The sequence below is a fragment of the Ricinus communis genome, chromosome 8 (genome assembly GCF_019578655.1).
Source record: "Ricinus communis isolate WT05 ecotype wild-type chromosome 8, ASM1957865v1, whole genome shotgun sequence".
Classification (NCBI taxonomy): Eukaryota; Viridiplantae; Streptophyta; class Magnoliopsida; order Malpighiales; family Euphorbiaceae; genus Ricinus; species Ricinus communis.
Genome location: NC_063263.1, coordinates 7,918,477 through 7,986,239, shown reverse-complemented (window position 1 = coordinate 7,986,239; position 67,763 = coordinate 7,918,477). Strand labels below are relative to the sequence as shown.

The 67,763-nt window shown below is 31.0% G+C and overlaps 7 protein-coding genes and 1 pseudogene across 16 annotated transcripts in view; 3 read left to right on the top strand and 5 right to left on the bottom strand.

Moving 5' to 3' along the window:
* Positions 1-3,148: 3,148 nt before the first annotated feature.
* On the bottom strand, positions 3,149-5,151 carry LOC8266399 (dof zinc finger protein DOF3.1). The gene has a single exon (XM_002534077.4). The coding sequence runs from the start codon at positions 4,185-4,187 to the stop codon at positions 3,438-3,440; it is 750 nt and encodes a 249-aa protein (XP_002534123.2). The 5' UTR covers positions 4,188-5,151; the 3' UTR covers positions 3,149-3,437.
* A 3,508-nt stretch (positions 5,152-8,659) lies between these two features.
* Positions 8,660-10,574, bottom strand: LOC125370860. The gene is made up of 2 exons (XM_048377939.1): positions 10,074-10,574; positions 8,660-9,285 (listed from the first exon to the last, which is right to left on the bottom strand). The coding sequence occupies exons 1-2, from the start codon at positions 10,241-10,243 to the stop codon at positions 9,099-9,101; spliced, it is 357 nt and encodes a 118-aa protein (XP_048233896.1). The 5' UTR covers positions 10,244-10,574; the 3' UTR covers positions 8,660-9,098.
* A 949-nt stretch (positions 10,575-11,523) lies between these two features.
* LOC8266400 (serine/threonine protein phosphatase 2A 55 kDa regulatory subunit B beta isoform) lies at positions 11,524-20,771 on the bottom strand. Of its 2 annotated transcripts, none has more exons than XM_048377937.1 (14): positions 20,362-20,771; positions 17,926-18,029; positions 17,704-17,802; positions 17,482-17,601; positions 16,545-16,754; positions 16,039-16,130; positions 14,807-14,925; positions 14,181-14,304; positions 13,821-13,944; positions 12,987-13,055; positions 12,797-12,888; positions 12,613-12,690; positions 12,466-12,533; positions 11,524-12,363 (listed from the first exon to the last, which is right to left on the bottom strand). In XM_048377937.1, the coding sequence occupies exons 1-14, from the start codon at positions 20,471-20,473 to the stop codon at positions 12,227-12,229; spliced, it is 1,548 nt and encodes a 515-aa protein (XP_048233894.1). In that variant the 5' UTR covers positions 20,474-20,771; the 3' UTR covers positions 11,524-12,226. The 2 variants fall into 2 exon arrangements, with proteins under 2 accessions (XP_048233894.1, XP_048233895.1); XM_048377938.1 differs by having other exon boundaries at positions 16,548-16,754; positions 20,362-20,740.
* Positions 20,772-37,657: 16,886 nt separating this feature from the next.
* LOC8266982 (inorganic pyrophosphatase 2) lies at positions 37,658-39,433 on the top strand. The gene is made up of 4 exons (XM_002527379.4): positions 37,658-37,917; positions 38,048-38,169; positions 38,278-38,479; positions 38,875-39,433. The coding sequence occupies exons 1-4, from the start codon at positions 37,780-37,782 to the stop codon at positions 39,235-39,237; spliced, it is 825 nt and encodes a 274-aa protein (XP_002527425.2). The 5' UTR covers positions 37,658-37,779; the 3' UTR covers positions 39,238-39,433.
* Positions 39,434-45,923: 6,490 nt separating this feature from the next.
* Positions 45,924-48,749, top strand: LOC8266981 (inorganic pyrophosphatase 2). The gene is made up of 5 exons (XM_002527378.4): positions 45,924-46,318; positions 46,449-46,570; positions 46,666-46,867; positions 47,209-47,567; positions 48,593-48,749. The coding sequence occupies exons 1-5, from the start codon at positions 46,181-46,183 to the stop codon at positions 48,597-48,599; spliced, it is 828 nt and encodes a 275-aa protein (XP_002527424.3). The 5' UTR covers positions 45,924-46,180; the 3' UTR covers positions 48,600-48,749.
* LOC8266980 (ABC transporter C family member 8) lies at positions 48,381-56,337 on the bottom strand. Of its 6 annotated transcripts, none has more exons than XM_002527377.4 (13): positions 56,233-56,337; positions 56,071-56,156; positions 52,687-54,632; positions 52,274-52,594; positions 52,101-52,187; positions 51,402-52,019; positions 51,148-51,312; positions 50,754-51,048; positions 50,453-50,667; positions 50,034-50,339; positions 49,876-49,939; positions 49,562-49,801; positions 48,381-48,856 (listed from the first exon to the last, which is right to left on the bottom strand). In XM_002527377.4, the coding sequence occupies exons 2-13, from the start codon at positions 56,135-56,137 to the stop codon at positions 48,732-48,734; spliced, it is 4,449 nt and encodes a 1,482-aa protein (XP_002527423.3). In that variant the 5' UTR covers positions 56,138-56,156; positions 56,233-56,337; the 3' UTR covers positions 48,381-48,731. The 6 variants fall into 6 exon arrangements, with proteins under 6 accessions (XP_002527423.3, XP_048233809.1, XP_048233810.1 ...); XM_048377852.1 differs by having other exon boundaries at positions 52,687-52,763; positions 52,848-54,632; positions 56,071-56,250; XM_048377853.1 differs by having other exon boundaries at positions 52,687-53,384; positions 53,523-54,632; positions 56,071-56,249.
* An 8,686-nt stretch (positions 56,338-65,023) lies between these two features.
* The window catches only part of LOC8266978, a 4,428-nt gene continuing 1,688 nt past the window's right edge, over positions 65,024-67,763 (bottom strand). The window contains exon 2 of one of the 4 annotated variants that reach the window (XM_025158826.2): positions 65,024-65,857. The gene's annotated coding sequence lies outside the window, so the exon portion shown is untranslated. Of the gene's footprint in view, positions 65,858-66,508; positions 67,202-67,763 lie in introns of those variants that run through there. The other 3 variants (XM_048378124.1, XM_025158827.2, XM_048378125.1) reach the window with 3 other exon arrangements.
* Positions 66,782-67,380, top strand: LOC125370867 (annotated as a pseudogene).

The window sequence follows — 67,763 nt, the reverse complement described above, 5'->3', positions numbered from 1 at the left end:
ATTTATAGATCTTCCATTACTTGCATTGTTAATAGGACTACATTGATAGTGACAATATTCTGCATAAACTTGTTTGCATTAGCATTGCTCTAAAAGCTTTTCATGTGCTCGTGATACTTTTTTTTTTTTTTTTTTTTTTTGCAGATTTTATTTATTTAACTTATCATTATTATGTTGTTCTTGTGCCTACCATCCTAATGCATTAATGGTTAGTAATCAGAGCATGCGAGATCCTACTTCAACCTTTCTAAAACTGCTAACTGTATAGAGGAGAAATAATGAGAGACTTGGAGAAGTTGTGTATGCCCAGTGTTCAAATCTCCATTAAATTTCTCTATCCTATTTCATAAATGGGAACATTTTGGTCATTCCTCCCAATTAATTTGCCATTTGCCACTGGTTGACATTATCAAATGCTCTTGCTTGTTGAAGAGACCCAGTTGCTTGTGTTGCCAAAGTAGATTCACTTTTCTAAGGGCTATCCCCACATATCCAAATTGTGTTGCTAAACAGTTTCCCACTATAGCAAGAAATGATACATCAAAGGATACCACCCAATTTTTATTTTTATTTTTAAAACAACTAAATAAATAAAAGTAGGCCAAGAAGATGGAGCTTTAAAGGGAAGAAATATTTCTAATTGTTGCATCCATGCTCACATCAATGGACTTTTCACAAGTACATCCATTACCCAATTATTGTCCTTTGCTCAATTGCTTGTGAAGCGATTCTCTCAACAACATTTCTCCGTTTCTGCAATGTAACTGATAAAAGGAGCAATTAGTTTGATGGGAAATGCTACAAATCCCAGTTCTCGAGTCTTGGCCCATTATATATGCAGCAACCTGGAAAATAATAGTAGCATATGATATGATATGATATGATTGTCAATGGCTCAATACACTGCTAAATTTGTAATACATATTTGGTCTTCATCATATTTGTCTTCTTTGAAAATTTGATGTAGACTTGCATTAATTGTTATGGCAAGGCAGGCAAGTCATAGCTTTCTTCCTTTCAAAATTGGTGGGCTCAGAGCCAAAGACAAAAATAAAATGCCAAAGTCTTACTCAATCAGCAGTCATCTATAGGATGTACACCAAAAATCTTCATCAAGAAGAATTTGTCATTTGCCACCCTAGAATTAGGGCCAGCACACAATTTGCCATTTTCTTTTCATACAATGTCAGTGTAAGCTCTTCCCATTTTATTCCATTCATCAATTTCATATTAGTTTCTAGTAGGAGCCACTGATCTTTCCAAATAAGGGCCTACATTAGATTGCTCTTGGAAAGATCACAATTCACACTCTTTTAATTTAGAGGCGCCCTCTTCATATTCACCATTGTATTCGTAAATGATTTCAAGAGTACTAAGGAATGATCTCACAACTAGTAGACATATAATGAATTTTCATTTTCTCCAGCCCTGTAAGATATTATCGGAAAGCTAATTCAGTGGCCTACAATATCTCATTTAGGTGAAATCCGGTTGATATGGTATGAGAATAAACACAGTAGAAAAGCAAGAAGCAACCACTAGTGCTAATTCTGACCCTCTTAGGTTGGCCTAGGCCTTACTCATTTTGGTAGTTTGGAGAATTTGAACATCTGCTAGTCCTGAATGAACACCAGCACAATAGGGCAATTGTTGCCCAACAAGGCTAGCATTAAGCTTTATATTCCCAGTCATCAGTCATCATTGATTATTATTCATGAGAATTTGTGCTGAACCATTGATCTTTACAAAATGGACCCCCCACACTAGACTACTCTCCCACAGCCTAAACACATTCTTCTTCTGGGTACATGTTTGCCCTTTCTGTCCAAGGGGATTGAGCAGCCCCCACACACATGTGGCCTTCAGCATGATGAAATTGTTAAGCCAAGCAGTGGTCCAATTAAGCATCATTATGGGGTGAGGCCCATGATGCCAGAGGGGAAGAAGCAACGTTTCATGATTCAATTTCATTCATGTGAAAAAGATTGGGATAGAACTTAGGCAAATATAGATTACATCCCAGACTCTGCAACTCTACTAATTTTAGGAGACCCTGCCAAATTAAGATCTCAAACGTTTACTTGGAAAGATCACCAGTGTTAGTGAGTGTAAAACAAGTTGCAATCAAATAGTCACTATTGCATGACCTGGGGCACACTTGCTCTTGTAAAATCAACATCTACCAGCACAGAATTGGAACCAGTATAAATGGAATCATTTTCAAGGGCAAAAATGTTTGGCATGCATGGACTTTCTTGGATATTCATACCCAACGTGAATCAAAACCCTAATCCATCTCAACTCCATCCCTGCATGCCTAGGAATTCATTTTCAAAGCCAACTAGAAATCATACTTAAAAAGTACTGCAACTAACAAATGTAGAGCTTAAATTATTACAAGAATTTGCCTGCTCAAAGGCCCGAGCTAAATATGTCAAACCCGAATTACAAATTAATAGAACTGATGATGAGAGGAAGGAGGAGGTGGGGGGCCAGGTCAAGAAGAGAAATAGAAAACAAAGAACATGATGAAATCTGACAATGTAGAAAAAGAAGAAGAAGAAAAAACATTATAAAAAGAAATGATATCCAAGAAGAAGGAAAGTTGAAGTTTGTCTAGTCCTTGCAAGACAAACTTGAAACTGATATAACTGGGGGAGTATGGGGCTTTTGGATTTTCCGTATCCTTTTTATTATTATTATTATTATTATTATTATTATTTATCACATCCTATCAGTATCAAATCACCTTTGCTTATAAGCAATGAGAGTGTCAAGTGTCAACTCCACTACACTACACTCACTCAATCTCATTAGCCCCATTACTTTAAAACCACTTAATCAATTACAACTAGGGTTAATTTAGTTAACAGTAATTTAATTAATTTTAAATTTTATTCTATTAAGTGATAAGTAGCTCAATCCCATTTAATATTAAGGTAATTCTATTTCTGCCTATCGATTTATAAGTGACCAAGAATTACATACAAAAAAAGGGTCAATCCATGTGTTTTTCTATCATCAAATTTGCATGTAAATCTATTTGTGCTGCTAGTGCTCCTGTAATTGATATATAAATATAACTAAGATAGCACAAATTGTAATTAACTATATAATAAGAACTATCAAGAAAATGGAAAGCCAGAAGAAGAACAAATCCCCTTGCATTATCACTAATCAAGACAATGATTAATAGTTATAATATAAACTAAGGTCTTTCTTTATCCACACCAAGGAGCATTTCTAATCTGTAGAAGTCTTTTTCTCTTTCTGTTCCTTCATATGTGAATAATTTTTCAAAAGAAAACCCACACAAAAAACACCCAAGAAAAAGGGAAAAAAGCCATATCATATCCCATGGGATGATCAACAACACCATCATTTTTTAATAGAATAAAGATTAAAGATTAACCCAAATAATTCTTTATGCGCCCTCCCTATTGGAAACTAGAACCTGGAGTGTAAATGGCAAGATCAGGCCACCCATTACTATTTCCCCACTCACCACTCTGCAAGTAATTTTCAACACCGCCACCGCCACCTCCTCCTCCACCACCAGCCTCACCTCCCCCGCCACTGCCATTATTATTACTGCCTTGTACATCTAAATTCGGATTCTGACCTGAATTCAAATCCTCAGCAAACCCACCAATTTGAACCATTTTTAGACTCGACCCAGTTGGATTCAGACCATCAAAAAAACCTCCATACTGACCGTTTGACGACAAGAGCGAGCTAAAGCTCCCACCTAAATCCAATATCTTCCTTTCTTGATCAGCTTCCAACCCATACATACGGGTCGGATCAACCATATCCGAATTCCCATTACCCAATAAATGAGAATTCGATGTTGCTGTTGTAGTTGATGTGGATGAAGATGATGCTGCATCAGGCACCCGTCTGTTAATCCGGTTCGGATCATCGCTCGGATCCGGGTTTGAACGTTTAGTGTTTGATGAACGTTTAGTGTTTTTCCTGCTGCCACCACCGACTGGGATGTTCCTTAAAGCACCACCTTTAGTCCAGTACCTTCTACAATTCTTGCAAAAATGGCGAGGTTGAGACAAATTATAGTTGTTGTAGTAGCAGAATTTGGTGTTGTTGGAGTCGCAACGTGGACACTTTAGCTGTTCTTGCTCTGGAAATTGTGGTTTCATTTGTTGGAATGCTGTTGATGGATCTTGCATGTTTCTTGCTTGTCTTAAAGACCAAGAAATTGATTTTTTTTTTTTTAAAGAAAAAAGAGAAATACGGGTTTTTGCAACCAAAAGGAATGCTTAAGAGATTAGTATTTTTGTAATAAAGTTACGATTTTTAAAAGGATTTGGTGTGTTGGAAGAGAAAAGATTTAAACTTTTAGTTCTTTAAGCAAGTTTTGCCATTTGAACTGGGTACTTCATGTTCTTGATTGGGTTTTTAAGAATAAATTAATGGTTTTTAAAGAATTTGAAGAGCTTGGTTTGATTTCAACAATTAATTGGGCAAGAACAAAATTCAAAAGACTTGAACTTTTTTTGAATTCTTTAACTAAGTTTATGATGATTTGAACTGGGAATTTGAGGTTCGTGATCAGGCAAAAACTTAACAAAGAGTTAAAGAAAGGTTATGAAGTGGAAAATAGGCAAAACAGGAAACAGATTAAGAGTCATAGACGACAAAAAAGTTCCGATATTTTTATAGACGCAGACATGATTTTTCTTGTTCCCTTTCTTTCAAGAAACTGAAGAAAAGATCATCATGTCCACGAAGTCATCTGCCAAACAAAAACCCAAAACAACAGAAAATTTCTTTAAACAAAAACAGTTGTCAGTTCTTCTCCTTCTAAGTTCTTGGAACGAAGCACAGATAACAGAACACAGAAACCAGAAAGAGAAAGATGGGATTTTCAAGGAGACTGAAACTGACCCAAAAGACAAGTTTTTCTTTTCTTGTTTTTGTGCTAAAACTTTTGATTACGCATTTAAAAAAAAAAAATCAGAGCTGTGTAGAAAATTTGAGAAAGATATTCGAAAGTTGAAAAGCTTAAGACGAAAGAAGAAGAAGAAGAAGAAGAAAAAAAGAAGGGAGGATCTATGCGTTTGTGTTTACGCGTGAGAGCGACCACTCAAGTGAAGACTTCAAATAGAGAAAGCACAAAATAATAATAATAATAATCAAACACTTTGGGTTTCAAGCAGACAGTGACTAAACTTGTATTAATGATAAAAGAAACTTACTTTCGGATTAAAATAATACTAATTAGTAACAAAAACAATAATTCTCTATGCTTAACGATCCTTTTTAGAAGGCATAATAACTGAACTAAACTTGTTTTTGTTTGCAGAACTTTGAAGAAGAATATAATATTCTTTATACTTGGCAATTGGAATGGAGCAAATGTCAAAACCCAATTTACTTCATTTACAATTGTCAGATGCAATTTGTAAGCTATAAATGTTAGTAAGAAAAGAATAATAATCAATTTCAGTAAAATCTAGTCAGTGCGGTCCATTTATTATATATATCCAATATCTAAATAAATTTTAATGAAGACTTGCATCTTTATCACATTACTTTAGGTTATATTTATTTATTATAATTTTTTTTTTCTAAAAGAAGGAATAAAACATTCTTAAAGAAACCCACATATAATAATAATAATGTTGTCGAACTAAACTTAATCAAATCCCTCTCTATAATAATATTTTATTTTAATAGGAATCAATTGGCAAAACTGCTTCCACGTTTATATTATTCTCTGTTTGTCTTATTTTATTTTGGCATGAAGCATCCTTTTCTTGTTTGTTTATTTCTCTCTTTTTTCATTTTTATTTTACAACAGATGGGATTTCATTGGATTAAATAAGTGCAAATATCATAATCAAAGAAAAATTAAAATCAAAAACTAAATTTTAATGCTATATTTTATTTTAAAAAAAAATACATAAAAAACCAAAGAAAAAGAAAATGAAAGAGCATTAACATTGATTATTAATAGAGAAGAGTCGAGGGAGTTTTTTTAATAGTAATAAGACAATAATCTGTTATTTTTATTTTAAATTCACAAAGAAACTAATGTAATTAATTACTACTCAATATAAATATTAGCAATTCTTTTTCATTTAATGACAGTCACTCCCGTAATTTCATTTAGCCGGCCATTTCTCAAACGGTAAATGTCACCGGCAATACGTGGCGGCACCCCCATGAGTGATAAAAGAATGCTAGGGTAACAGTGGTATCAAATGACTAGTTGTGTTTTATAGCTGGAGGTGGACCCCCCTCGACTCTAATTTTGTGTTTCATTGGACTGTCTTCTTTTTCTTTGTATTTAAGAGTTGCATTTGTTGAATTTAGTAACATTCGTTTTCGGAAAATATGTTTTTTCATGAGAAAAGGAAATAAAAAGATGTTAAATGGTTTTTCTTTAGTTGGTTAGAGTGATCCTCATGACTCCGTCAAAAAGAAAAAGTCATCCTTATGACAACAATTAGGAGTCGCCGTTAAGAATTTTACTTGTGAGAATCAAATTTAAATAATTTCTATTATTTATTTTTATAAAAAAAATAATATTATTATTTAATATATTATAACAATTTATCAATGCATTATTTTAACTTAAACTCAATCAAATCTTAAATGATAAAAATAATATTTGATAATTTCATATCATTATCGTTATTTATATATAGATATATTTTAAAATCTAAATTTTGCAACTATAAACTAAAAGAAAAAAAGTTAAGCCGAGTGTAAAAGTTTAAATATAATTTTTTTTTAAATAAGTATTATTGTCCCAATACTTTTGTCATGTATTACTTATTACTTTTAATATTTAAAAATTATATTTTATTCATTTAGTTTATAAGTTTATATTAAGATATTCTTTGATCAAATTTTTATTAAAAATTTTGTTTAAATTTATACTAATTTCTTATAAATTATGTGTGTGTCTTTTATTGCACTAAAATTTTATTATATTTTAAAACTAATGTAATAAAAAGATATAATTTAATAAAAAAAAGTATAATTTGATTTAGAGTATTTTGATTTCTAAACTCTTCATTAAAGTCATAATTCTTGTATAATAAAAATAGTTTTTATATTATTTTAATAATTTAATTTTTATTATTTTAAAATATTTAAAATTTGATTACAATTAAATTAAATACTAAAGATTAAAATCAATAAAAATCTAAGAATTCGAAATTTTTATTTTGATTAATTTAGTATTTTAATTATTTAACTTTAAACAAAAATGTAGTAGTTAATTTTATTAGAAATAAAAAAATTAAATTAAAATATAAATTATAAAGGACGATTTATAAATTACAAAAGAACAAATTGTAGACAATTAAATATAATCAATGATTATCCGGATAGAAGTTTTAATAGAAAGTTTTTTAATGTAAAATTAAAAAATTGTTATACAGGCAGGATATTAAAAAATAAAGAAAAAGTCGCCATAAAACTTGAATAAGAATTCAGAATAGAGGGATTTCACATATTTGTTATATTATTTAGTGAGAAATCTACAAATGGATGAAATTGGTGTGGCATGATAAGTGAATAATCATGAAGTATTATGATGTCGTAAACATCCTATTATTTTCACAGGAAAAATGAAAAAACAGTCACTATAATTAAGCATGGACGGTGATGATTAAAACACGATCACGAGTGCAATGTGGCGTGATTGTGGGGTCAATGTGCAATGCATTATGGTGGGCCTCTAAGATTTATTCATACATTTGTAGCGGTGGTGGTGGCGGCGGAGGCGGAGGCGGAGGCGGTGATGGGAGAAAAGTTGAAGCCCAAAGAAAGAAAGGAAATGTCGTGGGTATGTCATTCAACCGTGCAACACGGTTCGAATTGCATAATTTGTTGCCTCTCATGGGTTTTCTTTTTCACTTCTTCCAATCTATTTTCCGGATTAATCGGCAGAAATTATATTTCCCTCTGTGTTCTTGGTGTTGATGCTGGAATGTTGGCTGATTCTTCCAGATTCCCTTTGATGCTTTTGGTTCCTCACATAATCTTGAGCTCGCAGTTTCCTCACTTCACAGACAATTCCAATACTAGTCTTATACTTCTCATCATCGGTAAATTTAATATTACTTAGATAAAGTTTTATGTCTAATTCAAAAGTACATAATTAAGAAATACATATCGACACTTTTCATTAAATTTTTATAAGATATATATTCTCATATTAATATTATTTTTTAACGGTAAAAAAAATAAATATTAAAATAATAAAACTACATAGTACATTTTTAAATTTATTATTTTAGGGGTAAATGAAAAGAGCCTAGTGATTAAATGAAAAGACTTAAATAAGCTAGGTGAATTCGAACCCCGATTCCTAAAGAACTGTTTCGAACCACTAAGCTACCATCATCAGTGATGAGTGGCATGAGATCATTCATATATTTCCTGGCAGATGAATTAAACAAACTGTTAGTTAAGAGATTGCTTGAAGAAGGACAATGCCTCAGCCCCCACTTCACATCTGTAGATAGTAATGAAATCATAAATGCTGGTTGCCCAACTACTTTGCTTTTCACTTAAATTGCCCCTCCCAAGTGCACACTTCCCAGCATCAGTACCCTGAACTCGTAGCATCTAATCTAATCAAAATCAATGTTCATGTGCTAAATTCTGCGAAGCTACAAAAGGGTCTCTGGAAAAGGATTAAATATTAAGGAGAATCAAAAAAAAAAGATGCCACTCCTTACTTGCTTCATGTTGGGATATTGAAAATGACACTAGAAGTCACATTAACCACTTCATTTTGTACTCTTTTCTTCTTTTTTGTTATATTCTCAAGCTATTATTTTCAACAGTGAATTTATTCTCCTTCATGTTACAAACCCTTAAGAAAAGCTTAATTAAGTTATCAATTTCCTAGCACATGAAAACCCATTTGATCAAGAAAGGACACAGGATTAATATGCTGCTAGTGTTTGCTCATTGCTGCCATGGCACCTCAGCTTTCACTTCATGAAAAAAACAGAATTCTGCAATGTGAACTTCAAATAGGAAATCAAAGTCATCATAAGCTGGTGATATTTTTATACGGGTTTGCCTAAAATGTGACCATTGTGGACAACTTGAAATCAGACATGGTAACCAGTAAGCGTAAAGCCTCTTCCAATGATTTCACCGCCATAAAACCAAGCGAAGCACTCTAGTCCAAATAAAGCAATCAGCCCAGCATTCTCTTTATTGAACTCTTGCTTGTCCTTCATTAGATTCTTTAGAGAGCCAACTTCCTTCCAGAATGCTTCGCAGCGACTTGGAATACTGGAAGCACAAGCAGAAAGCAAACTATAACAATGGATTCTATCATATCATATCTAAGCCAACAAATGAATGTGTAGACACACATAGATACAGAGGTGAAGCTAGAAGTCAAAATTAGAAGGGATAAAATTAAAAATTTTACATTATATTTGTACTATTGGCTAATTTTTCCATAAAACAAGGGGCTCAATTGCTATTTTCAGAGGGGCAAATAAGATATTTAACATTAAATTAGTACTAAAGCTAACCATATTATCTGATATGGTATAAATTTTTATACAGAACTGCCCCTTAAAAATATCATTTAGAATTCTACATTACATCAGTATTATTATTACTAACTCTAGATAGTCCGTCTTTATTTGTATAATAATATTTCATAGCCCAATTTTATTGTTACATCTTTTACCTACTGAACGGAATATCTAATATTTTTATAAAATAATTTTTTAATATTTTAAAATTAAAATATAATTTTATAAAAGTATTAGATATCACACAGTATATTTAATATTTTATTTATTTATATTGCATACTGCTTTATGTTGAAATTCTTTTACATTCCGTACGATATTATACTATATTACTTTTTTAATTAAAAGAGTAGTTTTATAAACGCTTTAAATGCGGATTGGACATTTGAAGTTAAAAGAAGTTCAGCTATGCGCCATTCCTAACTATGTTTTTGTGATTGTAATTACGTGCAAAAGATCCTTGGAAAAAGACATGGCAGGCAGAATGATATTATAATGGAAACAACATTAAGCAAGCATGCAAACATAATAAACCTGGCAAGGCGAGTGTAAAGCAGTTGATTTGACAGCAATTGGCATCTCTTAACTGTTGGTGGATCCTGAACAAAATGCTTGTTTTGTTCCAACAGCTGCTTGTAGAAAGCAAGTCCATTCTTGGCTACAGAACTTGCCTTGCCTTGCAATTGAGGCAGCTTTGATGCCATGGAGAAGGCAAATGGCTATGAAACAGTTCAATCACAAAAGGGATTTTGAAAGACCAAAATTAGATTACCTTTGGTTTGTTTTTCTTTTCTCCGGAGCTCTTTTATGTGTGGGTTTTAAACAGACTAACGATTCGGTTAAGTGCCAAGAAAGGAGGAGGGGCTACTATGACTAGTTCTCCCAAGTCCCAACTGCTCTGCCAAAACTTTGGGCTTCAGTTATTAGAATAACTTTCATGATTTCTGAGCTTTTGGTTCCCGTTGTGCCCATGTCATAATGGTTCTGTAGAGTGCAGAGTTCAGTAGTATTTTACTTTTTTTTTTTTTCTTCTAAAAAAGAAAAAATTTCAAAATTAATTAATTGTCACGTCGCTTTTCAGCGATTTTTTTTTATTGATGAAAAAAGAAAGTAACAATTGAAATCATAATAGAGGATGCTATTCATTGAAAACATTTTAAAATTGGAATGTGATTTCAAGTCAAATACATAGTACAATTTATGACCTGAATTAAGCTTAGTAATAGTTAAAATGCTATACAATAGCTCAATCACACCGACAACCACTATACTATCATATTTGCTGCCAAGTTTGGACTCAGCTGTTGGAGGGGCCAAAGCAACTGGAGGGTTCCCTAGTTGAAAACAGAGCATGGTTACGAAACAAGAGAAAAGTCGGAACATAAATTAAGACTCAACCAATTTTCTTGAGTTATAAATGAAATCCGAATTATTGATATTTCATTTTTTTCCTCCTTGCACAGGTTTTATGCATATAATGTCAAACACTCTTTTTTGTAGTGGCAGTGAGTGGTAAAAAAGAAATGGATAATATAAACAAGAACATGGAAAGAGAGAGAAACAGAGTCTTTAGTTATTCCTATATATCCCGAAAGTTCAAAAGCAACTTGGGTCATCATTGTTAGTTGTCTCGACCAAGTATGGGACGAGGCTGCATCTCTTTCACACTCTCCAACAGTGATGAAGTTGAAAATTGCTACTAATAAAAGCCTTAATTTCACATCAATTGCATTCATTTTTACACTACACTTTTGATCAGAGTCGAACAATAAGATAAAAAATTTCCAACCCCACATAAACTTATAGTGGTATTTTGAAAGTCAACACCCAGTAACTACAGTACTGTAATGTAATGGCAGTGTATACACACGAGGCAGAAAGCAATCTTTGAGCATTGAGATGATTGAAAAATGATACAGATGAAACAGCTAGAATGGCTTAGTGCAAAGATTAAGATTTATTTTTCTCCATCAAATCACAGAAAGGAACAAAGAAAAGAAAACTAGGATAGATCATGAAACTAGGCGGCAAATACCGAACATCCTCATCACTAAATAACATCAACTATTGGCAAATCAAGTCAGTAGTTTTAGCTGGTAATCCTAGGGAGAAAGAATCAATAACAGGAAAAGAGAAATCTACATTTATCTTAGAACTAAAAAGGATGAAGTTTCAAACATGACAAAGAATCAATAAAAAAATTTCACTGCAAGTTTCAACAGCTCCTTCCCACCAAGATTTGCGTAAAAGCTACATTTTACCTTAAGACCTAGTGGCAAATATTGAACATCCTTTAGTTTTTGTTGTAGAAGAGCTACAATCACAATTTCTTCTGACTTCAACCCAACACATTTTTAGAAACATTATCTTCTATTTTTAGAAGATACGAGAAAAAGGGAAAAAAGAGATTATGAAATTTTAGGGTTGGGAGGAGAGGGGGGAAGAAAAAGGAGAACCTAGCTGCCCACCCTCGGAATAAAAACAAGTTGCTTGCTTGCGGATTCTGCGACAGCCACATCTGGGACCTTGATATGATATTAGCATGTGTTACAGATTGAAGGGGCATTTGAAATGTGAGAAACGGATGTAGCCTCCACCTAACTGGTTGGTGGGAATGGAAAAGAAATCTTCTCCAACAGCAACCCAAAAAAGTTAACCAAGCAAATACATTTCTCCTTGGACCATCTTTATGCATAGTACATGTACAAGCTGTTTGCAGCAGCACAGGCAATCGAGTTTTCTGTTGGGTGCCACGCTAGATGGAGCAACTTTGTGGTGAAATCAAAAGAATTCCCATTTGCATCGACTCCTGGGCTCTCCGCTCCTGTTAGTGATTTCACCAATAGAAATTTAACAGAAACACATGGTCATGAGGTTACTGGAACAGACAAAAAGGAAGGGAAAAAAAGCAAGTGATGGTACTGACCCCGTCTTACAACACGTGTTATACTGCTTAGGGATCTCGAAGGCCTTGAAGGGGTCTGAACTTGTCTTCTGAAAGTGTAAACAAAATTTGTAAAGGGATATTATTATATAAAGCATCTCAGTGACCATTACATCAATCCAACAATACCTCATAGGATTTTTGCTGGCTTCCAAAGTAGTTGCCTCATTACTGCCAGAGGCACAACCAAACACACGGAACAGATTGCTGGGTTCACATGAATAGACAAAAAAATGAAGAAGAATATTAACTTGCAAGTGGAAGGTTTTCAACATTAGGGTTTTACAGCAGGATATAGGCAATAGACACAGACCTGTAAGATCCTGTTGCCACTCGTAGTCCATCACCACTCAGGCAACACTCGAATTTATCAAAGATTGAATCATTTTCATATAGATCACACAACTGGGTATATTGAAAAATAAAAGGAAAATACAATCAGAATGGAGACAATTTAGCAAAATTACTTCAGGTTTAACTTTGTATGAATAAAAAATGCTCACCTTGGGTCTTAAATACTCATGAACCTGGAAGGTTGCAACTGGACCCGAATCCATATTGATGTCCCACAACTAACAATGTGAAAACACATAATTGAGAAACCAAGAAGAATCTATCTCAACTGAACTTCACAAAAATACATATGCAAACATCAACCGTTTGCGGCCTCTTGAATACAAAGCATGTTTCATACACAAATATTACAGTGTGGTAGTTCCACATTCCAAATAAAGAAAATATAAAACCAGAAGCCCGAGTTTAACAAGAAGAAATTCCCTTAAACAAGACTATTTCACATGAAACTAGTTTTAAATCCACAAACAATTGATCTTCACAGTAGTCTCAGAACTCAGATTTTCCCTTTTAGGATAAGACCTTATAGAAATGTGCGATGCACTCAGATATCAACAGAAACATGATTATATCATGCCTGGATAGGGACGCCAGTGGCATTCTCACTAGTTGATAGGCTAGAATGGGTAGCTATTTTGTCTGTAATGCCTAGCTCTCTCTCTCTCTCTCAACTCAAACAGCAAATCTCAACATTAAAGCACGAAAAAAGCATGCACCATAAATCTAAATTCCTTTCCAAATCCGCAGGTTTTTATTCAAAATAACCAATTAGCTTGCGGTCAGGTTATGTTATTTCAGCTAGACAAGCAAAGGCAGTAATTTTGGTCAACACTTTGCTATTTATCATAAAATAATTTTGAAAAAAAAAAAAAAAAAACTGTAATTTATATATATTTTCTACTACATTATAGTCTGATATATAAATGCAATTCCACATAATCAACTATATGGTCCAAATCAATAACAAATACAGATGCCCGAACCTTAAGAGTCATGTAGTCACGGCTAAGTATATGTCTTCCATCCTTAGCAAATTTAATATCTGAGATTGAAGCAATTATCTCCGTGAAAAATGATCTAGAGCCCGGTGCCTCCTGTTCCTCAAACCTGCAAGCAAGGGACATTACTATTGAGTCTATTCACAGTATTAAAGTAAATAACCTGACAAAAAAAAGGTTGACCAATTCCAACTCTAGGGTGTCTGAAAAGATATCCAAACATATATTAGAAGCAAAGCATATACATATGCCCCTTAAAATTTTTTTCCAGTCTCAACCATCTCTTTTCTTTCTTCCAGAATGCATATGCAACAAGAGTTGGACAGAGCTGGTTTGATTACTTACAATTTGGCATGAGAATCACATAAAGCCGATTGGCGTAAATCAATGAGTCGAATTGAACCTCTTGAACTGCTATATGCTAACATATTGCAATGGTTGGGGTGGAATTCCGCAGATGTTATAACCTCTGTGAGGATGAAAAAAATTAGTTCAAGCAAACAAGCAAAGTGTAATTGAGTAGAAGGACAAGTACTAAAAAGAAAGACAGATTAGTTTGTCCAGTAATTATGCAAGAATTCACATGGAGAGCAAACCTAATAGTGCAAACAGACTGGCAAACACAATAGAAACCAAATGATTCAGTGAGTGTCACGACAAAATCAATTCAAAAGGTCTCCTGGATAACACCAGGTACGTTCCCATGCCCACAAAAACCAAAAGGTTTATAAAAGGGAAGGACAAAATAACAGGTGATGAGGTAAATTATTCAAAGATAAGCAGATATGAACAGAAAATCCCACATAAAACCAGGATCCACCAAGATTGCTCATGTGCATGTGGATCAACATAATATATAAAATTCCAATATAATTCTTAACTCAAAAGGCTTTACCCAAGATTGTTCATGGGCATGTCGATCAATATAACATATAAGATTCCAATATATCCCTGAACTCAAAAGACTTTACCAGTTAGATCCTCCATATTTGCAGGTTTCACATCAACAATATTAAAACTTTGATTGCTAATCTCCAAGTTCCACAGATTGATGCGCAGGTCATCAGCTGATATAAAGGTTTCACCATCACTAGAACATAAGAGAGAGAATAGACAATTAGCAAAATTAACCAGTCTACTAAAAATAAATGAGACAAAATATATATAGCAAGGCATAGTGCATGCAAATATTTCCAGCAACACTTGCTAATCAGAAGAGGAGAATGGTGAGTGCGTAGGGTGGAGCAAACAGTGACATACTAGTTGAGTGAAAAAATTCAATATGTCATCATCTATTTGAGATACAAGGAATAAAGTGTGGCCTGCCTCAAAACTTTTTTATTTGCAACTTCTGTTATAATGAAGATAGAATAAAAGTTATTACTCTTAAAAGGAGTAAATGAACACGCGAGAAAAGGGGAAAACAGGAAATATAATAAACATTTCTAGAATATAAAGCTAAGAAGTCCTATGACTGATATCTGCATAATCAACTGTTAATTCTCATAAAAAATATTAAATAGCATCAATAGCTTATGAAGGAGTAAAAACTATTATTGGGTGGCAAAACAAATATAACATTGTTAAGGTGGAAACTGTGATTGAAGGAGAAAAGCATCACAAATGAGCATGACCTATAGCTACATATTTGAATGAGCTTGCAAGGCACTAATATTCGTAACACCTTGGTGCTTGATGGCTTTCAGAAATCCAAAATTGTCATCGCATTATGTCATTCTCACTCATTTCCCAGAGCTCTGTGAGGACCGAGAAAGAAGAAAAATAAAACTAAATCCCCCATCTCCATCCCTACTTTAAGAACTATTTGGGCATCAACATTGTTGCCAAAAAGGGGCAACCAAGAAAAAGAGCTGTAAACAGACAAGAACAGAATAAAGGCTGCAAAGTGCAAGGGTAGCCATTTTTCACAACATGTCTTCTCGAGAATATAATTTAAAGATCTCAGGACATCACAGATCCCTATCATCAACAACGAAATAGTATAAAGAAGTGGAGCATAAATATGTGGACATCCCCTATAATCGCCAGCAATCAAACAAGTATAACAGTAGCATTAACAATATTATCTAACAATAAAAAGAAGAAACACAAGAATAACAACTACTTTAAAAGAGCAGCAATGTCAAAGATGAAATAGTTAGTAATGCAAAATAAGATCATATGATATAAGAAATGGAACCACCTGTTGTTTGAAATTGAATTGATGTGATAATCATGAGCATGGGCATAAACCCTACGGCATCTAGCCACCAAACTGGTCTCATTACTAGTTACCTGTGCATGGGAAAAGAAGTAGTTAGATGGGTGCAAGACCAGAAGAATAACAAAGAAAAAAATAGAACACACCCAAAAAAACCCCTCCACCACACCTTTTTCTTTATATATATTAGTAATCAACACCAAAACCAAAAGCCAGAAATAAAGACAAGTCAATGGTGTATGTCTAAATGTGTAAGGCAAGGGGGTCAAAAAGTCAAGCATGTGAAGGAGGACAGAGAAAAATAGCATAATGCATTCATTGAACCAAATACTCATGGGAGTATACAAGTAGCATAAACACTTGCATAATTAATCAAAAGCAACTTTCCATGGACAAGGAAAGCCATTCAAAAAAAGTCATGAAACATGCTTGGCCAAAACATAAAAATAATAAAATGCAAGGAAAACAAAGGAAGGTTCTAGTACAACTACCACAGGTAAACGCAGTGATGGAATGCCCCCAGGTGGGACAGTGAAGTCATTGCTTGGACAACTGTATGACTTCTCTGGCCAACCTCCATTTGCAAGATGTGGTTTAGCACTACTTGAATTACTTGAACTAGCAACACTACCATTTCCTACAGTTTTGGAAGGGTCCACATTCATGTCGGAAATTTTCTTAACCTTCTTTTCTTGGACCTGAGCAATTCCCAGAAAAAATACCACAGAAGTCAATGGCCTTATCATCTATAGCCAAACATAAACCAGAGCCAATAGCAAAAATGAGGAGCATCTAAACCAATGAAATGTGCCATGTTTTCTTGACACATCAAAAATCACCAAGCAATTGCAAGTCCAAGTTTTTCAAATGCACAAAACACATATAAATCATTTACATACACAGGATAACAAATTTCTGACTTTACCATATACACTGACAATTTAACCATCCTTGCAACAATTACTAACTAGTTTCACTATGCATTAAAATGGCTGCTTCCAAGAATAGAAAATCAGCATCATGCTTAATACATTGATGTAACATACCATTAAGATCTCGTGCTGCAAATCTAACCTAAGGCATTCTAGGACGCAAGATTCTTAATAAATGGAAAAACAAAATATGAAAGAGATAACAAACATCATAAAATATAGCCTTAACCATTAAGAGTTTTGAACCATTAAGAGTTTTGACAAGGTAATCTGCAGTAAGAGTTGTCCTCAAAATAGGTCGCGTAAGCATATCTCTGGTTAATACTTTGTATTGAGCATATAAAGTATCAACCAGTGGAGTAACTGCCAAAGGATTCACTGGGTAATTAAAAAAGGCTTACTTAAATACATTAGATACTAATGCACAGTAAACAAAAGAAGATAAAATATAAAAGCATTTTCAGCAAGCTTCAAGTTATTAAACCATTCCTACCTTCCAGAACTTGATGGTTTTATCATTAGTAGATAGGAGAAAAAGAGCACCATTGGCTGTTTGGCACCATCTGATTTTGTTAATTTTCTCCTCTATTTCCAAACTCTTGAGATAGTCAAACTGGTAACGATACACGCACACACGGTGCAGACAATAAGAATGTGATAAAGAAAAGTGAATGCATCTGAAATCAGACTAGCAGTAACAGGTAGAAAATAATACCTCAGGTTCATGGCTCTGAAACTCCGTTTTATAACGAAACTCAGGATGCCTACTGATAGGAAAATCCATCCTCTCCAGATCCCTTCTGGATCCCCCATGCTACACATTACAGAACAAGAATATTATAATGCTTCCACTGACAGAAAAAATAGGTAAACAATAAACAATAATACATCTAAAGAATATCAGAAATGCAGCCTGCAAGAGAGGAGAGTAACATACATCCTTTGTGTCTGTCCTCTCAAAAAGAACTACTCGGCCTCCACGGTCACCAGTAGCAAGATGATCACCACTTTTATCAAATTCAATAGCTGAAATAATATCAACTGCCAACAAAACAAAATCAAGATTAATGAAATCCCGTCAATTCCTTCCATTACACTGCAATATATCATATGGTATACAATCATTTTAAACATATTAAATATTTTTAAACTTCCATATTCCAATATTCTCTTTTCTTGACTTTCTAAACTACAATTGCTTATTAGAAAGAATAAGCTAGCTGGTACTTTAGGCATACTGCTACTGCTAGCTGTCCTTCTCAGAGCAATCTTCAATGTATGTATCCAAAGCAGAAAACACCTTAAAGTGACTACTGAATAACCAGTATTAATTTACATATAAAGACAATTCTGAAGCATTTGACAAATAGTCAGTGTTCTTCTTCTATTATTTACATGATGATACTGATACAACCTGTAGTGGCAGCAATAACCAAAGGGAGAAAGAAGAAATAAAATCTCAGTAAGAGGAGGTAGAAGAAAAAAATTGAAACTGAAACATCATAAAATTTACCAATGCTTATACTAGGAAAGGGGAGAAAAAAAAAAAAAAAAAAAAACAGGGATAGGCAGGCCATATGTGGAAAATGAGAGAAGCAATGGAGGCGTCTATTTTGACCGTTTGTCATTGTTGCATGAAGAGCTTTTTTTACCAAATTCCACGTCATTAAAAGCTCAAAATTCCAGTATTTACAGCTGTACTTGTCAACCAAACTGATAGTAGACCAAGTGTCTCAATCCAAGTCTTGCAGAATAAATGCTTGACCAGAACCAAGTGACAACCATGTGAACTTGTGAAGGTATACCTATATCCACCCCCCACTATGCAAAAACTCTATCTTCCTGTGTTCCAATGCATCTTAACAAAAATTAGTCCTCTGAAAGAAGCCCTCAGTTTTGCTAGCTTTCTTTCAGATATCTTTACTTGTCATCACATTCACTGTTAATGATCCTTCATCTGATCTGCAATTCTGAAGACTTTGTCTAATGATCAGAAAAGCACATATCCAAATCTTAAAAGCCATTAATTATTGTAAAGAAGATTAGAACAGATTCCAAAATGTCCCTCCTAACCATCATAGCAATTGGCTAATAAGAAGATGATTGTACATTGTACTCCTACTCATCTCATTTTAGCATTTCTTCTAAGTGCCCAATGTCATCATTGGTCTTATTCCATTTCCAATTTTACATAGTTTCCATGCATTCATCCCCACCCAACCCCTCCAACCATTCTCTATTCATCTACAGTCCAATATTTCCATCTGTGAGACACCATCCACCCATTTTTCTGCATTGTCTCTTTCTCTCAGAAAACCTGTTTTTGCAGGATGAGCTACTCCTTTTAATACATGGATTTGAAAAAGGATGCCGCAAGATCCATTTGGTGGCTTCCTCAAAACCATAAACCACTATGCAGATGAGATTACCCTTGACTAATGCAAACTGAAAGTAACTAGCTTTATAGATTGCAAAAAAAATTGTCCCTCGTGTATAGAATGTCAAAATGTCAGAGCAGGCCTACTGTCTTGCCATCATTCTTTCAATTTCAAACATTCCAGCTGCACATTTATTTTCCATATAGAAGTATGGATATGGACGAAGATAGACAAAATTTAGAGCTAATTCAAACATCTAAATGAAAGGTTCATTCACCAATATTGTATGGTCTCCTATATTCTTCATTGCAATTGAGTAACAAAGAGGGAAAATAGAACAACAAATCTTACAATTAGCAAGTCACCAACTCATTAAGGAAAAAAGGAAATGTTTGCATTGTGTAAACCCATGAGCACGTCAAATGTCCTTATTTTTAAGGAAAATAAAAAAATAATAGTCGTGAACATGCATCTCTGTGAGATTCACTCCAGTAAATCCAAACACACTAGCTTAATTTTCTCGAAACTATACCTAATACATACACCAAAAGCCACTTTAACAATCAATCAACATATAAATACAATCATTAAGATCCAAACAATAGTCACCAAGTTCAAGTATTAACAGCTTAAAATGACTCACTTGTATCACTCACCCAGTGCATGTACTTAAGAGAAAAATAATGAACACCCAATTCCCCACTGACTTCCGAAAGCACACTTCTACACTTATATTTCCTTCAATCCAAAAGAATATGCAAATCTATATCACTATAAAAGTCCAAATCACAGCAGAAAGCCAATAAATTGACAAAAAGTGCGATTGACCCACAAACCTAGACACAAAAATCTAATCCACCCACGATCCATTTCGGATCCAAAACCCAGAAACGAACCCTAATATGCAATTAAAACAACAGAAATCAACTGGATCCAAATGAACCAAAAACAAAAAAGAAAACCTAAGAAAAATGTGGAATTTGGTAAATATTTACCTTCCTGAACTTCTTCACCGGCTGTTCTCTCGCCGAAGACCTGAGAAAATTTCCAATCCAGCGGCTGTGGTGGGCCCGCCGGAGCTGCAGTGACCTCATCGCCACCGTTCATTCTAATCTTGAAAATCTCTTCTGTTTCTTTTGTAATTTCTCTCTAATTTTCTCGCTTCTCTTGAAACACGATCAAATCCAAGAGGTCTAGATTAAGTCCCGACAATCAATCAATCAAAAAGATCGCATCTTTTTATTAAGCTTATAACCCATCAAAAGGAAATTCCTTTTTTTTTTTTAAGGGGTTAAAAATGAGAGAGAGATTTTTATATTTCAACCATTGAAACAGAGAGAGAAGAGAGAGCTTTGTATTTTTATTTTATTAATATTTTTTTTTTTTTTATCTGTTTGCTCCTTTCTATATCTGAAATAATTAAAAAAAGCAGAAAGAAAAGTTAAATAAAAAAATTATATCTCTCTCTCTAGAAAGGGATAAGTGTCTCTCTTTCTAAAAGGTTAAAATTGGAATTTACTTTTTATTTTTTATTTTTTATCTTTTGCAACAAACAAAATCAGTTCTTTGGTTTGCACTCTCTGTTCTATTTCTCTTCTCTTTTACTCAATAATGTGTTTTTCTTTTTTTTGTTTTTCAGATTTTACTTTTTTTTAGATTTAAATTTTAGTTTAATTATAAAAAAAATACTACTTTTACGTCTAAATTTTATTAAATTAGTTATTTATTTGTATGTTTCAAACTATTATTATTATTTTAATTATAAAATTAAATTTATAAATATAATTTAATAAAATTTTTAACATTTAATATTGATTTATAATACTCTAAAAAATAATAACAAACTCACTATTTTTAAATATTTTTAATTTTTAAATATTTTATTAGTGAAATAATATAAATTATTTTTAAAATATTTATTTATTAACTCTAATATTATATAAATTACTACTACTATTTTTCTAGAATTAAAAATTATTATATAATTAAAAAATAGCTTATTAATGAATATAATACTTAAAAATATTATTTTTATAATTAAAATTATTATCTAATTAAAAAATTAATTTATTAATTAATATAATATTAAAATATAATAAGTATGATATTTTTTAGAATAATCATTATCCAATTAAAAAATCTAATTATTATCTACTTAGAAAACTAATCATTATCTAATAAGAATAATTTATTATTAGTATGTCATTTTTATGACCAGAATGAGTGATTAATTAGAAATGTAACTTATTAATCAATAAATAAATATAAAAAATAAAAAAATTACACCTAAACTTGAATCTCATGTGTCAAAAATAATACACATATCAAAATAAAAACTCTATATGTCAAAAATTAAGCACAAGCATCAAAAAAATCTAAGTTTCAAAAATTAATATATGTATAAATATATGAATTTAATTTGTTGTTTTTATTTTTTATCTTAATAATAATATTGTAAGCAGTTATAAATTTATTTTTTATCTGTTAGCTCTTATTTTTCCTTCTCTTCCTTTTTCTTTTTATCGTTAAAGGTAACTGTTGAAATGGCATAAATTTAATACATAAAAAATAATTAAGCCAACATTACTAAATCTTTTTTTAACTAAAATATATATATATTTGTCCTTAAATCTCTTATTCATTTTTATTGGAGTTCAAATATAAATTAATTAAACGAATTTAACACTTTAACTAGCGATATTTAATTAAAATTTATAAAATATATGCAATTTATTTGTAAATCTAAAATTTATATGTTTTAGATAGAGTAATATTCTACATAATGACATTTGTGTGAAATTAGTTATAACTAAACTAAATCCTAATAAAATTTATAAAATTTACAGATAAATTCTACATTATTAAGTCAGTATATTTAATAACACAATAATATATCTTTCAATCTTATTATTTTTATTTTATTTTTTTTGTCTTATTTTTATTTGAGTGAAATAATTTTTTCTTATAAATTTCAACCAAACATTAAAATATTTTTATCGTTGATAGAACATTTTTAGATTTCAAAGATCTTAAACACTTTTGATTTCTACAAAAGGGTGTCCATCTTGTATTACTGTTAGATAGAATAACCAAACTCCTCAGATTACCTATATTTAAACTACGAATCAATAATTTTGATGTTGCCTCAATTGTTCTTTTTCTTATTTTGCTAGAACTATACCATATTGGGTAATTTAAGATGCAAATTTGGTTGAAAGTTAAATTTGTAACTAATATAATATTATCACTAAAATTTGATTAAAAAAAGTCTAAGGTAAGTTTTTCTTCTTATATAATTAACCATAATTTTATCATTTTTAGGTAAAAGATACATGTAAGTTCTTTTTAAGATTAATCGAATCATTTTGAAAATGTTTAGGATGTAAATAAGAGATCTTGAATTATGGGAGGCTAAATTGTACTCGGGCAAAAGTGCAGGATTCTTCCTTTTTATTTTTCTGAGAAATGTACATTTTTGCCCTTAATGTTTATAATTATGAACACATTTGCCCCTTTTTATCTATTTTTAGTGTAAATAGGTCATTAAATTTTTCAAAATCTATAATACAAGTTCTTTAGTTAACTGAGAAACTAAAAAGTGTCAAGTGTTGAGTATTTACTTTAACTTATCTCAATTCAAAGTGAGTCAACTTATTTTCTTATAAAATTTAATCTTTTTTTTTTCTTAAATTTTTTTTTTTTTGTCTCTCTTCTTTTACTGCTCCCTCCACTCTCTAAAATCTCTTTATCTAATCCTCTACTCAAAGTCACCTTTCACTTATTTTGTTCTCTTAGTGATACAAATTATTCTTTTTTTAATTTTTATTTTTATAATTAAGAGTTTAAAACATAATTTCTCTTCTCCTTATTTTACAGGGTCTTCAGTTATTATATTGATTGTTTTAATTTTTTTGCAGCTTAATTAGACTCTTGTAAGTGCTATTTGAACAAATAAAATGGGACTGTATTTTTTTTTTTATTAATCATTAGTTATGTATCAAGAATGATATTAGGTATAGGTACTAGTAATGAATGGAAAAGTTGTGCCTTTAATTTGCAAATTATGGTCACTTTAACTTTTCATAAGCTTTTGGATAACATTTCCATGGTATCTCTTATTTGAAACTCTTATGGATTGAATTGTGCCCATTGATTCAGAAACTTCAATTCACTGTAGATATGAATTGATGACAACACTTGAGACTTTTTATATGTAAAACCCTAATGTTATTCTAAAATTTATTTTATGAAGTTAGTTAAAAATGAGTAATCCTGCCTTTGTACAGCCAAAAAAATGCAATAATAAATGTTAAGAATATAATTAAATTATTTCAAATAGATTTTTCCATATTAAATTAAGTAATTTTAGGAATATAAAGTCAATATACAATATTCTCACCAAATTAAATTTTGAAAATTTGAACCAAGTTAAAAACTGAAACAATTATTAAAATTATTTTTGTTAGCAATTAAGATTAAATATTGCTAAAATATAAAAGCATAATCTTATATGATTTTAACAATACTATTATCTAAAATTTTTAATAAAAATGTTATTTAATTATTTATGTTAGATATTAGGATAAAATTAAGAAAAAATTAAATAATTTTATTATAATCAACAAAATTTATTTTTATACAATTTGATACTTAGTTTGAAATTCAAGGATCAAATTGAAATTTCTTTATGGATTAAATTCTCTAATAAGGGTGAATTGCCACTTTTGGCAAGTTACTGGATGAATTGACCATAAAATTAAAATGTGAGTGAATTATTCTTTGATTCCAAATTTAGGAGGCAAATTGACACTTTAGTTGTCTAATTTTTATGTTAATTGAGGGGCTTGGATATAAAATTTGAAAAGTTTGATGGTTTATTTGCAATCAAACATAGTTTAGGAGAAACTTTAGTGGCTGAAATGCACTTTTCCCTTTTCTTTTGTTGTCTTATTTTTATGCTTTAGTTGCTGTGTGATTTTTAATCTGACAGTCGAGTTCTATTGGGTTGTGACGTGAAGGGATGTATCTTGATTCGTTGGTGAGGGTAAAATCATGTAATCGATAATGGTACACTGTTATAGTTTGAGATTACAGGTTTGTCCTTGGCGTTTTATTTTCCAATTCTTTGGTTACATGAGAGTCGACGGCTTTGATTAATTGTAAAAAGATTGACAGATGTGTGTAGCACAAATTTTTACTAAGAGTAAATTACTGCAGAAAAGTTTTTCAATTATTGAATATTATAAATTATATATAGATATATATTAATTTTTATATTTAAATTAATACTTTTTTAAAACTATATCTGCTTCATCATATTATTAAGAAACATCGTCAGTAGTATTTTTTTTTTAAAGAATATAATTTTACAATAAAAAACTTTTTAAATATAAATAAAAAATATTTTAATTAAGTACAATGTGCTCTTTATATATTATTTTTTATTTTATTTTTTATCCCATAAACATTGATAGTTTTAGTTTTTATTTTTTAATTTTTATTTATAAAAAAATTATAAAATATCAATTAATTAAGTATAAAAAAAAATTGTAATGTATTTATTAGATATAAAAGTAAAGAGTAAAGTTTGGCTCTCAAGCTAAATCAATTTTTTATTTTATATTTAAAGAATAAAAAGTTGTTTGGTCAGTATCTCGATCCTTTCATGGGTGATTGATTATTACGTATGTTAGAGGCTAATTATCTTAAATAGTTACTATAGATGCGATAAATATAAAATATGCAACTGTTTAACTTATAATCTAGAAGATCGTAAATATAATAAAGGGACCTATATTACTTTGATTTCTTAATTAAGTTGATGTAGTTTCGCCCAATCAACATGTAGAGCTTAATAATGAATTAAAGATTAAACTAATAATGAGCTAAGAATGTAAATTATGAGTTGTTGGCATATAGTTATGAGCTAATAATGTAAAATTGAGCTTTAAATATTTTAAAATTTTAATTACATAAAGCAATCGACTTGTAGATGTAATTGAGTATCGAAAAACACTTGAATGTTTCGATTGTACTATAAACTAAAGTTGAGATTTACTTAACTATACTAAGAATTGCTTTTCTAATATAAAGATTGTTATTCTAATCTAATGATAATATTTCTAAACTAAAGATAAAAGATAAAAATAGAGTTTATAGACTTTGAATCTGATTTTGTATTTGATTGGTTGTTTGGTTGGAGTTTGCTTACTAGAGGGTCTTTGTCTATCTATAGATTTTTATGGCTCGAGAGATGTTTTAGCATATACTTTTTATCTTTGATTTTGTCTTCAATTAACTCATCACCTTTAAAGCACGTATTTTTACTTTTTATATTTTTTGTACATGTTGATGAAAATATAATTTCTCTAATAATTTTTCTACTCTTTTCAAATTCATATCTACATTTAATTGCACTTCTTACTTCTACTTAAATTATTGCCTTATACATTGTAAATATATTTTTTATTTTTTGGATATGGTTGCTTCTATGCCACTTCTTATTTAGCTGACACTTGTATTTATTCATTTATACATTTTAAAAATATGCTTCAAGTTTCTAGAAGAATCTATAACTGCTTTTCACTTTTATACTTTATTATTTTTCACATGTTAATAATCCTTAAGGAGTAATAAATCAATTCTTGTTTAGTAGGTTGATAATTTATATATGAGTCAAAAATCCGGATATGGACCAAAGTCCATAGACTTCAAGATTTAAATAAACTTTAAATAGATTCTTTTTATGGATTAGCCAAATTTAATAAACTTAACAAATACTAAATTTGAATATAAACAATAAAATATTTGAGTATTATTTTATTATATGACACTTGAAAATAAAAATTTTAAAAGTATTGAATATGGTTTAACATCTCTTGGTTAGTTAACCTGGCTTAGCATTTCATACTGGTAAGTCTTTATATTACATTAATGGCTTCTTATTTATCTTTTATCTTTTTGAAAACATATTTATTGACGGTGGTCGGTAAGTTAGTTAAAAGACTTATGTCATGTTTGATTGTGATCTATTGAAGAGTTTATTTTATTGGAGAGAAAAGACATAAAAGAAAAATAAAAAATAAATAAAATTGAAAAAGATATTTTTGTATTATAAAATATACTGACCGACTAATATGAAATTTATTTATAAAATTTATTTGTTTTATTAGAATTTAGTTTAGCTATAACGAATTTTACATAAATTTATTTACGTAAAATTCTAAATTAATTTTTACTTCATTTAAAATAAATAAACTTTGAATTTGTAAATTAGTTCTATAAATTACATGGATTACAACCAAATATGGTATTAATAGACGAAAAAAGAATTATTATTGCATTATTCAATTTTTATTAAATTTTGTTTTTAAAATTAAACTAGTTTATCTTTATTATTCTAAATGTTTTTTTCTAAAAAGATAATCAGCTAATTTTTTATATATATAAAGAATAGCTTTTAATCTATTAAAATATTCAAGCATTTTTTAAGAACTCAGAATTATATGGACAGTATTAATTTTAATTTTTTAAACAAAACTAATATCATAATCAATGATATCAATCCAAATATAATTTTAGTAAATTCTTAGACTATTTCCTTTTAATGAGATAAAAATTTATATTACTAAGTTTCAGGTTAGCTAATTATTCTTATTAAGATTGTTTTGTGCTAAAAGTAAAAAAGTTAGAGCCAATAAAAATATTAACTATTTATTCTTTATTAAAAATTACGATTAATTTCTCCTAAAAATAATGAATTTACCCTAATTTGATTGATTTTGCTACAAAGTTTGATAAGCTATATATAATAATTTTGAGATTTAATTTTTTTTTGATACGTGTGTTTAATTTTTGACATATAGAATTTTTATTTTGACATATAGAATTCAATCTTATGTGTAATTTTATAATTTTTTCTATTAATTTATTATTAATAAGTTACATCCTCAATTAACACCGACTCTAATTCTAGAAAATAACACCTTAAATTATATTTTTATATTATATTTAATAATAAATTATTTTTTATTATATAAATATTTTAAAAATATTTTTATATTATTGTACTAATAAAATTTTAAAAACTAAAAATGTTTAAATATAGTTAATTTGATATTATTTTTTAAATTATTATAAATTAATATTAAAAATTAAAAAATTATTAAATTGTATTTATCAATTTAATTTTATAATCAAACTAATAATAACAGTCGCGTAACATAGTGATAACAGTTCAATGAAATTTTTATTTTTTTTAATTAAATTTGTTGACTAATAATAAAAACTAACGAAAAAAAAAAAGAAACTGAGGTTACAATACGGTAGCCTAATATAATATTAGAAGTATATAAACTCATTAGTGCATCAAATCAGACATTTTGAAGTAATAATTAATCCTAAAAAAATGTAAAAAAATTATGGTCTAAGATTAATGTGATTTATTACAAATATTTATGAAAACTATTTAAAGAGATTTTAGAGTTTGAATTCTATGATATTTTCTTTTTCAATACTATAAATATAAATTTTGAAATTATTCTAGATTTTAATTATTAATTCCATTTTATATAATTGTGTATAACAAAGAAAAGAAGTTATATTTTCTTAGAAGAAAATTTCAGAAGATATTGTTTCATACAGCAAGAACTAGCACAAGGATAAGATTTTAAAAGATAAATTGGTGTGAAACTCATAAATTCAAGTCAAATTACTTATTTATTCATGAGATTACGGTTATTATTATTTTTTTAATTATAACATTAAATTGATAAATATAATTTAATAAAATTTTAAATATCTAATTTAATATATACTATTCTAGAAAAATAATAATACAAAAAAATTTAGAGTTTTATTAATAAAATATATAAAAATTATTTATTAATTATTTTAGTATTACATAAACTAAAACTATTAATATAATATTAATATGTTATTTTTAAGGTCAAAATTTAATTAGAAATATAATTTATTAATCAACAAATTAATAAAAAATCTATAAAAATTATATATAAATTTAAATTTTTTGTGTTAGAAATAAATATACATGTTAAAATAAAAATTATATGTATAAAAAATCAAGCACATATGTCAAAAAAATTTAGATCTTAAAAATTTATATATAAAGAGAGAGAAAGAGAGTGAAAATTACAATTTCATTGATAAAACTATATAATAACTGATTTTATTTTTTATAAAATAAATATTAGAAAATTGAAATATCCCTTTTAAAATAAACAAATATTTAGAAATCCTCAACCCCTTACTAACACTGATATTTTAGAAGTATCAGTAATTTTTAATTTTTAATTATAGTTTTCATTAGCAATTTCAGTTGTAATTCTAGAATTCTTGCACTCAAAATCAAATGATTCGAATGGCAATTCATTTTAGTCAGTTTAGTTTTCCTACAAAAATATAAAATATGAATTAGACAAACTTTAAATCTCTTATATCTATTTCCATACTCTTACATTAAGAAGTTAAAAGAACACAACTTCATAATTTATGGTTGAAAGTACCTCACTCCTCTAAAACACCAGTGTTAATTTAATTTGCTTTTAATCTTGATCGTGAAAAGGAAAAGAAAAGGAGAAAACAATAAGCTAATGGTTACATTTAATACTAATGCTTGATATATAAATATTTGGTTTGTGTTACTCTCAAGTTTATATACATATATAAAATTAATTTTAGAGGTGTCTTTTTAAATTTGCCCAATGAAATGAACCGGTGAAATTGCATTTAAAATAAGATTAATGTTATTACTAATAGTAAATTAATTAATTATTAAATTTCATTTTAAAAATTAATTTTATTATTTTTTACTAATACAAAAAATATGATTCAATCTCCTTTAAAAAGAGTTAAATTCAACTAAAAAAGATAAATTTCGAATTAAAATGATTCAAATAGATCAAAAAAGTCTTCTATTAGCTCCGTCTGTAAAATTTAGTAGCTTATTTTAAATTTATTTTTGTAAAATTAGCTAGGATATTGTTGATTGGTTACAAAATTTAATTTAATTTAAAAAAAAAAAAAAGAAAAAGAAAGGTAGTGAGCCAATATATTAGTGAATTGTGAGGTCAAAGAGTAGATATAATCTTTGGATTAGAATGTTTACCTTAGTTGGGTCAGAGAGGGAGAGAGTAATGTTATAAGATGAGTTGTCAAGAAAAGGCAATGGGTCCATATCATATCTAAGGAATTCTGGTCCCAGAGTAGTAATTTCTTTGTTGAGTTTAATTATTTATTTATTTGAGTTAGGACTTTTTGTCAAAGGCTCTAAGTTGAACTAAAGAGAGGGGTCAGTAGCACCACTTTACTTTACTTGCCTCCCACCTGCACTTGCACATTCACTAATCACTCTCTCTCTCTATATATATAAATACACTTTGCACTTTTGCATGGAATTGGAGGGCCATTTTGGAAGGGGACCCAAATCAAGTAGCACCTTTTCTACATCAAAATAGGACCAAGGCCAGGCCTACTCATACCTAACCCATGATGTCTTTTAGGCCCAGGACCTCTGTTTTGGGGTTAACTCAACTCTCAATAACATTCATTGTAGCCGAGACTATAATCCAGTGAAGCCAATACTTAAGATGGATTCCCAAAATTAATTAAGTCTACTTCAAGCTCAAAACTGCTCAAAGTAATTTGACGAATATGCTCCAACTCTATAATATTGGAATAAGTAAACTTATCGGTATTATCATTTTTTTCTTATTTTACTTTTTATGTACTAATATATTACATTAATAACTTAAATTATTTAGTTTTGAGAGTGGAATATTTATATATAAAAATTCAAAATTTGAGTATTTCGAGTATATTATTGGGTCGGATTCGAGTTTTAAAGAAAAGGGTCCGATTGGGTTAAAATTAACTTTCACACCTTACCATTTTCAATCGAATTCACAATATTTTAACTTGATTTGATCTCCACTGCATTTCTAGCAATGATTCTGAGATTCTGTTTAGTTCAATATTTAAGTGAAGTCAGAAATTTTACAGTAGAAAGACTGTTCATTACGAGTGTAGCACTGAGCTACTAACTAGTAAATGATTCACAATTCCACAGCTCTGAAGAACATTAATACCACTTAAGCTAAAATTCATTATTTAATAGTACATAACACTAGAAGACCGGATAAGCTCATTAATTAATGGTAATGGATGAATCATAACAACCCCCAATCTTTTAAAGATGAGCAGATGACATTATCTTTTTATTTTTCAATATTTTTATATATTTATTTAAACTTTTTTATAAGATTTAGATCAAATTTACATAAAATATTTTAATATGTACATTTTATATAAAATTATCTATTAAAATACATAAATTTTCAATATAAATTTTTTTATATAAATTAATCTAAAATTTTATAATTTTTATTTAATGTATGAAAATATTTAAAAAATTACTGTAACTATGGACACTCTAAAATCTATCTGTCTTTTTATAATGGTTGATATTTGTTTAGTGCCTGTTTTATAGCTTTATATCTAGCATTGGTTCCTTAATACCATGATATGACAGGTAAAATGATAATATTAAAGATAGGGGAAAGTAAGATTTGGACTCTTGATTAGTCATAATCAATTACTAATCACCTCTTTACATTGCATACATTTTGTTTTCATTGCTTTCCTAATTCAACTCAGCAGCACCATGGTTTGGAGAAAACCAAAATTTTAACCTTTTCTCGAACTTGTAATAATTACTCTAACACATAATCATATACTTCAGATTATTCCTCTCCTATTTCAGGCAAAAATGTAAATCTATAAACCCATTTATGGAATACAGTAGCTAAAGATTTGGCCCCTACTCCTACCAAATAGAAGAGAAAGATAAAAGGGTCCCGGTTCTAGCCATAGACTAATATAATTGTCCAATTAATTATCGGCTCCATCTAATTCAAGTTAGCCCCTGGTGACAAGTCCATCAATTGAGTCTCCTTCTAGTTTATACCTTATTTCTTAATTTATCTGGACTGACATTTATGAAATTAATTTTAAATTTAAAAATTTAATAAGCTTTCAATCGTTCAGTAAATAATAGTTTTTTTTTTTTTTTTTTACGTTTCTCTCAACTAAAGAAGTGATAAATTTTTTCAAATATTAATAGATGGTGAACTAAAATAAACTCAAATTTAATGTTTTTATAATTTGTACAAGTAAAAATATCAATTGTATAATTACAGACACTTGACCTGCATTATCAACGAACAACATGCCATTTCTGATCCCCCACAACACAAGTGCCTTTTTCACTTACACTCGTCCTGGAAAATAAAATAATTGAAATGGACGTAGAACATAGTCAAGACATCATCAATGTCTTTGAACCTCTTTTTGATCAGTCCAATTTCTTAATGTACAGTAGTTGAAAGGTGCGTTCCGACATCTCGTTTGACATTGGCCAGGTTGTAGTAAAGTCCAAGGCCTCAGCACGTTTAAGCTAAGGCCCTCCTAAAAAGGAACAAACTATAGAAATGTAAAACTCATAGAGATTTACGTGTAAGATGTCATATGAGTAATTTCTAGCAAAATGAAAAGAAAAGAGAAAAAGAAACACGACATGGTTTCAATTGGCTGAGGTTTTAGCCCTAGACACGTGAACCGAACTCAAGATTTCAAGGGCAATAGTGGCCACCACGTGAGCTGAGAGACAAAACTGCAACCTATTCTAAGCTAACCCAAAGCACAATTTTTTATCATCAATTCAATCCAATCGTCCATATGCTATGTCTCCACCATTATGCAAATCTTGTAAGAAAGCGACAAGAAATGGCAAATACCGCTGCCTTTAGACAACAGTGGGTATTTTATCATTTCTTTTTCTTACCTAAAGGATCAACTATTTTGATATAGTTATGCTCTGGTTTACTCATGTCTCAGTCCAGAAAGCAACATTTAGTTAATTATTATGAGAATATATGGTATTCTTTCTGGGAGGAGAATGTGCTTAACCCAATGCAGAGGTTGAAGGCGTGGTCCTTGCATAATGAGGCCAAATCCACGTTAGATTCCTCAGGATTTTCATGGTTTAATCATCTCTTCCATCTTGCTAAACGCCTTCCCCTCCCTCCCCCATTTGGATTTTTCTATTTGATTTATTCTTCTTTCTTACACGACATGAAAACATTGTGAGCTTCAAAAAGAAGCTACCAAGCAACATTATTAGCATATAATTCAAGTCACTACCCCTGCTTTTGCTACTGTTAAACTGCAAAATACCCATAAATTGCGGGGGGAAAAAGGGTCTTCAAATGAAACAAGTATTTGATGTTAATATCAAATTGTAAATGCTACATCCATTAGCAAAAGTTAAACCCACAAATTATAAGAAGCAGACAATATAATCAATGTGATGTGATAACACTTTAATAATCTATTCCATGGACTAACAATATATAATCTCTTAAATTATTTTCTTTTAGAATTGGTTCTGAAATTGTAATGGGTATTCCATTAACAAAAGTTAAACCCACAAATAATAAGAAGACAATAATAAACAAAGTGATCACATGATATATTTAATTAGTCTACATTGGACCAACATAATCTCTTCTCAATTTCTTTTAGAGTTGCATCAAATGGGGATTTTTGTTCTGTCAGCTGAAACACTTGCTGGCATATACTATTTTCACACTCCATCATGTTAGGCCTAAATAATTATTTATTATTTCTTTTATGTAAATGCGTCTCATATTTGCATGCATGTGTCAGCTATCACTGAAGGCGCTACGTACGGTGCATCATATTTCTACAGGCTAGAAGTTGGGGGCAGAGAATTCCACAATCAAAGTTTTGCAGCCCGAGAAGCTCTATACAACCCTAATAAATCTATTTGAAGTTTTTCATGAAATAATCACATGGGAAGAAAGATATTTAAGCTATCAATTCCAAATATTAAAATTTCAAAATAAACTGATAAAAAATTCATTAGATTATTTGATATAAAATACATTTTATCTTGTATAGTATTATTTATAAATAAATTATTCTCCGCATTACTAATTAACAAAATCATATATCTAAATGACATGTATTTATAATTTTATAATAAAATATGTAAAATTAATCGAATGGTAGGATAATATATATGAAAAGTTACCCTATAACCGACCTTTTTCTTCAAAAGAAAGAAAAGAAAGAAGTACTAACTAGAAACTAAAAGTAAACAAAAAGAAGGAAATGTAAAGAACCAAAGATGCATTGGCTGAAAATCCTCGTGAACTTGAAGAAGGACATTGAAGCAATCTATTCTAGAGAGTCGATCACGTTGGGCACCAAGTGGTATGCATATTATCAACCACCTGGCAACAAAAATTTTTGGCCTTCACATTTCTAAGGTATCTCCACGTACATAATCCTATAAAGTAACACGAAGAGGGAAACCCAGCCCTCTTTTTGTCCCCTTTAATTTCTTCGGCAAAAGTGACAGCACTGTTGTCGTTTTGTCCTTTCCTTTTCTTTTTCTTTTTGGTTTTCCTTAACTTAACGGACAATTCTATGCCACCATATACATTTCCTACCTAAATAGGGTTACGCATTGGTAAGCATAAAACAAGAAATTTAGGTTGCACCCTTTTTCCGTTTCCCTTTCTTCCTTGCCAGACATGGTGTAGTGCATTAGTCCAAGATATAAAGATCCATTGAGGAAATTAAAGCTATATATATATATATATATATATATATAAGCTACCATATATCATTTGCTTCATTGGCACAACCAACAATTGAGGGAAGTTTTAGGGGTTGAGTAGATAACATTATTGCCCAAGTAGCTATTTTTATATATATATATGGTGTGGTGATGTTATTCCTTTAGTAGCTAGGGCACACGAGATTATGAGACAAGCATATGGGACTCTAATCTTTATATTTATATAAGAACATTAGATAGGAAAAGCAGATAGCACTCCCTCATCAATTAATTAATGTAAACCAAAAGATGGGAAAAGGCATATGAATCATCAAGGCATGCATGGTGATGTGTGATATATTAGGCACCTTTTGATTATTATTATTTTTATACTATAAACTCTCCTTGTATTTGTGTAAGCTATATAAGATCAACATGACAAAACTGTGTAGAATTTGGTATCTTTTCACCAGCTAAGAATATTCGATTTAAGAATATTTGGTCAGTGTATATGACAATGGTATCTTTGTAGTGGGAAGCATATATAGAACCAAATGCATAATTGCAATAGAAAAATTCTTATTTACTTTAAGTGTATGTCCCCAATAAGTAAGTAAGAATCAGCCCTTAAGACAAGGTAAAAGATTTATTCAATTGGATTGTGCCTAAAAATTATATTTTTAAGTTAAAAGAAAACACAACACCCTTATCTTTTAAGTTTCATGCATCTTTGAGAAAAAGTAGCCAAATTTAGAGATAATGTAAAAATTATATTGAATAGCATCATAGTTATAGAACACTTAGTTATAATTTGATAGAATGTATCTTAAGTCATTTTTAAAAACTTCAAGATTATTTGATCGAAATTTAAAAAAAAGCTCATTTTATTTATAAAAAAGAATATCAGATAAAAAATAAAATAAAAATAACAAAGTTAAAAAAAATATTTTAGTGTTATAGAATGCATTTACGTACTAATGTAGAATTTATTATATTTAAATTATATAAATTTTATTCAAATTCAATAAGAAAAAGAAAACATGAAGTATTGATTTTTTTTCCTTTTTTTTTTTGAGAACGCACCACCCTGGTCTTTAGGTTTCATGTAAGTGGCATTTTGTGGTTAAATCATAGATTCTTAAGTAACTTGAAGATTTTTGGCACCATAATTCCAGGGTCACTAAAGGATTACTTCTCTTTGCATCCCAATTTTCATGCTAGTCTACTACCATTTTATGCTTGGATCTAGCTCCATTTGGCTTCATTTTTTATTACTTACAAGCTTTGCATACAGAAAAGCCCTTCTCTAACACACTTTTAAATGACGTTCATTCTATATTTAAAATTAGAACTCTAAAAATTCTTTAATTTATCATTTTTTAATTATTTTAAAATTTTTATTTTCTCTTTCTAAATTTGAGTAATTAAAAATAAAAATAATATATATATATATATATATATAGAGTGCAACTTTTTCAAATATATTTTCTCTTTTTAAATGATAAAAATTTGAATAAAAGGTGGAATCAAACAGTGTTTTAGAGCATACATATTTTGACATAAATTAAAATATGAAATTAATTAATTATAATTTTTATAGAAAATCATATACAAAGATTTTTAGAAATGCTCTAATAACATACGTTATAAAAAAAATGTGATCATTAATTTTTCTTCTACTTTATCATAAAATTCTTGGACAAATTCAGAAAGCTAATTGTAGGACGAAATTGTATGAGAATTTATTACTTTGGCTAATTGTACAAAATAGTAATGACAATAGAAAAAGGTTTCAAAATCACATGATGGACACATTAGATAGCACAGATTCATTGAGTTAAATTGATTATATATATTAAATTGGTGAGATTTGAATTATAGAATTTATTCTTAATTTAAATATTTTAAGTGAAAAAAGATACAACACTAAAATAGAATAAATTTAAACTTTTTATTTTTATTTTTCAAAATATTATTTCGCTATATTTGAGGCTTAATTTAAGTGGCAAAAGCGATTGTTCTTAGGAAGGGGTGGAGGTCTTGAGTTCAAATCCCCACCTACTCACTAGATTGTAAGGACATGACTATATTCTGTTGTGTAGCTCACAACCCATTGAGCTCTTATAAATGTTATTCGACTCACATTAAGTTTTTTATTCATTTTCAAAGTATTTTTGTCAATATTATTATTGCATCTATTTCATATAAGTTTGTCACTTACCAAATCAAAACATGGGGAGCACGAAAAAATCTGGAAAGAGAAAACAAGAAGAAGAAGAAGAAGAAGAAGAAGAAGAAGAAGAAGAAGAAAGAAGATCAAGAACCACAATTGCCAAAAATAACTACAAAGTCAAATAACATGTTTTTTTGGCATGCTAAGGAAAAAAGGTTTTGGGTAACGCATGTATTCTCAGCTTTGCAAAACAAAACGTTTTTCTTCTTCTTATTATTGTTATTATTACTATTATGCAATAAAGATACTCAGAATTTAATAATTTTTCCTTTTAGAATGTTGATACTTGATTTTTTTTTTCACACCATAATCTTAAGGCTATAATTTATTCGTAGGGCATTCAAGAGTAGATTTTCAGAATATTTTCATAAGAATCAAACCCTAGTTAATAAGAAATAAAAATATTATATCTTAACTGATTCTTTTAAATTATTTTTTTATATAATTTTTGAATAGTATATATAATTTTTATTCACGATCTATATTCAATAAATTTGAAGAGATGAGAAACATGCTCAATATCATTTGATTGAACATCTAAAAATATTTATATTTTTAAATACAATTGAGAATAACAATTAGAAAATCCCTTCCATCAATCCTACTAGAATTCAATTAATAAATTAAAAAAACATTAATATAAAAATTGAAATGGTTACGTATGAAACCATGACCAATATCACCTAAGGGATTAATAATCTCATATTAAAATATAATTAAATAGTTCATATTCGTATAAGGAGTGCACACAATAATTTCTAAAACGCAATAAGTATGGATAAAGATTTATATCCACAAAAAAGGGGGAAAAAAAAAAGGACTTAAATGCTCAGCAGCCACACAACTCAAATCAATTAAGGAAAGGAGAGGTTCCAACTTCCAAGAATCGCCGGCTGCACTCTGGCCGGAATATTCCCTTCAAATTGTACCAATGCCTTGGAAAAAAGTTGTCCAAGTGAATTTCATTCCATTAGAATTTAGAATATTCTCTTATTCCCACCTTATTTGCCTATGACTCCTAAACCTAACCCAACTTACTAATTAATCTCATCTTCAAACTCACTAAAAGCAATGGCCTAATATCAAAAGGATTAAGTTCTGAGCATACCCTTTTGACCGTTGGATCAATTCAGACATTTATGTCCACCTGGGTCAATGTCATAGTCACTAAATCCGATGGCTAAAAACTGCTTCTGTTTTAAAACGATATTGTTTTGCAAGAAAATGAAAAATTTCTAGAGACACCAAATTAGAAAATGGAGTCGTAGTGTTTCCAACTTACCACAGAATTAAAACACGTCCATGTAATATTCCATTGGCATCCGAATCCCTTTCCTTTTATAACTCTTTATTATTCTTTAAATTTCTCACACATACACACGCGTCTAGAGAAGCCACCTTTTTCCTCGTATAAATTGGACCGCTCTGCACGACAAGAAGTCATACAAACAAAGAACTTCCCAAGACTTGCAATTTCTTGATCTTTCTTGCTTCTTTTTTCTTTCTTTTCTTGAGCAAATGGCTGGAATTTTGGTTGTTTTCGATTTTGACAAGACCATTGTTGATGTTGATAGCGATAATTGGGTTATTGATGAACTCGGTTTTACTGACTTGTTCAATCAACTCCTTCCTACCATGCCTTGGAACTCTCTCATGGTTAGTATGTATTAATTGTGGTTTCATGTTCTTCTTTTTGTTTAGTGGGTTCTGAATCAGGTGGTGTAATGCAATACCCTTTTGTTGCTTTTCTTTCTACTGACTGTTTTTTATTTTAATGAAATTGCAGGATAGGATGATGAAGGAGCTTCATTCACAAGGAAAAACCATTGAAGACATGGTTGAGGTCTTGAAACGTATTCCTATCCATCCTAGAGTTATCCCTGCTATCAAATCAGCTCATGCTTTAGGGTACATATATAATATCCTTCTCATTTAAAGTCTTTAGTTTTAGATTTTTTTTGTTTTTTTTTTTTTTGGTTTATAGTGTTGATTACATGTTTTATTGATTAATTTCAGGTGTGAGCTGAGGATTGTAAGTGATGCAAATCTGTTCTTCATTGAGGCAATCTTGAAACATCTCGGATTAAGAGATTATTTCTCTGAAATTAACACAAACCCAGGATTTGTTGATGATGAAGGAAAATTAAGGATTTTCCCTTACCATGATTTTACTCAATCTTCCCATGGCTGCAGCCTTTGCCCACCAAACATGTGCAAGGTATATACTTTTGTTATTTTCCTTCTATATGCTTAATTCACTATTCAATTTCTCTTGGGTTTCTAGATATAATAATAATTATTATTAAGAGTGGCCAGGGGTCAGGAGCTGGATACACGTAATGTGTCAACCGAGAGTTATTTGCTAAGGAAAAGTAAACTTAGAGGACATTAGTTAATTGGGTCCAGAATGTTTGGAACATGCATGTTTTTCTTATCTGAGTTTCTGATTTTGACAAAATCCTATATAGAAAATATTAGGCTATTGTAAACTTGTGAACTTTCATGACCCCACCAGCATTATTTGCATAAGATATTGACATATGCTCCATGTATTTCTGAATGATGATTAATTATTTAATGAAGTTTTATTAATATTTCTTAATGTGATTGCAGGGACACATCATTGAAAGAATTCAATCTTCAATATCAAAGGAAGATAAAAGCAAGAAAATTATCTATCTTGGGGATGGTGCTGGTGATTATTGTCCAAGCCTGAAGCTTACAGAGGCAGATTATTTGATGCCAAGGAAGAATTTCCCAGTGTGGGATTTAATTTGCAGCAATCCTATGGTTATCAAGGCAGAAATTCATGAATGGACTGACGGAGAAGAGCTTGAACGTGTTCTGATTGAGATCATTGATGGAATTTGCTTGGAAGAGATTAATGGCAGCTCTGATCAATTGTTCTCATCAGATTGCAAGTTGCAGACTGTACCAATTGCTGCCTTGCCTCAAGCTGTTCCTGTTCCTCAGTAATTAACTTTAATTACCAAAACGTTGGCACATGCCACATATATCAAATGAACAGTATTTACCTTTTTTTTTTTTTTCCTTTCTTTTAATCTTTCCTTTAACAAGAAGCATTTGAGTTTGTAATGCTGCTTCTGAGATCAGGAAATGATCAAAGAAATTTATCAACCAATATATAAAAATTGCCAGTGTGCTTCAGCTAGTTACAAACTGCTTGTCTCTGCTTTTGTGTCAAAAGTAGCCCAGCCAGTTGCTGTAGTTTTGTATCACAAACTTAACCCAAAACTTATTCATAATTCATGAAAGACCAAGATTTCCAACACCATTGATAAAAGTTAGATTTAGATTCCCATTTTCTGTAATTGAAGCCTTAGTTGGATAGCACTAGCAGTAGTGTTTAGAATCTGTATCTGTGGAACTCTCTCGAATTTTGCTATTGCAATAATAATGAGCCATCAGAATGTACTAATTTCTTTTTCTTTCTTTCTTTATTTTATTTTTGGGCATTATGTTGGCGAAGGATGATAGTTATATCACCTTGCCGCCTTTCAAATTAGTTTGTGTGAAATATTTATATACTATATATGTACTATATCCTATAAAAGTCTGCCATTCAAGAGACTTCACATTCACTGTGGATGCTGGGGTTGAGTGGTGAGGGAATTATTGGGATGACTGATTCTTTGCTGGCTCAACTCTTTTAGCAAGAATATGTTGTTGGATAATGTGTGCAATTGGAATCCAGGAGACTATTTAAAAGATTATTTTCAATACGCTATTATTATAAAGTAATCTAACTTGGAAAATATTAATATCATATGCATGGAGCTAGTGGTCGCTATAGTTTCAGAACCACTGAGTTAGAACTGACAATTCATGTTTTAATAAAAATTAAAATTGGATTAGAACTGTTCTAAGAGCAGTTCAAGAACGGTTCAGAACCGACCGAGGGATCTAATTCAGTCGGTTCAAACAGACTAAAAAAAAACTTTATAAAAAAATTAGGAAAACAGAATTTAAAATTAAATTTTTAACCAAAAATTAAAATATTAATATATCCTTTTAAAGTTTAGAGAATTAAAAATAAAGTAGATCTTTTATCTATATTTTAAAAATTTATTTATCCCTAATTATTTTTACGCCATTTACTTGTATGATCGAATAAATATTTATTTCATTCTTTTATAAATTTTATTGATTTTTTATTAATTTTTTTATTTATTATCAATATATTCATTAAATATTTTTAATATTATTATAATTATTATAATTATATGTATCATTATTAATATTTTAAAAAAGTTAATTTTATTATTAATTAAAATACTAATTATATTATAGTAATAATAAATACTTTTACTATTTATTGTTATTATCTTTTTTAAAATTGGGCGGTACAAGACTGAAACCACCGATTCCGATTTCAGTAAACACTAAATTGACCCTGAACCAACCTCTTTTAGTTTCAGTTTCGATTCGAACCGATACAAAATCTGACTGGTTCGATTCTGGTTTTGAAATCGGCCTGTGGGCCAGGTCTACATAAAGCTGAGTACATTGAACCCATTATGGAAGCCTGGAATACTATACTCTCTCTGTTATTTTCAGAACTATTAACAATATTTGCCAAAGCTGAGTTCCCCCTGCAACTACACCAATACTCGGCTACAAGCTTTGAGAAGCTTTAAGGGTTCATCCTACTTCACCAATTTCCCTGCAAATCAAATTCTAAACATGTATAGAAGTAGAGGATATGCAAATTTACTAAAATACTCTTATGTAAATGTATTAAAATAGTTTTATTGATATTTTAGTTAATTAATTGGGTTAATTAGGTAATTTATTAGTTAATTTTATTAAAATAAAAATTATTTATTAAATATAATTCTAATTTTAGAAATCCAACTCTTTTAAGATTTCAAAATTGGTTGTTCAATTTTATTAGGATTTCAAACATTAGTTGTAAAATAGAATTTTTGAATAATATTAAACAAAATAAACTCAATTAGAATTAGAAGATACACACATAATCATATAAAAAGGCTATAGTTAATTTTTTATTTAACTTTGTTAGGATAAAATGTGAAAGGTGGAGGATAAACAAATTTACTTCAATAGCTTTATTGATTGTTTATTTAATTAATTGGATAAATTAGATAATTTGTTAATTAATTTTATTAAAATAAAACTACAAATTATTTATTACATATAAGTTTAATTTTAGAAGTTCAACTCTATTAGAGTTTCAATATTGGTTGTCCAACTCTATTATGATTTCAATATGAATTGTAAAATAGAATTTCTAAATAATATTAAACAAAATAAATTCAATAACAATTAAAATATACACGTATAATCATATGAAAGTGCTATAATTAATTGTTATTTAAGTACTTTTAATCTAACTTTTGTTATAATTCGACATTAATATTAAATTAGATAATTCTATAATTATACTTCTATATAAATTAATAAGAAATTTAAATGCTATATATTGGGTGTGAACATATTTAGAGATTAATAAAATCACCACAGAATTCTAATCCATTTAAGAGTTTGCGACAAACTATAAAAAGAATAATTTTACTAATGCTAAATACAAAAAAAAAAAAAAAACAAATGTTTAATAAGTTTGTAATATATTATTAGTCAAATATTTATAATTAGCTTTTTATTATGATGTTAAATAGAAAAGTTATTTATGGTGGATATAAAATAATTAAATTTTAATGATCATATACCCATACAGAACTAGCAGTAATCTAAAAACTATAACAAATATATTTATTATTAAATTTAAAAAGAAAAAAATATTTTTATTAATAATAAATGGATTCACTATTCATAAAAATAATAAATAAATAAACTTATTATTTTAAAAAAGTTCATTTTTTAATATTAAAAATGCTTATGATTATGAATTTAATAAGTTTTTATCTCAATTAAATCTAATTATTTAATTAATAAATATATAATTATAATACATGGGTCAATTCATTTAAAAGAAGAGTAAAATTTAGATTAATATCGTACTCTAAGCACTATACTAAACTTTTTTATTTATGATTTTAAATTTTAACAATAATTACATTTTAATTTATCAGCAATAACAAATATAAATTTCAATTACTAAATTATTATATATATATACATATTTATATAAATAGTAATATTTTAGTTATATAATTTTATTAAATATATTAATGAAACACTTCTTTCAAAACGAGAATATAAATTCTGTAAACTAGAATTTCAGCTATATAGAAAAATTATGAATTTTACTTTATTTAATTAGATCTTAAACCAAAATAAAAATAAAACACTATACTATAATTAAGCTAATAAAAGAATGCATTAACGAGTTCGATTATTAATATTCACATGCATCACATGCGTGTGGAATATAATTAATTAATTAATTTAAATTTGTAATGATAAATAATAGAATAAAATATTTAAATTTTAAAAAAAGCCACAATTAAAATTTATTTATTCAATGATGTTATAAGCATTGCATATATCATTTAAAACAATAAATTATTAAACCATCATTAAGATTTAATAATAATTTTAAAATAATTGATATGATTTAAACATAAATTTTTTAAACTTTTTTATAACAATTTAGATAATTTTCTTTTACTTTTTAATTTTTTTTGAAAAATAGGTTATTAAACTTTCTTTTAATAATACTTAGCTTAAATCTATTTTAGATATTTTAATCTAAATATAATATTAAAAACGAAAATAATTAATTAAATAACTTTTTAAAATTAAAAAAATTCATACTATAAAATATTTACTAAATATAATTATTATAAATATAATTATTTAAATTATAACAAATCAAATAATTAATATTCACGTGTAACACATCTCAATAAAAGAATTAGTAATAAAAATCAACAATTTTCTTGCCTCTATTAACAATATAAACTGGGATTGAAAAGAAAAGAAAATAGAAAAGGAAAGGAAAATGAAAAACTTACCATAAGAAAGGACCGAAGTGTTGGCTTTGGGCACCGAAGTGTCATCAACCAACAAAAACTTTTGACCTTCACATTCTAACCTATATAACATAATCAGCTCTCTTTTTGTGCCCTTTAATTTCTTCGCCAAAAGCGACAGCACTATTGTCGTTTTTGTCCTTTTCTGGTTTTCTCAACTTAACACACAATTGTGGAGCCAAAACCCACCTAATACGTTTCCTACCTTAAACACAGGGTTCCTCATTGATGAAGATAAAACAAGAAAATATTAGGTTGCTTCCTTGTAAGACATGCATGGTGTAGTGCATCAGTCCTTTATAATATTAAATTTAAAAATATTTAGATTAATTTATTTATTTTATAAAATAATAAATCAGATAGTTAATATTCACATGTAACAAAATATTAAGAGAAAATATGAAATGCACCAACTCCGGTTTTTAGATTTCATGTAAGTGGTATTTTATGTTGAAATTTACTTAATTGGATTATCTTTCTTGAATATAATCGTTCAGTTATGATTTGATAGTTTGTTTTTTAAATCGTTTCAAGAATTTGAAATTATGATAATAAAAAGATACCACAACAATCTATGCCTTATTAGGGTTCCTGCTGCTGGCATTTTATGCTAGAATTTAGCATCATTTTTGGCTTTCTTTTCCTGGCAGAGGTTTCAAAAAGAAATGAAAAGAAAGAAGCTGTTGGAATTTAAATCTCCAAAAACTTACATTATAAAACAAATGTAACGCCATATAATGGAATCATGAATAGAGAATGTCTGCCCTATGATTAATTTTAGGAGCAAAATTTATGAAATATTTTAGAATTCCACTCCTAATTTAAATATTTTAAGTGAGGAAAAGGCAGAGCACTAAAAAAAATAAATTTGAAAATAATATTTTTATTGTTATTCTTATTCCTTAAAATGTTATTCGCTCACATTAAATTTATTATTCACTTTTTTGAAGTATTTTGGTCAATTTTAATTTCAGATCTTTCATATACGTTTGTCCCTTACCAAATTAAAATACAAAAATCTAAAAATTAAAAACAAGAAAGATAGGGAGATAAGAACTACAAAGTCAAATAACATATTTTCTAGCATGTTAAGAAAAATGATGTTTTGGTTAATGTATAAATTTATACAGTAAGTGATATATTTTTTTTAGTACTTGCAAGTACATGAACTGTTCCTACAATAAGGGTAAGTTTACCATGATGTCGATTTCTCAAGAAACTATAAGGCCACTTAACAGTCCATTATTATTTAAAAATATCTGAAATTTAGATTTTGTGAATTTTAATTTAATTTTATATTATTTTTTAAATTTTAAAAATTAATTTTATAAAAAGCAATTGGTACTTTTTCTAAAAACAAAAGTTGAAAAAATAGTTTATAAAAGATAAAAACAATAAATTGAAAAATTTCAAATTTACTTTTTTAACACTAACAATCCCATATATTATCTTATTCCCATCTTATTTGCCTATGACTCCTAAACCTAACCCAACTCACTAATTAATCTCACCTTCAAACTCACTAAAACCAACGGCCTAATATCAAAAGGATTAAGTTTTGATCGTACCTTTTTGACCGTTCCATCAATTAAGGATGGATAGTGTTTAAATTTAAATAATATGTAATATGTTTAAAAAAAAAATTTACTTATTTATATTTTAGCAATAAAAAGAAAATATATATATATATATATGTAAATAACTTAGGTATATAACAAGGACGGGACGGAATGGAATGAGTTAAATCCGTCTTTGGCCTGGGCAGGATAACTTCCACCGAATTACAAGTATAGCCTCGGGTAAGAGGTATATTTTCATCCGCAGTTGTAGTGTTTCCAACTTACCACGGAATTGAAGACATGTACCATGTAATATTCCATTGGCATCAAAACCCCCTCTCCTGTTATAACTCGGATTATTCTATTGATTTCTCACATACGCGTCTAGAAAAGCCACCTTTTTCCTGGTATAAATTGGACCGCTCTACACAACAAGTCCATTCAAGCAAGAACTTGCCTAGACTTCCAATCTCTCGATCTTTCTTTTCTTGAGCAATTTTTAATATAAAAATTGAAATGGTTACGTATGAAACCATGACCAATATCACCTAAGGGATTAATAATCTCATATTAAAATATAATTAAATAGTTCATATTCGTATAAGGAGTGCACACAATAATTTCTAAAACGCAATAAGTATGGATAAAGATTTATATCCACAAAAAATGGGAAAAAAAAAAGGAGTTAAATGCTCAGCAGCCACACAACTCAAATCAATTAAGGAAAGGAGAGGTTCCAACTTCCAAGAATCGCCGGCTGCACTCTGGCCGGAATATTCCCTTCAAATTGTACCAATGCCTTGGAAAAAAGTTGTCCAAGTGAATTTCATTCCATTAGAATTTAGAATATTCTCTTATTCCCACCTTATTTGCCTATGACTCCTAAACCTAACCCAACTTACTAATTAATCTCATCTTCAAACTCACTAAAAGCAATGGCCTAATATCAAAAGGATTAAGTTCTGAGCATACCCTTTTGACCGTTGGATCAATTCAGACATTTATGTCCACCTGGGTCAATGTCATAGTCACTAAATCCGATGGCTAAAAACTGCTTCTGTTTTAAAACGATATTGTTTTGCAAGAAAATGAAAAATTTCCAGAGACACCAAATTAGAAAATGGAGTCGTAGTGTTTCCAACTTACCACAGAATTAAAACACGTCCATGTAATATTCCATTGGCATCCGAATCCCTTTCCTTTTTATAACTCTTTATTATTCTTTAAATTTCTCACACATACACACGCGTCTAGAGAAGCCACCTTTTTCCTCGTATAAATTGGACCGCTCTGCACGACAAGAAGTCATACAAACAAAGAACTTCCCAAGACTTGCAATTTCTTGATCTTTCTTGCTTCTTTTTTCTTTCTTTTCTTGAGCAAATGGCTGGAATTTTGGTTGTTTTCGATTTTGACAAGACCATTGTTGATGTTGATAGCGATAATTGGGTTATTGATGAACTCGGTTTTACTGACTTGTTCAATCAACTCCTTCCTACCATGCCTTGGAACTCTCTCATGGTTAGTATGTATTAATTGTGGTTTCATGTTCTTCTTTTTGTTTAGTGGGTTCTGAATCAGGTGGTGTAATGCAATACCCTTTTGTTGCTTTTCTTTCTACTGACTGTTTTTTATTTTAATGAAATTGCAGGATAGGATGACGAAGGAGCTTCATTCACAAGGAAAAACCATTGAAGACATGGTTGAGGTCTTGAAACGTATTCCTATCCATCCTAGAGTTATCCCTGCTATCAAATCAGCTCATGCTTTAGGGTACATATATAATATCCTTCTCATTTAAAATCTTTAGTTTAGATTTTTTTTTTTGGTTTATAGTGTCGATTACATGTTTTATTAATTAATTTCAGGTGTGAACTGAGGATTGTAAGTGATGCAAATGTGTTCTTCATTGAGACAATCTTGAAACATCTCGGATTAAGAGATTATTTCTCTGAAATTAACACAAACCCAGGATTTGTTGATGATGAAGGAAAATTAAGGATTTTCCCTTACTATGATTTTACTCAATCTTCCCATGGCTGCAGCCTTTGCCAACCAAACATGTGTAAGGTATACATTTCAATTTCTCTTGAGGGTTTTAGATTTAATAATAATTATTATTAAGAGTGGCTAGGGTCAGGAGCTGGATATACGTAATGGGTCAACCAAGAATAATATGCTAAGAAAAAGGTAACGTGGAGTACGTTAGTTAATTGGGTCCAGAATGTTTGGAACATGCATGTTTTTCTTATCTGAGTTTCTGATTTTGACAAAATCCTGTGTAGAGAATATTAGGCTATTGTCAACTTGGTGAACTTTCATGACCCCACCGTCATTCTTTGCTCCATGTATTTCTGAATGATAATTAATCATTTAATGAAATTTTATTAATATTTTAAATGTGATTACAGGGACACATCATTGAAAGAATTCAAGCTTCAATGTCAAAGGAAGATAAAAGCAAGAAAATTATCTATCTTGGGGATGGTGCTGGTGATTATTGTCCAAGCCTGAAGCTTACAGAGGCAGATTATTTAATGCCAAGGAAGAATTTCCCAGTGTGGGATTTAATTTGCAGCAATCCTATGGTTATCAAGGCAGAGATTCATGAATGGACTGACGGAGAAGAGCTCGGACGTGTTCTGATTGAGATCATTGATAGAATTTGTTTGGAAGAGAGAAATGGCAGCTCTGATCAATTGTTCTCATCAGATTGCAAGTTGCAGACTGTATCAATTGCTGCCTTGCCTCAAGCTGTTCCTGTTCCTCGGTAATTAACTTCGGTAACTATAACGTTGGTACATGCCACAGATATCAAATGAACAGAATTTACCCTTTTTCTTTTCTTTATTTTATTATTATTATTTTTTAATCTTTCCTTTAACAAGAAGCACTTGAGTTTGTAATGCTGCCTCTGAGATCAGGAAATGATTAAAGAAATTTATCAATCTATATATAAAAAATTGCCAGTGTGCTTCAGCTAGTAACAAATTTCTTGTTCTGCTGTTGGGCGCAAGCTTTTTTTTTTTTCACTCAGTTTGTGTCACAAGCTTAAGCCAAAACTTATTCATTCATAAAGAGCAAGGTTTCTGACAGGATTGCTAAAAGTTATTCTTTACTGTCATTCTACAGCATGACAAGAAACCTTTTTCTCAACAGTATAGTCGAGATATATATATGTATATATATATATATATATATATATATAGATTCCCATTTTCCTTAGTTGAAGCCTTAGTTGGAAGCACTAGCAGTAGTATTCAGTATCTGTACCTGGGGAACTCTCACAAAATTTCTAATGCAGTAATATTCAGCCATCAGAATGGACTTTATTTTTTTGTGCATTATGTTGGCGAAGATGCAGCCTGTTCAAATTAATTTATGCTATTTATATATATATATATATATATATATATTGTATGGTATCTTATAAAAGTCTGCCATTCGAGAAACTTTCACATTGTGCATGTTGTGGTTGATTGATGAGGGAATTATGAGAATGACTGATTCCTGTTGGCCCAATTCTTCTAGCAAGAATATGTTGTTGGATATAGTGGCTGCTGTAGAATTGGAATCCAGGAGATTATTGAAAAGAATATTATAAACCAACTATATTAAAGTAATCTGACTTGGAAAATATTCACATCATATATGCATGGAGCTGAGTACATTGTATAGAATTTATGTGGAGGACTTAATTGCACACATACAACTCTTTTATTTATTTATTAATAAAAACTCAAGTACAAATACTTTTACTACAATATTAAGTATTTTTTTTTTCTTTTTTTTCAGTTATTAGATAAGTAGAGAAAGACTTTTCTAGGCAATTAGAGAAAGAGAAGGAGAGGTGGTGATGACTCTCAACACATTGGACTCGTTTGTGGAAGCCTGGAATATTGTACTCTCGCTATTATTTTCAGAAGAACTGTCATTAATATTTGCCGAAGTTCTTCTCGGAGTTCCTCCTGCAACTAGACCAGTACTCAGCTACAAGCTTAGAGAAGCTAGAATTAATCTCCATCAGCTTTAAAGGTTCATCATACTCCTCCAGTTTCCCTGAAAATCAAATCATACAGATTTACTTAGCATATACTAATGGGTCTCTTTGGTTCGGTTGATCAATGCAGCTTACTAATGGATCTCTTTGATTTGGCTGATCAGTGCAGCTGATAGCTAGTAGCCGATGGTTAATATATTAAATGACTATTGAAGATCTATAATTTATATTATATATAATTTATTTTATTATATTATATTTGATGATATAAATTAATAAAAATAATTTATAATAATTAAAAATATTATAATTATTTTCTTTAGCTCAATTATATTTATTATTAAAAAATTTATAAAAATTATTTTAAAACTCGAAATTTAAATTTAAATTTTACTAATAAAATTTTTTAGTTTCAAATACTATAATTATTAACTATTAAGAATAATTTCAAAACAATAATTATTTATTATATATAAAAATATAATTATACGAGATCAACTTATAGTAAATTATTGTTAATAAATTTTAATAAGGATAATAGTATCCAAATAAATAAAAAAAATAAAATCAGCTATCAGCTTACAGAAAAAACTCTAATATATCAGCAGCTAAATCAATTATCAGCTAATTTCTTAAAATTTTTTACCTTTGAACTAAACACACTGACGATTTTCTTGCCTCTATTAACAATATATATTATGTCATCTTTTTGGGATTGAGTTTTTCTTAAGACAAAGAAAGGGAAAGGAAAATGAAAGAGTTACCATAAGAAAGGACCATGACCATGTCACTATCTATAACAGTGGGAACTCTATGAGCAACTGTTATCACCGTACACATTGAGAATTCTTGTCTGATGATTCTTTGTAAAATTGCATCAGTAGCAGAGTCAATGGAAGCAGTAGCTTCATCCAGAACTAGAATTCTGTTTCTCCTCAGAAGTACTCTTCCTAGGCAAAATAGTTGGCGTTGTCCGGCACTCCAATTTTCACCTTCATCACTCACTGCAAAGTATGTATTAAAGTTAATTCAAGCACATCTGGACTTACTGATTTAAACCTGATGCAAGTATAGTAACCTGAAGAGTCTAGTTGATTAGGCAGACTGCTAATTGTTGTCTTAAGCTGACACTTCTCCAAAGCCTGCAAACAATGAACTTATCATACATTTTGATTTGATGGGCATGCGTTTCTACGTATAATATGAAAATGGTTTACTATGAGTCAACTGTCTCACCTCCCATATTTCAGGATCAGAATACAGACCTAAAGGATCGAGATTTGTCCGAACGCTACCCCTGAAAAGCGTTGCTTCTTGAGGAATAATGCTGAGCTTTGTCCTTAAATCTCTGAGGCCAATAGAACATATGTCAAGTCCGTCTATAAGAATTCGACCACTTGCAGGCTCTACTAAGCGAAACAAAGCACTGATTAATGTGGTTTTTCCGCTTCCAGTTCTCCCTACAACTCCTACTCTAGTCCCTTCCTCAAATATGCAGTTGATTCCTTTGAGAACTAGTGGAGCATTCGGACGATATCTTATCTGAAAAATCAAAGTTAAAAAAAAGAAAAGAAAAATGTTATCATGGTTACAAGCAGCAAAGAAAACGGATAGTATTAATTAGCCACCCGGAGTCATAATAAGCTTGTTCTCACCTTCAGGTCTTGGAGCTCTATCCTACCCTCAGGAGGCCAGGAAGATGGTGGCCTATTATCCTCCACAACTGCTGGTGGTTCTGATGGAATGTGCATGAACTGCTTAATCCTTTCAACTGATATTACGTAGTTTGCTAAATTGCAATACCAACGAGTCACGAAAACTTGGGTGCCAGTTAGAGACAATGCATAAGACAATGAAAGTCCTATAAGTCCTGCAAATCCAAAATTGAAATTTATAGTTTCACATCTTTAACAATATTAATGAAAACTCCATTACTTGGGTTCAATGTAATCCTACCTGGAGTGACAACGCCTTTTGGAAGCAATACGAGCAAAAGAGCAGCAGTGAATAAAGTCACATTTTGCAGTGCCTCTGTCCTTATAATTAACCACTCCATTGCCCCATTAGAAAGGAAGAAAAGAACAGCATCCTTGTCAACAAGCTTCAGGTAATTCTGAAAGAACCTATCCACCATTTTGAAAGCTCTTATTGTAACAACACCAAGTGATGTTTCAGCTGCATAATTCATGACAGGGGCCTTCGTCGTACCATTGATCCTTATCAGTTCTCTTGCGGAGGCTAAATAATAATCCTTGAGAGTAGGGATAATAAGAAAAAAAAAATGAAATCAGCTATTTTATTTTATTAGAGATTAGGAAAAATCCAGAATTTGAAAATTTAATGCGTTTACCTGAATATATTTTGCACCTACTATAGCAAGGACTGCTATAACAAGAACTTGCCATGTGACCGAGGCCATAATTCCTATGGTAACTACAAGCTCCACTAGACCACCAGCCGCAAAGACGTAGGAGAAAGGAATGTCAAAATCCAAGATACTCAGATCTGATGAAGCCTGCGAAATATAATAAAAGATGAATGGTTAAGTAAATGATTACTGGTGAAGAGAAATGAAAGTTGATTCGAATTTAAGTATATTCTTACACGAGTCAGGATCCGTCCAACTGGAGTAGAATCAAAGAAGAGCATTGGAGCTTTAAAGATTGTATTGGTGAAGCCAGAAAAGAAGGACTTAGAAGCTTTTAATCCAAGAAGGACTGCAAGGTAAGACCTCAAATATACAAAACTAGCACTAAGCGATGATATCAGAGTGTAAACTCCGATCAACATACTGCTCCTGATTTCAGGTATCTGAACAGCATATGCTAGCCAATAAGTTGCAGCAGCTTGAAGACCAATAAAACCACATATGGATAATGTCGATAGGGAAGCAAAAAGTGTTCCCTTTGAAATAAGTATATAATCAAGAAATGGCTTCCATCCAACATTACCAATCCCCTTCTCTTCTTCTTCTGTTAGCTGCACTCCTGCCACACCCTTCATAGATATCTCTCCTTCGCTGTTCTGTTTAGCATGACTAGACACACTAAAATCTTCTTGCCTAACAATATCTGCCTTTAAAGATTCTCCTCGACTTTTATCATAAGATCCCAATACTGTTACTGAATCTTTATGAGCATTCACAAGCTGTTCAAATGCTGTACAGGCCATCAACAGTTCTTCATAGCTTCCTGATTGAGTAATTTGCCCACCTTCCATAACCTTTTAAAAAGCATAACCCACTTTAGTGAAAAATCTTAAAATATATGTTTCATGTAAATATTTTCCATTAAACTGTTTTACCAGAATTTGATCGACTGATGAGAGAAAATCCACTTGGTGAGTCACTAGTATGACAGTTTTATTTTCTAATGCAGTCATGATACAATCCTGCAATTACATTTCCAAGTAAGCTGTTCATGCATTTATTCATGCTTTTGAAGAAGTATAGAAGTTTCTGTTTGTTTCTGCCTTACATTAAATAGAATTGCAGCAGTATGTGCATCTACTGCACTAAAAGGATCATCAAGGAGATAGATATCAGCATCGTTATAGACAGCACGGGCGAGTTGAATCCTCTGCTTCTGTCCACCACTCATATTCAGTCCCCTCTGCCCTATTTCTGTGAGGTCTCCGTGATTGAAACTATTAATGTCCTTGTCCAAAGCACATGCTTTTATGGCCCTCTCATATTTTTCCTGGTCCATTGGCTTGCCATAAAGTATGTTATCACGAACAGTTCCACTTTGAATCCAGGAAGTTTGAGAAACATAGGCAATGGATCCAAATACATTAACCTGATAGCAAACCAGAAGAACATAGGTTAGACATATGTCTTGTATACCAAAATCATGATACAAATAACCGCTGTGTTCATTTTGCAACTCACAGTTCCTGAAATCTTAGGTATCTCTCCAAGCATGGCATATAAAAGCGATGATTTTCCAGCTCCTACTGGTCCGCAAACTGCAAATTTTTGCCCCCTTTTAATATCCAGGTTTACTTCTCTGAGAGTTGGCATGGATAGTTCAGGATCCCAGCTGAACTTACCTCCTTCAACTGCAATACTTTCACCTGAGTTATAAGATGAATTTGTGCTAATGCTTTCATTCTTGAGCTCATCATCAAGTAGAAAATTATTAATTCTATCAAAGGAGACCTTAACTTGGATCAAAATAGAAAGAGCCTCGGGTATCATTCTGACAGGCTCAGCCATGCTCCTTAATGTTGCAAGCACTGTGAAAATGGTGCTAGAGTTTAATGGTGCACTCCTGAAAAGGGCACATCCAACAAAGACCACAGAAGAAATGATTGTTGGAGATAGCCAATACAAGATAGTTCCGTAGGTCTTCTTAATCTGTGATTCGGTCAACCATTTAAATTCAGTGTCTCGGAGGGATTCGATGTAACTCTTGAACTTTTCTTCCCATGATTGTAACTTTATGATTTTCATGTTGTTCAGGATCTCAGAAGTAGCCCTGAGTCTTTCATCTTGAGCAATCATGAATTTTGATTGACACTTCTGAAGAAATCTTGCAAATGGGACATTGAGAAGTCCGCATATCAGAAGAGGTACTAATCCTGTAACTGCACCAAGACCAACAACTCCAAAAAGGATGATAATGGATAAAAACAATTGCAATACATAAGCCCATGTTGCGTGAAACCACCAAGGAAATTCTCCCATTCTGTAAGCATCCACTGCAATGTAATTCACAAACTCACCTGTTGAATGCCGCCTCCTGGCTAAACTCGAAAGGTTGAGCTGCTTTTGATAGACGGCCACCATTAAAGCTGATCTTATTCTCATTCCTGATTGTCTTGCCAGGAAAAAGCTACGCCTTTGAGACAATGACTCGACTACCTTCACGAGAATTAGACACCCTACTATAGAAAGACCTTGATACAGATTCTGTTGATCAAGATTTGAGTAATTAACAAAAGCATACAGCAGCAGAGGAAGAACTGCCACTGCAATTGCCCTAAGCAAAGCATATGTACCTATAAATATATTTTCTTTGAGATGTACTTTCGCTACAGCCTCAAGAACCAAGTTCCCAGTGTCGTTTGAGTTATTTTCTCTTATAAGGGAATCCCATGCATGAGCAAACTTTTGATAGGCTATATCGGCTTCATCTTCAGGAAGTAAAGAGGGGATATCTTCATCATCTAATGGTTTTGAGTAGCCTAACTTAAGCAGAGGATTTATCCAAGAAAATGTCAAATTGCTAAGAAAACTGGCGTGGGCTAGTTTCTGATTCTTTACCTCCTTTGCACCTAATAGAGGTTCAAACAGGTTCTTATACGAAGCTTGTTGAGAAGAAAAACGACTGAAGTTTCTCAAAGCACAAAGTAGCAGCAAAAAGTTCACAGGCCATGGTAGGATATCAAGAACTTGAATGCTATTTGCTCTTGCTAGAATTTCAATATTTAAAGCTGAAGCCAATAAAGAAAAGGACACCCACCAGACAGTAACCAGAATTCTATTCCATCTGGATCTTGTAACAAGCAAGGAAACTGCTACTGAAATCCAAATTATTCCTCTAACAAGGTAAACCAACCAGCTCAAATGATTAAAACTGTGGTTTTTGGCTATTAGATCCCATAATCCAACCCCAAGGTATGCAATGCTAATAAGTGTACAACAAATTGAAACCACCACAGAAATCCAGTCCCTTCTATTGCTCCAACTGACTTGATGTTTTCTGATTGAACCCAGTAGCAGAAACAGATAGAAGACCCCAAGAAATACCAGATTTATGATGTCTATGATGATTCTTTGTGTGCAAGGAGAACCCAAATCAAGTTTTTCCTTACAAATCCAAGAAAGTTCCCCTGCAGTATAATCAAGTGATAGCCAATGAGAATAGCATAGCATCATTTTACTACGATGCTACTTTTTATTTAACAAACTGATAATATGTACTCCAGGCTATAGCATATTACCACGATTCTGACAGAAATTTCCAAGACAATCATAAAGAGAAGGGAAAGTGTTCAAATTTCAATACTAATTGTCGAAAAATATTAAGAAATGGGATTCTGTTAATCTTGCCAATGCCCCTCCTGAACATTGTATAATGATTATTATTTCTTGAGCTAGGAGAATACTCCGCCTTCAAACCAATTCCTAAACAGAAAAAAAAGAAAAAGAAATAGGAACCAAGAGAGGATGGAACAAGTTCAGTTGCCTTTTATGCAAGTCCTAAAATATTAATTGACCTTATTTCCTTTATTTCTTCACTGTCTGTTTGTTCCCTAATCGTTTTTGCTCTAGAATTCAAACAAATATCAGATCTTTCTTCTTAACGGGCTGTGCAAAGTGAATGAGATTCTTTCTAAGCACCTGAATGGATTCAGAGGGTCTGGAATCAAAGGTGAGCCTGCCTGCGGTTCTGTGTTTCTCAGAACAGAGTTATGACTCTGGGGATGTTAGAACGGATTCCTATCTCGTTGCCTATGGCTTCTGGGAGAAACAGTTATAGAGGGGTTTTGTAAAGGCTCCTCTGCCAAAAAACCCAACCCTGCAGCAACTCCAGCGAGACTCGGAAGATTCAATGAAAAATTATAAACAACTGTCTATCCTTCTTTCATTTTGTGGTGACAAAAGACATCTATCTTTCCTACGCTAGTGAACAAAAGAGGCTGAGACAACTTAAAGAAGAGTATGCAGGAAGTGATAGAACAAAGGAAGTGAAGCTGTTAACTCTCAAATGAGAGTTTAAATTAATGAAAATGAAAGTTGGGGAGACTCTTGAGTACTACTCTACTAGATTGATGAATCTGGTAACTAAGATTAGATTGCTGGGAGAAAGTTTCCCCTACATAATAGCCATGCATTACCAGAAATGCATTTTTTCACTTGCATGTTACTTCAACAAACAGAAGATATGAACTGAGTCTACAGCAAATAAATGACACTTCTAAACATTGTATTCTAATCATCATTTTCTTTTATCATTCTTCTGTGCTTCTTGAGCACCACATAGCAGTATCCATCACAAGATTCCAGTTTCTTTCTTGAGGTTGTTGAATACTCGTCCTTTACTTACCCCATCAAAAGACAGAAGAATTCTTGCATGAACAGTAATTGTTTAAACTTGAATGAAGAAAGAAACAAAGAAACTGAGGTGTGCATAAAGACACCACGAACAAGAAAACTCAAGATATAATATACCAAAACAACCAGTAACACACAACATAACACACAAGCAAGAGAAAAACACTGATACAGAAATGAAAATTAAGAAAAGAAGAAAGAAAATCCAGGTACCAAGTGAACTCTCCGAAAATGCCATTATTGAAGAGAGACTTTCTCTGATCAGACTTGGGCTGATCATAGTTGCAGCAAGTGGAAACCTATATAAATACATTTCATATCATTCATTCAGTGAAGTGTTGTCAATTTATGGTCCCAAACAATGAAGAAACATACCAGTGAAGTCTGAAGGAGACAGGTTCTCAGCTGCCTACCAAAAATTATTAAAGAGTTCTATCATTTATGTACATGGCTACACTTTTCATTCTGTAATTTCTTGGCAGAATGCATTTTGATTAGTTGCTTATATTTTAACTGTTAAATCATTTTACTATTTAAATTTTTAATATCATAAATTAATATTAAATATTAATTTTTTTATTAAATTATATCTATAAATTTAATTTTATAATTAAAATAATAACAATGACATAGGTAAACGATTAGTTCTAATTAAATTAATGGTTGCAAAAATCTCATTCTATAATAACATACTAACCTAATGTTTATCTTTTCCTCTTTTATGGAGAAATTTATAATAGCATTTTGAGATTTACTTTTAATTTATATAATTAATTTCTGATTTTTTGACATGCGTGTTTAATTTTTTTTATATAAAATTTTTATTTCGATATGTATACTTATTTTGAGATACGAATTAAGCTTATGTGTTTTGTACTTTTTTTATTAATTTATTTATTAATAATTTATATTTCTGATTTTAATAATAATAAATTATATATTAATAATAAATTATTTTTCTAATTAGAGAATAATTATTTTAAAAAATAGTATATTAATTATATTTTAATATTATATTAACTAATAAATTATTTATCTAACTAAATAATAATTTTAATCATAAAAAATATTATTTTTAAATATTATTTTTCCAAATAAATTAAATTGTTACTTGTATAATAAGTAATAATTTACATAATGTTAGAATTATGTGCATCTTTTCCATCATTTGATAAAAAAAAAAGGTTTGCAAAAAAAAAAACCCATCCCCCTTCTCCTTCTTCTCTCTCCCCAACGCCACCTCCTTTCCCCACCCCTTTCTCTCATTTCCGTCGCTCCTCACCACCTGCCACCGTCCTTACGCCTGTCCGATACCGAAAATGAATTCCCCACCGTCGAAAACCCCCAAGCCAAGCTTCCCCACCATTTCTCCTCTCCTAACAGTAGTATGTGAGCCTTGCCGGAGTCGAAACTTTCCAGCATCGATCCAGTGGCTTCTTGCGAGTTTTTGGCAGAAACATTTGCATATTCAAACTCCTCATAACTCAAGTTTCGCGTAGGCGCTTCTGTATTCAAAATCCGACATCATTGGCGATATGAGCTTTTGGACCCCAGTGTTTACTGAACGAGCAGAAATTCGGATTTCGGCTCAGTATAATTTTATTTAGACTTTGAAAATTATTTTAAAATTATTAGAAAATGATTGGTGTATAAACTGTTAATTATAATTAATTAATTAAATTATGTAATTAATTAGTAGCCTGATTTTAAAATTACTACAGATTAATTACAAAAGGAGTTAATATTCTGTCATGCAAATTGAAGTTGTGATTAATTGAATTAAATGTGAGGAAAATATTGGTGTGATGTATTACGAATAATATTATTTTGTCAGACTGTTAATTTTTGTATTGTGATTTGGGTTGTATTGCAGAGTCATAAAGATAATGTAGTTTTGGTGACCCGACTCCCATTAAATAAATATAAAATATTTGAAGTATTTCTAACATGTTTTGGACATGTTATCTGGGGGTAAACATTCATATTTCAGGGAAGGTTTTTTTGAATTTTCCGTAGAATTTCCGAGTCGGAATTTCTTAGGCAATCTAACCTAGGAGTCCAGGCTTAGAAAAAATTAAGAATATCTTATTAATTGAGTTATTCTTATGAATAGATAATCCGTCCATCCAGCTAGCTCCATCCGAGGCGTAGGAGCAGATTGTGGAGTACGGCAGAACTGTGAGTTAAAATTATATAATCAAAGGAAAGGCTCAAATTTTCCCCTAACGTATAACCACTGGTACGGATTGGCCCTCCAAGGTTTTTTTTAGCCAGTTTCACACAATATCTCGCCAAACGGAGTTCTTAAGCCCCTCTTTAGAACGGAAGAAACTTCCATTAAATGCAACTGAGTTAGGACCTACAATCCAACGGTTTCCCAAAGAAAAACTGCTCTCCATCACCATCTCCCTTTCTCTTTCATCACTCTCTTTTTCATAGAAAATAAGTAATCCTAAATTAACAAATTGATTTCAACAACCACAGGAAGCAATGACACTAAGGTTCTGTGACTGTCGAAGGTTTTGCGAATGCCGAAAGTCCTGGATGTCGAAGGTTCGATGAATGTCGAAGGTTCTGTGAAGGTTAAAAATCTGGTTATCGAAGATTGTGTGAATGGAGAAAGTTTCGAAAATGCTATAAAAGTCCAAAGTGTGAAGATAGAGAAAAAGATGAAAGGGAAGAAATGAAAGAGATTTGCAAACTGAAATGAAAAAGATGTGGACTGAGCTAAGGAATTTGAAAGCTAGCAAAGAAACAGAAATTGAACAGCTTCAACATGAAAACACGAAGATGAAAAATGATTTTGTTGTCTTGTTAATTGCATTATTAGCTTGGATTGCTTATAGAGATTTGGTGAAATGAAATTTAGTTGTGGTAAATTGCTTGGAGCAGAACTATTATTTGTGTAATTTTGTTAATGGTTTGATAAAATGAAATTATGACAGTTGATTTGAACACTGGCTATACACTGAAATGAATTGTTGTAAATAGAAAAGATTTGCTAAACGACATTCATAATCATAACCAATGAGCAAAAAGCAATGACATTGGCATACTGCAGTCAATATTAAGCTAAAGTATCAACACCACTTGCTCACAAGCAAATAACACCAGAGTAGCAATAATATACAAAAGTTACTGGCATCACCTGTTATTGCAGTTAAATGTTGACAAAAAAGATAATGCTTGCTCTAAGGTATAAAACATCAAAGTAGCTACAAAATTAAAAAAATATGGAAGCTCTAAGGAAGAAAACACCAAAGTGCTCCAGTCAAACTAATAATTTATGGTAAACTATTGGTCTGTTGTAGTAGCATCACTAACTATCTTGCCTTTCTTTTTTTGTCTGCCTATTAGTTGCTCTTTTTGAGCTTGCAACTGTGAAGAGGCAATTGCAACTGTGAAGAGGCAATTGCAACTCCTCCTCTCCATTGCAGTCCTGGAGGTTCAAATGGCAGGTTAGTAGCAAATGTAACTGAGCCATTTCCAGTAAATTTAATTGTCCTTGTAGTGGATGATGCATCCCTTTTCTCTTTGCTTCTTCTGAAGTCTATTTTACATGGTATTAGGAATCTAGTTTTAGGATCAGTTTCCATTTCCTCTGCTTGTAGACCTTCACTAATTACTCTTTCAGTAGTTTGTCCAAGCTGTGAATGTCAAAATGTCAGATCAAACATGGCACAAACTAATATTTATAAGAAAAAAATAAGTATGAAAAGTTCCCTGACATTATAAGTTGTTCTTCCTGTATTCAAATCCACATGACATCCAAAACCAGTTGTCCTCCTTGAATTTGTCACACACTATCCTCCTAAATTTCTTGCAGTTTCAGTTGCTGGTGTGCTTACTGGAGCAGTTGCTAGTGTGCTTGCTGAAGCACTTGTTGTTGTACTTGTTTAAGTAGTTGCTGGTGTGCTTGCTGGAGCACTTGCTGTTGTACTTGCTGAAGCAGTTGTTGTTATGCTTACTGGACCAGTTGCTGATGTGCTTGCTAGAGCACTTCTTTGGAGCATTCTTTGGTGTGCTTTGGAGCACTTCGCTTGCAAGCGATTCGGTATGCTTGCTTGACCAGTGGTTGTTGTTCTTCTTTGGGCGATTCTTTGGTGTGCTTCGGACCACTTGCTGCTGTTCTTTATAAAGTTGAAGGCAAACAATTGCACTCATTACAATTTTAAAAATTAGATAATATAAATACTCAATATGATGCAAAACTATGTATTTACCTTCTTATTCTTATTTGGATACTTAGTTCTTTTATTTCCTTCTTCTGTACACAACCCACCACAACTCTGCTTCTTACCTTTCTTAGTAAGCTTTCCAGTTTTACTGGTTGTATTAGGCTCATTTGATCCCTGAATTCTTTTCTTTCTAGGCCTGCCTGATATCTTAGTCAATGGAGGAGGTTCTATTCCCTGGTATTCCTCACATCTCATAAACCTTTTACTAGGGACTGACAATAATGGAAACTGATATGAGGCTAGATAAGTTGACTTATGATAAAAATGACTGATATATGAAAAAGGATCAAGCTTTGAATGATATAGAGCACAAATGGCATGTTGGCATGGGATTCCTGTAAGATCCCATGTCCTACAGGTGCACAACTTTCTTTCTAAAAAGACTATATGCTTATTGTTACCTTCCCCAATCTCATAACCATCCTGACCATTGAACACTACTCTCTAACCTGAAGCATTTTCTTTATTATCTTGGAACAAAGCCATACAAGTTGGACTTCAGTCATTAATCCACCTGTCAACCATTTTTTTTCTTTTCTTTAATTCGATTCATTGCTTGTAGCCTTATTTCCTCTAACATACTAACTATAGGCTTATGTCTTGCCTATAGTATCCAGGAGTTAAAACATTCAGAGATGTTATTATCCACCATGTATGACTTCGATCTGCTAGAGAAATAGGCCCTGCACCAACAATGGGGTGGATATTTCAGAATGATTTCTGCTGCCTTCTTTGACACTTCACCAAGAAGCTCTAAATTATCTTTGAACTCCTCCTCAAATGTGCTCCAAGCACAAATCCAAAACTTTTTCTTCAATTGCCCCCCTCCCCTCCCCCTCTCTATTGCTTAGACCAGTTGGAGTAAATGTGCCTCGCACACCATCTGTGCTCAGCAAGGGGTAAGACATTCTCCACAACATCAATGAGACCCTAAAGCATAAAAGAGTAACCACTATAAAAGGTTGTATACTAAATAAAAAATAAGGGGAGAAGGCTCACATTTGCCCCTAACGTATAACCACTAGTGTATATTGGCCCTCCACAGAGGTTATATGTTAGGGGCAAATTTGAGCCTTCTCCCAATAAATACATGCAAAGAAAATGAAAAACGCTCACCTTTTGCATGTCAGAGATTACAGTATAGGCTGCTCCATTTTCAAGTTCAAGTTCTTGCTTTAGCCAATACAAAAACCATCTCCAATTATTCTTATTCTCTTTGTTGATCACTGCCCATGCGATAGGCACCATCTAATCATCACTATCTTTTCCTACTGCAGTAAGAATCTGGCCCTTAGTAACCCCCTTTAAGAAACATCCATCCAGACCTATAATAGGTCTGTATCCACTCTTCCAGTTCCTCTTAAGAGTATCAAAACATAAGAACATCCTCCTAAACACCATTCTTCCTTCTTTCAATGCTTCCTTACATAACTCAATCTCTGCTTTTATACCAGGATTGCTACTTTTAAGTACAGCTGCATATGCTTCCAAATAACCAAACTCCACTTTGAAACTCCCATCCATTTCTTGGATTATCATCCTCTTAGCCCTTTTACGCTTAGCCAAACTAACATTAATTTTTAACAAGCTCTCTGCATCATCTTTCATTTATTTTATCTTTATTGAAGGATTTTTATAAATCCTACCCTTGAAATAATTGGCTAAAAACCTAGCAGTAGCACTAGGGAGTGAGAAATCCTTAAAGCACCTATACTCAGGTATTAGTGTCTTTACTGCTAATCCAGGGTTTTTGCCATCTTTTGAAATGAAAAGCACAAAAGGGCAGCTTTCCTCATTTATGCATTTAACCCTAAGTCTAAATGGTTCATTTGGATTGATTTTTAGCTTAACACCTAGAGCTACTCCATAGTTTGCTATTGCTTGTCTAGCCTCATTAGCATTAGCAAAGGTCATTCCAAGCATGAAATGGCTTTGCCCATCACCTTCATCATATCTGACCCTCTCTCTAGGTGCAGACTGTCCAGGATCAGTTCCCTCATCACTAGATTCTTCACTTCCATCATTTCCATTTATGTTTGCATTATCATATTCACCATCCTCTTCCTCATTGCTAATATAGTCTGTAGGACCGGAACTATTAACAGGTTCTTCAGTAACAATAGACTCAGGTTGACTAGCATCAGCTCTATTATTTGGATTGAAATAGCTACTCTGTGTAGGCATTTCATTGTTAATGTCTGCAGCAGATGCATCCATATCAACATTCCATTCAATTCCCAGAATATTTGGTTGAAATTCTTTGGAGTGATCAGCATAAAAATCTATTTCTCCTACCCAATTGTATTTGCTAATGTAATTCAAAACTCTCCTAATTCCCTCATCATCTTCAACTAAATATAGTTCATCTTCCATTTCTTTTCCAGGTTCAAGTACAAACATACGTTCCACATTTGCATACCCAAGAAAATTCCTATATCTATCTTTAACATGTTCATAACAGAGAAAGTCAGAATCAAAATCATAAAATATATCAATATCACCATCTAGATAATCAATTTTTTGATGTAATTACCATCTACCACCATAGTTAAATCTCAGATTCACAACACCAGACATTCTGCATAAAATAAAATAAAAAAATAATTTTAAAATCATTTTCCTATGACAGCAAGCAGACGTAGTGTATACAACCACATATAGCTCAAGTATTAAAGCAATGCTAAAGCAATCGCAATACTTAACTCACTTTACACCACATATGAGAACCACTATTTCAAAGGGGACAACTCAACATATAATATTAAAAACTAATTACAGAATAAAACAATGAGACCACATGTTTCAGCTTTAACATACCTGTTAACTCCAATTTGCAAACACAGTATACATCTAAACATAGCCGTAACTCACTTCCTTGCTATATGGTTGAATGGTAATTTCAGTATGTCTTAGGATTAGAAAAAACGAGCTTCAATCGATTGATTTAGCCCTTACAGTTACACCAGGTTGGTTGTTGGGACAGGACAATAACTCCCACCATTATTTCTTTTTATATCGTAAGGAAAAAAAGCCTAGCAAATGTGTCCCGCTTTTATTAAGTTGCTTCCTTAAATGTGGGTCCTAATAACGGTTATATGTTTTGAACTTAACGTTCTTCAGCTTTGTTCTAAAGAGAGGCTTAAGAACTCCGTTTGGCGAGATATTGTGTGCAACTGGCTAAAAAAAAACTTGGAGGGCCACTCTGCACCAGTAGTTATACGTTAGGGGCAAATTTGAGCCTTTTTTCTATCATCAACTGCTCTTATGTCATGTCTAAATTAAATACAATGTTAATTGATTAATAATTATTATAATTATTATTAGCATTATTATTATTATTAATTTTATTTGATTAATAATTATTATGAATATTATTAGCATCATTATTATTAATTTTATTTTCGTTATTATCAATATCATTATTATTATTATTATTATTATTATTATTATTATTATTATTATTATTATTATAATTTTTATGTTTGCTACTCGAGGCTATTCAATTTTAATTCTTGATATATCATTGAATAATTTATGTATGCTTGTGATTTACGCTATTTTTTTAATTATTATTGATGCTATGGTTGTAAATTCAGGATGAGGCGACAATAGAACATGCTACTTGTATGGTTGCATTATGACTTTGTGCACATCGGTATTAATCAGAGATAGGTAGTAAAAAAATTATTTTAAAATTTGCCCCGATCGAGCATTACTCTCTGGTCACCGGCTTTATTGGGAATCAAGTGACTAGGCTGGATTTAAGGACCCTAGTTGAGCTTCGCTCTTTGAATGCTAGTGCTATTGGAATAAGAGAGTTAAAAGGCCGCTAGTAACTGCTGAGATACTCATCCCATAACGTTGAAATTGTATTTTTCTGAATCATGGCATAACACGTGTTTTAATATATGATATAATATTTTGTTTTGATTAAATATATATTTTATTGAAATGGTTGTATTTATCTTTAAATTATATGATTTTAATTCACTGTTAAGACTGACAGTCTCAAATTTTACTTTTTCAGGTGTCTGTTAGGTTTCCTGCAGTTCTTCTTCTTCTTTAGCGACCGACTTCCTTCACATTCGGGTTTAATCGGACTTCCTTCATCTTCGGGTTTAAGCAAATCAGTTATTTTTATATTCTTGTTAATACTACAATATAATTGATATTATTATTTTTTAAGATTAAGAATTTATTATATAATTAAAAATTAATTTATTATTGGATATAATATTAAAATAAAATTTAATATGTTATTTTATAAAATTTGAATTATTATTCAATTACAAAACTAATTTGTTAATTAATAAAATAATAAAAATATTAACATATTATTTTTTAAAATAAAACTAATATCGTTATCCGATTAGAAAATTATTTATTAATTAATATATATATATATATATATATATATATATATATATATGTTGGTTTTGGCATGGTTACCTTCTTTTATTTTTGTTCTTTTGTTTTTATCTTCTTTTTTTTGTTTTTATTCTGCTGTTTTGGGATCAACTCTGGAGACAAAACTGTGCAGTCGTAAGTGATGACACAACAGTAGGAATTTTGTTGGCAGCTAAAATCGATACAAATACACACAAATGAAATCATTATGTCTCAGGCAAATAACAAAATTTTGTTTTATATGTTGACTGTTTCTTTTGGCATTCCATAGAACCTCTTTCAATAAAGCAACTTGAACTGTCACCTGATGGATTTTAGAATTCACACATTATTGAAGTCATTTTAATAAATTTAAAAATATAAATTATAAAAATGTGAAGTTCATGTATGAAACTCATCAATTACTGGAATAAAATCCTAAAGCCTTATGTTTGCAATTAATGAATGATTCATTTCCAAGCTCTTTGTATGAATTGGCTGGGCTCATGATTTGATCTGAAAAACATTCGGCAATCAATCAATTGATTTGTTTGAGATTGTTGGATGTAAGTGATAATAAAAACAACTAATGAAGAAAATCCATCAACAATAAATGAAGTGATACATTTGAATTGAAAGCAACTTTTTTTGTCTTGTAATATCAAACTGAAACCGCTGCCAACATTTTGTCTGAGTTGTAAACGCCCTTGAATTCTTCAATTTATTTCAATCACTCTAGAATAGGAAAAGTCGGAAATGTCATTCAAGAGAAAGTCAGAAATGAACTAAGCTATACTTTTCTAGTCCATTTAAGTAAACTTTGTCCTCCGATCTACTTGGTAATTACGGCAATAATTATAGGTTTATGAAAATTCTCGACAGATTACGAATAAAAGATGCTTGTTTTAGTCTGAATGCTGAAGAAGATTATTAACAGAGGTTGTTGTAGCAGTAGAAATTCAGGAAGAAGATGCTCCAATCCAAGGAAAGTGGACAAGCAGGATCGCTTTCATGTATGTACAACTCATAAACTAAAAAAGCATGGACATATAGATTGAGTGAGCTGGCTGGGCTCTTGGTGCTTCTTCTGACATCCTCATGATTCAGTAATCATAGAAAGTTTGTGTTGCTCTCAGGAGAAGTAACACCAGTACAGTACTTATACAAAGAAAGGTTATGGTTTTTCCAGAACGAGCATGCTCAGAAATGTGGCTTCTAGTTCCTGGGATCTCAACTTCAAGTGGGTTTGCCACAACGAAATATGATGTTTCTTATCTTGTGTTCTTCCTCCAATACAAATAAATGGGAAGTCTGCTTGGGGATTCAGTAGTACTAGGAGAAACTTGTACTTTAGGTTGTCTTTTTCCCATGTAATCCTGTGGGTCATTTGCATTTGTTAAAGAAGTTCAAAAACCTAATATAATCTCCTGAAGTTGGAGAATTTTTATGGATGGGTTAATTACTAAAAGAAAATATAATCTCCTGAAGTTAGACCTCAACATCTTCATGTTGGCACTCCTTCAAAATTAGAATATACTCATATTATGTGGATTATTATTAATCAACATGTTTTAGCACATTCAAACTAATCAATCAAAAAGATATATGTTAACTGTGATTGGCACCATATTCAAACTAATCAGAAGATACCTAACATATTAAATTGTCAATCCCCTCTCTAAAATTTAAGATGTGAAGAGATCACAAGCTTGAAGAAACTTGACCAAATACCTACCTATATGCTTGATAATTTTTCATAAAGAAAAGACTACCCATTACAGCTTACAAGTTAGAACTATTGATACTTAGCCTCCACTTTTTTTATATTCAATTGTCAACTATAGAGACTAGCAATCCAAGTTTTCTTTTCTTTGGACTCTATTGTATCTCACATAAATTGATGCTGCATATTGTGACTCATGATTGAAACATGACGTTCCTTTCATCCTTCATTATGATGAAAAATAAATTTATGACCTCCCCATACAATAAATTTATCTATATTATAACCTATAGAAATTAGAAGATTAGAGAATGAACGAGAATGGGTCATCTGCCATCCATCATCATATTAACCTTGGTGACAAGAAAATGACACTGGACTGACCAAGAAAATACCAGAATTTTCTTTTACTTTTGCATGAAAAAGCTAGAATCATCTTCTAGTCTTTCTTATAATAATACATATATATAACTTGCTCACACTACTTCTATATCATCAAGAATCAGATCAAATCAACCTCTGGATCATCTCCTGCAAGATATTCATCTCATTTAGTTCTCTAGGGAACATTACAAACATGGCATCATCCATCATTCCCAGCTTCTTTTGCAGCCAGAGAATTTGGGATCCTTTTGATGGCCTATTCACCTCCACATTAGCCAATGTACCTTCTTCAGCATGCAAAACCTCAGCTTTCGTAAATGCAAGAATCTACTGGAGAGAGACCCCAGAAGCCCACATTTTCAAAGCTGATCTTCCCAGGCTAAAGAAAGAGGTGGTGAAAGTAGAGGTGGAACAGGGGAGAAAATCCTACAAATTAGTGGAGAGAGGAAGAAAGAGCAGGAGCAGAATGACAAGTGGCATAGAATTGAAAGAGGCAGTGGCAAGTTTTTAAGGAGGTTCAGATTGCCTGAGAATGCAAAGATGGATCAAGTTACGGCTAGCATGGAGAATGGAGTGCTTACAGTGACCATTCCTAAAGAGGAAGAAATGAAGCCTGAGATCAAGTCCAATAAGGTTTCTGGCTAAGCAAGATGCTAAACAAAAATTATGGCTTCGGATCTGAAGACAATGTAAATAAATAAAACTCCTGCGTGTGTTTGTTATTGAACAGGGTTAATCTGCGTGCTTGTAAAGTTTGAATTTATGAAAGTTCTGTAATAAAATTAGCATGATTGAGGGCTATTTTCTTAATCCCCACATGCATAATCTACTCATAGCTGGCACTAACAAATGCTTCAAAATGATTGGAATGCGTCATCTTTCAGCTATCAGATCCAATAAACCAGCAGTAATCCTAACTCCTAACTTCTGATGCAGCAAGAGTCAAATCTGTACGCAATACTGATTGGAAAGTATTATATTCAACATCTATGTTTTAATATTCTTCATTTGTTCAGATCCATTTCATCGAGCTATTCTTCAAACTACACAATCTAAAAGAGCTACTAAAGCTAAACTATCAAATTGCACTACTATATCATTCATTTCATACTGAACTAACAAAGCAACATTATAGAGCACATTTTATAAATCCAAAAAGCTAACCTTACAAAAAT

What these genes read in the sequence shown, in the direction of transcription:
- LOC8266399 (XM_002534077.4), bottom strand. Translation starts at nt 4,187, where the DNA reads ATGCAAGATCCATCAACAGCATTCCAACAAATGAAACCACAATTTCCA.
- LOC125370860 (XM_048377939.1), bottom strand. Translation starts at nt 10,243, where the DNA reads ATGGCATCAAAGCTGCCTCAATTGCAAGGCAAGGCAAGTTCTGTAGCC. An exon ending in CTTTACACTCGCCTTGCCAG is followed by an intron (nt 9,286 to 10,073) that starts GTTTATTATGTT and finishes TTGTGCTTCCAG; the next exon opens with TATTCCAAGTCGCTGCGAAG.
- LOC8266400 (XM_048377937.1), bottom strand. Translation starts at nt 20,473, where the DNA reads ATGAACGGTGGCGATGAGGTCACTGCAGCTCCGGCGGGCCCACCACAG. An exon ending in CGGTGAAGAAGTTCAGGAAG is followed by an intron (nt 18,030 to 20,361) that starts GTAAATATTTAC and finishes TTTTGTTGGCAG; the next exon opens with TTGATATTATTTCAGCTATT. An exon ending in AGAGGACAGACACAAAGGAT is followed by an intron (nt 17,803 to 17,925) that starts GTATGTTACTCT and finishes TGTAATGTGTAG; the next exon opens with CATGGGGGATCCAGAAGGGA.
- LOC8266982 (XM_002527379.4), top strand. Translation starts at nt 37,780, where the DNA reads ATGGCTGGAATTTTGGTTGTTTTCGATTTTGACAAGACCATTGTTGAT. An exon ending in TGCCTTGGAACTCTCTCATG is followed by an intron (nt 37,918 to 38,047) that starts GTTAGTATGTAT and finishes ATGAAATTGCAG; the next exon opens with GATAGGATGATGAAGGAGCT. An exon ending in GCCCACCAAACATGTGCAAG is followed by an intron (nt 38,480 to 38,874) that starts GTATATACTTTT and finishes ATGTGATTGCAG; the next exon opens with GGACACATCATTGAAAGAAT.
- LOC8266981 (XM_002527378.4), top strand. Translation starts at nt 46,181, where the DNA reads ATGGCTGGAATTTTGGTTGTTTTCGATTTTGACAAGACCATTGTTGAT. An exon ending in AAATCAGCTCATGCTTTAGG is followed by an intron (nt 46,571 to 46,665) that starts GTACATATATAA and finishes AATTAATTTCAG; the next exon opens with GTGTGAACTGAGGATTGTAA. An exon ending in GCCAACCAAACATGTGTAAG is followed by an intron (nt 46,868 to 47,208) that starts GTATACATTTCA and finishes ATGTGATTACAG; the next exon opens with GGACACATCATTGAAAGAAT.
- LOC8266980 (XM_048377851.1), bottom strand. Translation starts at nt 56,170, where the DNA reads ATGTATTTATATAGGTTTCCACTTGCTGCAACTATGATCAGCCCAAGT. An exon ending in TAGGTGCAAAATATATTCAG is followed by an intron (nt 51,049 to 51,147) that starts GTAAACGCATTA and finishes CCTACTCTCAAG; the next exon opens with GATTATTATTTAGCCTCCGC. An exon ending in TAATCAACTAGACTCTTCAG is followed by an intron (nt 49,802 to 49,875) that starts GTTACTATACTT and finishes CATACTTTGCAG; the next exon opens with TGAGTGATGAAGGTGAAAAT.